Source organism: Anarrhichthys ocellatus, unplaced genomic scaffold, assembly GCF_004355925.1.
Source record: "Anarrhichthys ocellatus isolate YVR2014 unplaced genomic scaffold, GSC_Weel_1.0 scaffold2, whole genome shotgun sequence".
Lineage (NCBI taxonomy): Eukaryota > Metazoa > Chordata > Actinopteri > Perciformes > Anarhichadidae > Anarrhichthys > Anarrhichthys ocellatus.
The window spans coordinates 9494655-9565818 of NW_022280032.1; the positions used below are offsets into that span (position 1 = coordinate 9494655).

General features: G+C 40.7%; 5 protein-coding genes across 6 annotated transcripts in view; 4 read left to right on the plus strand and 1 right to left on the minus strand.

Annotated features, from left to right (window-relative positions):
* The first annotated feature begins 288 nt into the window (after nt 1-288).
* On the plus strand, nt 289-7559 carry LOC116393268 (photoreceptor-specific nuclear receptor-like). Its single transcript, XM_031865446.1, has 8 exons — nt 289-4932; nt 5220-5370; nt 5499-5602; nt 5716-5967; nt 6423-6610; nt 6705-6945; nt 7025-7130; nt 7256-7559. Exons 1-8 carry the CDS (start codon nt 4857-4859, stop codon nt 7386-7388), a joined length of 1251 nt encoding a protein of 416 aa, XP_031721306.1. The 5' UTR covers nt 289-4856; the 3' UTR covers nt 7389-7559.
* A 1167-nt stretch (nt 7560-8726) lies between these two features.
* Nucleotides 8727-12539, plus strand: stoml1 (stomatin (EPB72)-like 1). 2 transcript variants are annotated; one of them, XM_031867574.1, is made up of 7 exons: nt 8727-9078; nt 9738-9844; nt 9931-10080; nt 10830-11033; nt 11114-11324; nt 11468-11668; nt 11858-12536. In XM_031867574.1, the coding sequence occupies exons 1-7, from the start codon at nt 8922-8924 to the stop codon at nt 12088-12090; spliced, it is 1263 nt and encodes a 420-aa protein (XP_031723434.1). In that variant the 5' UTR covers nt 8727-8921; the 3' UTR covers nt 12091-12536. The 2 variants fall into 2 exon arrangements, with proteins under 2 accessions (XP_031723434.1, XP_031723441.1); XM_031867581.1 differs by lacking the exon at nt 9931-10080 and having other exon boundaries at nt 11858-12539.
* A 137-nt stretch (nt 12540-12676) lies between these two features.
* On the plus strand, nt 12677-15890 carry cyp11a1.2 (cytochrome P450 family 11 subfamily A member 1, tandem duplicate 2). The gene is made up of 9 exons (XM_031867563.1): nt 12677-13137; nt 13396-13551; nt 13698-13897; nt 14025-14228; nt 14391-14551; nt 14628-14794; nt 14950-15028; nt 15124-15315; nt 15398-15890. Exons 1-9 carry the CDS (start codon nt 12869-12871, stop codon nt 15518-15520), a joined length of 1551 nt encoding a protein of 516 aa, XP_031723423.1. The 5' UTR covers nt 12677-12868; the 3' UTR covers nt 15521-15890.
* A 442-nt stretch (nt 15891-16332) lies between these two features.
* On the minus strand, nt 16333-20194 carry ccdc33 (coiled-coil domain containing 33). The gene is made up of 4 exons (XM_031869685.1): nt 20139-20194; nt 17439-17634; nt 16652-16740; nt 16333-16534 (listed from the first exon to the last, which is right to left on the minus strand). Exons 1-4 carry the CDS (start codon nt 20166-20168, stop codon nt 16391-16393), a joined length of 459 nt encoding a protein of 152 aa, XP_031725545.1. The 5' UTR covers nt 20169-20194; the 3' UTR covers nt 16333-16390.
* Nucleotides 20195-58909: 38715 nt separating this feature from the next.
* Nucleotides 58910-71164, plus strand: part of stra6 (signaling receptor and transporter of retinol STRA6) — a 15306-nt gene continuing 3051 nt past the window's right edge. Inside the window, exons 1-15 of the mRNA XM_031866281.1 lie at nt 58910-59040; nt 62267-62672; nt 63969-64035; nt 64882-64964; nt 65633-65766; nt 66347-66513; nt 67393-67518; nt 68277-68347; nt 68797-68876; nt 68973-69034; nt 69171-69333; nt 69532-69607; nt 70038-70171; nt 70606-70723; nt 70993-71094. Coding sequence (XP_031722141.1) covers nt 62602-62672; nt 63969-64035; nt 64882-64964; nt 65633-65766; nt 66347-66513; nt 67393-67518; nt 68277-68347; nt 68797-68876; nt 68973-69034; nt 69171-69333; nt 69532-69607; nt 70038-70171; nt 70606-70723; nt 70993-71094 — 1454 coding nt within the window. The 5' untranslated portion in view covers nt 58910-59040; nt 62267-62601. The remainder of the gene's footprint in view (nt 59041-62266; nt 62673-63968; nt 64036-64881; nt 64965-65632; nt 65767-66346; nt 66514-67392; nt 67519-68276; nt 68348-68796; nt 68877-68972; nt 69035-69170; nt 69334-69531; nt 69608-70037; nt 70172-70605; nt 70724-70992; nt 71095-71164) is intronic.

The following is a 71164-nucleotide window of genomic DNA, read 5'->3' on the forward strand; positions in this document are numbered from 1 at the left end:
CGTGAAAAGGAGCGTCCTTCCACAAACGATAAACATTTCCTGATGTTTCTTGATGATCCACTGGTTTCAGAAAGTTAGGCATAGTGAGTAAAAACTGCAAGTAGTATTCTGGAACACAGAATGGAACATGCATAAATTAGAACACAGCACAATTGTCACACACACACACATAACTTCTGATACTATATATGTTTGTATATATATATATATATATATATATATATATATATATATATATATCGTATAGTGGTTTTAAATTCATGTAAATAAAATAGCCGAAATAGAACAGAAACTGTCTCTCTCTTACAACTATGAGGAGAAATACAAAAAAATATATAACCAAAAATATATTTCTACAGATTTATCACACTGGACTGTTACCTTTTTCATTTTATAATAACAATTATATAACTGAGTAAACATGTAGACTATAGAAAATACTCATCAGCATGTTTAAAATAGTATCACACTCTATAGAACAACATACTGTAACATACCTGCATTTATGACAAAGGACAACAGTTCATCAGTTCATGACTTGTGGACAACGTTAATGTTAACTGCTATACCGGAGACATTTTTACTGGCAATAAAACACATAAAAAACGTAGAGTTAACTTAATGAAAACATGACAAATATAATCTAAGACAAATAATATACAACTAAATAAAGCCAGCTCAACTCTTTTGTACTTTTAAAGTTAGTTAACATTATATTGTCCACGGACATTCACGGACCCGTTACCTAGTAGTGAATCCTCCGTTGCTATGACGATTACCCATAGTCCTTTGCGTCTTCTATTCAGTGCAGGTACAAATTTCTAACAGCAGGTGGCGTAGTTTTCCCATTTAGCGGGATTTAACCTGAACCTTTTCAACTATGTTACACCAGCTGTATTTTTTAATTATTGAGTTGTGTTAACATAATTACCTTGCTATTACTGACAGTAGAGTCCTGAATATAATACATTATTTCAGACTTTAAATTTTGTTGTACTTTTACTGTTAGGCTGTGGTTATAACATTTATTCACAGAACCATAAATTAACACAAAAAAAACAGTCAATGGCTAACGGTGTGAAACAATTACTTTAAGAAAACTAAAAGATTTCAAGTTAGAAGCAATGTAATCATGTCAATGTTATTTCACATTAAATATTTCCGTTATTTATTTTGAATGTTCTGTTTTGTTCATGCCAAAGAGTATGTGCTTTTATTTACAAGACATAACCAAATAAGCTGTTCAGTTCTTTTGTCAGCAGTAACATGGATTTTCTCTCACTGATGTTGATTCTCTTGTTGAATTGAGCTGACATGACTTTAGGATTTAGACAACTAATTTTCTCATTGTCTGGATTACAGTAGTAGATAGCAGCAGATGGCAAGGCGGGGCAATCCCTGGTTGCCATTGTGCTGACACCTCAATCCTTCCACTTCATCTGATTTGGGGGTGCCCACAATTGCTGAAGTGAAACTACAAAGCTTAACCATGCATTCGTGTCCATTCTCCACAGCTACTTGAAATCAGATAGACATGCTGAGTGCAGAGTAACAGAAGCTTACGATGGTATAACAGAGCATGCAGGAGATTATCCTGCCAGATCATACTGCCTTCATTCATTAGAAATTGGTAATTTAGTAATTTATAAAGTTTACTTTCAGAATGCTTGTTCTTTTATGCCAAAATTGTCTATTGTTTTATCATAGTCATAAAAGTAAATTAATTTAGCTCATAATTAGGTAACAAAAGAAGAAAAAAAATACAAAAACCCCTCTCAATTACGACATACATATGCTTTTGGAACTTGAGGCACCTGCTCCATGTGCATGAAGAGGGAGCCAACAACTTTAAAAGTTAATCTCACTCTATCTGTCATTAATGGAGATTGTATAAAAAAAAGCTGCTTAGACTGATACAAAGATTTGTGTACAGCGTTCAAGGGCATCCTCTGAAGGACAAAATAAATCATGTCTTACACATGTGTGCCTGCTGCGGTGCATGTGCCTTTTTAATGTTTGATGCACTGCAGCTGACGACAGGGAATAGTACTTGAAACTTGTAATATGTAGAAAGATGACGCCACTGTTAACTAATCAACAGCTGATCTGCCAAGCAACTGAGCTAGAGTTTTACTGGTGACGTGTGTTCATATTCACAATCACAGAGTAGGTTTAGATGGTGTTTTGAATGCAAATGTATACTGCCACCAAAGTTTAATGTAAATGCAAATGCAACGTGGACCGCAGTCTAGACTGTCTAGTGTGCATAAACTTCCCAAACTTTGTTTATTATGTCAAAGTTGCGAAATTAAATCGTATCACAAGTAGTTATTAAAAGGTGCATTTGAGACATTCGGATGCCACCTTTGAACTACTGTAACTCTATTCAACTGTTTTAACTAGTTTCACATCCAGTGGATACAAGGTACTGTAGGTCACCTGCCGGGCCTGTTGGCCACAAGTGTGTATATCTGTATAAACTCTGGCAGGTTAATTTGCTTTGAGCATGTATGCTACAGTCAAATTGCTGTTTGTTGTACACAGGGAAAAGCGAGGGAAGTTTGTGTGCCTCTTTAAAACACAAACACTGCTTTACATAACAATAAATGTAAAGTGCTTTACATAAAGCGACGACATGCATTACAACAACACTCTGAACTAAAGGTACAAACACAATAAATGACTGTTGCACCTGCAGTCTATTATAACTTGCCGCAATAGCGATGCTGGTATTGTTTTACACTTGTGTCTGTCTGTGTCGTCATGGCAAAATGTCCTGGAGACACCTACTGTGGGGGGGGAACTACCCCAGAAGTGGTTTTGAGTACTTTGTCAGGTGTTTATTTGTCTGTGGACAGATTCTGTCATCACGACAGCGTCACAACCGTGAAAGATGCAGTCACAAAACTTTACAGGTGTGTAGGTAAGATCATAACAAATGCAAAATTCAAAGATGGTTGTGGGCCGAGTAAAGACACTGAAAGTAGGTGTTAGGAAGTGGAGAAGTGGCCATCGGTCCCCCCAACTTTACATCCCTGGCCAGATTTGCCGTTGCAGCTGGTGTGATCCCATCTGGTCTCTAGTTTCACTTGTGATGACGTACTGTATTACTGAGGTGCATAATACAAAGCCAATTCAATGCATACTATTAACATACATTCCTACACATAACATATCTGTACCTACACCACTGATTCAAACAAGTGCAAATGTCTCTGTGTGCATAGCCCTTGTACTGCCTCTATTGTAATCCCTTTATACGCCAATTTAGGCCAACAGAAGGAGCTCTGTTTTCCATACTACATTGTTTTCCTAAAATCAAGAGTGACTTAAAGGGATTACAGAAATCATTCTGTGGACACAGCAGGCAGTCATATTGTATCTTTACTGTCTTTGCTACATTTGATCTGATTAACAAGCTGAACTAGATGCCATTAGCTATATGCTATAATGACTTCAGCCATAGCTTGAGAGACCTGTACAAAAAATAACGAGCACAGGTGTTGATGTTTCTGATATTTCTTTGTGGTCATCCACTGTGTAATATCCTAAAGTGAAACGAAATGAGAATATTAGGATTTGTGCTATGCAATAACAGTTAATTGCACATGGGTTACTAATTAGGCAGACGGAGGCTCCTGACCATATGGCAGAAGAATGGAATTAAGGGTCAACTTGTTGCTGCTCTTTCAATCTCTGCACTAATTGTTTTTCTTCTCATCACCCCCTTTCGTGATCCCCCTCCAAGAGGGAGACCACATTTCATGGAGGGTTAAGCTACTTTGCTGATTTGGGGTGGCTGTATTCTCCTGAAGCCATTAGTGTCATTGCCAGGCCAATATGACGCAGAAGGAATGTCTTAAGTGAGGTGTAAGACTACACTGTTAACCGGATGGTGAGGAACATACATACATGTGTACTATGAGTGGAACACATAGTCCATATTGCTATGTTTTGTGTCTTGTTGATTAGTTAATTGGTTTACTTGTCGTAAATAACTTCTAAAACCTCAAGTCAATACTGTGGGCAGTAGTAGAATACTCTTTATGATTTTGGCCAGCAGACTTACAATAGGCTAGACAACCATAGAAGCATCTTTGCTTGTAGACTTACTTTATCTTTTCTTATAATAACTGTATGTTTACAATGAATTAGCTGATTTGAGAAAGGCACTATAAGTAAACAATTAACAGGGTAGAATTTAAACAAATTGCTCTCTGGAGACTCTGAACTTTACCATGCAGTCAGCAGCCACATTTATGAAACCATTTAAAAGTAGTGTGAGTGAGAAGTAAAATGTTTTCTTTTTCTTTTTCAGTGGTCTCGTTTGTAGATTTGAGTTGTGCCTGTAAGTGGAGTGACTGATTGATTTACCCTTATTGACAGTAAAGATTAAGAAGATGACAAATCAGCATTTGCTTACACAGCGCCATGGTGCTAATCTCCTTGTCTTCCTTCAGAAAGCCCCCAGACAGCTCGCACTCATTCTGGCCGGGAGAAAGAAAGAAGAAGTAAAGAAGTGACTCTGTTGACCCCCCCCAGTACATCAGAAACGACCAGAGAACGGACAACAGCACTGGATCGATATCATCGAGCATTCCGGGAGTAACTCTCTGATGACCTCTGAAGAAATTAGGCTTTAATTACAAGCTTTCATGCAAATAACTGCAATTTTGTGTTTTAGGGGACTGCCATGTGTCAACACTTCACATGAAGGATGTTTTGATCCAGCCAGTCAACTACACAAAAAAATACTTTATAATCTTTTGTTTTCTTCTTTCTATTTTCCGAGTAATCTTCTATTTGTCTAAACACTGTTTATTAGGCAAAGTTTAGACATTAGAAGATATCTCAAAATGGAGGACCACATGACCAAAATGAACATGTTTTCTTCTGACATGTCAAATGACTTCACTGATGGATCTCAAGCAGGTGAGCCAATGCTTGTTGTAACATGGAACTTTTTTAATATAAAAGATCTAAGTGTGCACAATGACAACTAAAGAAAAAGCTTAAAATATCTTAAAATATAAATATTTTTCTGTCCAGCAGATAAAAGAGTAATGCTATTGATAATAGTTGTGTTTATTGCATGTATAGTTAAAATAATGTCTAAAAAGAAAAAGAAAAAAAACTATCTGTACAATTAAGACGTTTGTTGAGCCTTAAAAGGATGAGAAAAATGTTGATTATTTATTTCTGCTATCTGTCCTCTATAGAAATAAGTTCAGTCCCTGGTAGAGCACATGGCCAAGGTCTGCTATGTAAAGTGTGTTCTGATTCAAGCAGTGGTAAACACTATGGGATCTATGCCTGCAACGGCTGCAGTGGCTTCTTCAAGCGCAGTGTGAGACGAAGACTCATCTACAGGTGAGCTGGATTTTTATCTAATAGGGCAGTCACAATTACAATTAGTTTAATGGAGAAATACAACTTGTGTAACAAGAAATTCTTCGTATTTAAACTTTTAAGATTTTTTTTTTTTGTCAATATCACAGGTGTCAAGCTGGATCAAGCAGGTGCCCCGTTGACAAGGCCCATCGGAACCAATGCCAAGCTTGTCGACTAAAGAAGTGTCTCCAAGCTGGCATGAACAAAGATGGTGAGAAAAATCTCAATAACTTGACAGTGGAAAGTATATTATATGTGCATATATAATCTCTGTCATTGTACAATGTTTTCAGCCGATATATTATTTACTTGTCCTTTTGGCAGCTGTGCAGAATGAGCGACAGCCTCGAAGCACAGCACATGTCAGTCTAGACTCCATAGATGTGGACACTAAAAAGGAGCACCTGGCCACCACAAGGGAGCTCACCTCCTCCGCCCCCGACTCATCAGTCATCTGCAAACCTCTGGTCACCACCTCTGCCGCCGTACAGCCCCACAGCAACCTCAATAACTACCACCGCTTTATGGTCAGCCTGCTTACTGCAGAAACCTGTGCAAAACTGGAGCCCGAGGATGGTGAGATCATAAGACATACATTAACTTATACAACAAGTACCCACTTCTATGTAAAAATACACTGTATGATTTGCTTTAGATGTCCGTGATAAGTAGAGTTTGCTTTTAGGATTATACAGTAAGTCACAAAAATGTAGAATTTTATTTTCTAAATTGTAATGATTCATTTAAACGTAATAATATAAGATAAGATAGATAAGATAAGATAAGATTATCCTTTATTCGTCCCACAGCGGGGAAATTTGCAGGCTTATAGCAGCAAAGTGGATCGTGCAACAAGAGACATCAGTAGAAAACAGAACAAAATACTAAAACAAAACAAACAAAACACAATAGATCATCAAACAGTAAAGGTACAATAAATAAATGAACTGTAAAAAACAACAAAAGCTAAAAATACAATATAGTACTCCTATTAGCCTAAACATTTGTGTGACTCTCTTTTTAATGCACAGTGGAGGAGAATATTGATGTGACAACCAATGATTCAGAGAGAGATCGGACTCCCTCTGACTGCCGTCTGTCCCCATACATGTCCAGCTGTCCAGAGAGTATATATGAGACATCGGCACGACTCCTCTTCGTGTCTGTGAAGTGGGCAAAAAATCTGCCTGTTTTTGCTCACTTGCCATTTCGAGACCAGGTGAGACTGTCCGACACTTCTTTGTATATTCACCGAACCGATTTACGTAAATCGTGTGTGAGAGTGATAACATTAATTTCTGTGACCTCCTCAGGTGATTCTCCTTGAGGAAGCTTGGAGTGAGATGTTCCTCTTGTGTGCGATCCAGTGGTCCCTGCCCATGGACAGCTGTCCTCTTCTGTCTCTGCCAGATCTCTCTCCCACACAGAAGGCCAAGATCAGCCTCCCCACAGCTGACCTGCACATCCTGGAAGAGGTCTTTAATCGCTTTAAGGCCCTGGCAGTTAACCCTACTGAGTTTGCCTGCATGAAAGCCATTGTACTGTTCAAGCCAGGTGAGAAGTTAATCCTCCAGCAATATGCATTTGTTACTGAATGGACATTGTAACTAATGTCATGCTGTTTGACTTGCAGAGACACGCAGCCTCAAAGACCCAGAGCAGGTGGAGAATCTGCAGGACCAGTCACAGGTGTTGTTAGGTCAGCACATCCATTCACTATACCCCAGCCAAAGTGCCAGGTAAGCCTGACTCTCGCTCTGATTGACTACAAAGATCATGAAACATAAAAACATCACACAGGTTTGTTACATACAAGCTTAAACAGAAACAGGAAGTTCACTCTCCTTTGTTCTCGTCCATCAAGGTTTGGGAGACTTTTACTTCTGCTGCCGTCCCTCCACTATGTGAGCTCTGAGAAAATAGCGCAGCTGTTCTTTCGCACAACCATTGGCAGCACACCCATGGAGAAGCTGCTGTGTGACATGTTCAAAAACTAAGACACTAAGTAAACAAGAACACAGGAAAGACAAATGAAACATGCTAGGAAAACGCCATAAACCAACCCTCAAGCAACATGTTTTCTGGTTGTTTGTTTCCCATATTGTGGTTATGACTTCTTTCAAATTCATTACAGTGTCTGGCATTCTTATTAAAGCTATACAAGAACCTTTCTTTTTGTGTTGATTTTGGCAGTCCCTGTGGACAATAGTGGTAGTGTTTCCGAGCACCTCTCATTTTACTGCAGCTGGGTCTGACAGTCTGCTACTCATAGTCCTGGTTCTGATTTAGCGCTGCAGCCAAAGATGCTGCTGTGAAAGATTTAGCAGCTCGGGGCTGCACAGTGAAATATCGGACCTGTACGCCATGAAGTTTAAAGCCACTGCTGAGGACATCACCGGAGAATATCCATCAATCCATGGTGCTTCCAGCAGCGTGATGTCAGTGTTGGCTCCCAGCAAGTACAGGAGGAGCAACGAGGCGAAGCTCTGCTCCTGGCCGTAGGAGGAGACGCTGCTGCCGGGCGCTGAGCTCTCCTCCCGTCCGCCAGAGCTTCCAACTGCAGGTAGATGGCAGCAGCAAAGCCAGATCTGGGTCGGTCGGCGTGGGATGGTTGCAACTGGAGGCCACGCTGGAGACTGAGTTTCTAGTGAACCTGCATGATTACAACAAACAGAAACAGAAGAGAACACATTACACAAGACATATTGCAAAAAGATACAAAAAACAGACACTATACAGATGATATGATCATTTTATTAATATGATTTAGAGCCTGACCATCACATTATAATGGCTATTGGCCAATTCTAGATGTTTGAGGTAATTTATAGACCAAAGAGAGAGAGAGAGAGAGAGAGAGAGAGAACACTGTTAACTGCCTTACTCACATATCTTGGTCACAATTTTGTGTTCCTTATCAAAACTCTTAAACATCGATATTTGTCCCAAAAACCCTATACTGGTCTGGATCTATTATGATTTGTCTCTTGACTACTATTTATTAAGGCTACAGCGTGTACTTAATGACAGGATCACTGGTTTTCTTCCATCCTTGGGGACCTTTCCATGGTGTCAGATGAAAAAATTAATACATCTGACTGTAAAAGCCAGTACAGTAACATCTGAATGTAAACATATCTGAAACGGGAGACCATGAAAGAAACAGGTTTATCAATGTGGGGCTACAGTATGTCCTGGAATGTAAACTGCAGTAGATCTACAGCAACGTTAGGTGGCGGTAATGAGCATAATTACTGACGAATAGACGAAACTGCACACTCCGGTACAGTAGGTGGCGACCCGCCATTCAAATTTAAAGAAGAAGAAGAAGAGGCGTCAGTAAACAGAGAAGAAGAGCTGGAGCAAAAACACGGAAGAACTTCACGTTAGCTAGCATAGTGAGCTAAAGCATCCTGCATTTTAGTAACAGTACATACTTTGTTTACTTCTACAGGGTTTGGCTGATATCATGTACTGATAGTTAACATGAAGTGGCCTTAAATAAGAAATAGCAGTTGTTTTACCCAACAATGTTTAGCAAGTCGTATCAGCTGCTCCCTCAGAAGGACACCACCAGTCCGAGGACTCCTGGCTTGTTTGTGGACACTGACAGCTTCACACAGCGCGGCTACTACCAAGGCTTTTCTTTTGACAACATCCCCAATGTTCCTGTTAACAACTTCACCGGTAAGTACCTAACATTAGTTATGGTAGCTCTCTTTGTGTGGGGTCAAGAGAGCTATTATAATGTAATATATGTCTGTGAGGGGGAAGACAACTATCTAACAAACTAATAAATATTCTAATTAAAGCAATAAGAGCTCTTTAGCTATTTTACTGTCTAAATATGAGATTTGTTGGTAGTATTAGTGCGATTAGTTAATCGTGTTATTTGTGTCAACGTTCCCTTTAACTCTATTGTCCTCAAAGGAAACCTTCAGGTAAAATACAATACACACATGATCAAAAATAAAGTATATATAATAAATGTATGTACAACATATGCCACACTACATAGCATTGCAAATTAACTTATTAAAAGGTTGGTGGACTTGCATGAGACAAATGAAAATAACAACATACGACATATACTGTAGTTAAGTTCCTAGGATGAGTCAAGCTCTAAAACACTAGATCCTACAAATCCCATAATGCATTATCATGTTTCCTGAAGCCCTTCCTGGTAAAATCCCATCTTTCAAACCCCACACACCCAGTTTGTAGTGCAGGATTTGTAGTAGTCTCTAATCCCAAGTGGGGAGCTCCCCTTAGAGCCACAGATAAGATGACATCATAAACTGAAAATACCTTAAGGACGAAGACTTTTTTGTTTATTTTCTTTTAAGATACCTCCCAAGGATGGCTGTCCTGGATCTGCAACCTGATTGTCATCTTCCTTGTCTACATCTTCACCTTCATAACATTTCCTATAACAGGATGGTTTGTACTGAAAGTAAGGTGAAACCTCTCATCAGTTATTCCTACAGCACGTCTACTAAACTTGTCAGAGAATAAAAACAACCAACATCTTGTTCGTAGTCTGTGCCTAACTACCAGAGGGTAGTCGTGTTTCGTCTGGGTCGAGTTGGTCCTCCCAAGGGCCCTGGTATTGTCCTTGTGCTGCCCCTCATTGACCAGTGGCAGAGAGTAGACCTGCGCACCCGTGCTTTCAACATCCCTCCCTGCCAGGTAGACCACTACACCGAGTTCATCACTAGTTACCGAAGCAGTTGTGATGGACAACTTGTTTAAGTGCTTACTTTCTGAAACATTGACAAATGCAAGAAAAAAACCTGTGATCAGGAGTGGTTTCCCTCACATTGTAGAAGTCTTAACCAAACAAACCATTCAAATATAATTAAAGAATAGGTTCACAATTTTCAAGTCTAGTCAGTCATGTTGCCTTCAGATAAACATCTGAACAGAGGACTGTGGAGTTTGTTCCCCATCACGTCCATTAAAAAGTGCATTTGACGTGAATCTCTTAATGACCTGTATAAACAGGTGGAATGATTACAGCAAGCAAAATCTGTTTTTATTTATTTTGTCCTGCAGGTGGCACTCTTGCTTCATGTGCTGAATGTTTTGTCTTTAGTCTCATATCTTTGCCCCACATAAACTTCAGAATTAAATGCCGATGGCAATGTTTTGTTTTTTAAGCCTAAGCATTTATCACAGTTATGAGCTGTTTATTTTTTGGATAGCAACTACAGAACCATCACTGAAATTCGTTACTTCATTTCAATACAGTTAACGTGTCACAGACTCTCCTTCTGCACGGCCAGCATTTGTCAATTGTAGTCAGCCTTACACATTAAATATTTCGTAGTCAATACCAGCTTTAAGAATGAAGAGGAGATGTCTCTATATTTTTGACAAATGTCATATGACCAGTCGTGGTTGTCCAGCCCGTATAAAACATACTTCTGCTGCTGTAGGTGATTACTCTGGATGACGGCATGCTCTCAGTGGGAGCAGACATCCAGTTCAGGATCTGGAGCCCCGTCAAGTCAGTGCTATCAGTCCAGGACCTGAATGCCTCAACCAGGATGACTGCACAGAAGGCTTTGACCTACAGCCTGGCTAAGAAGACTGTCAGGGAGATCCAGACTGGGAGAGTTAAACTTGGAGACTATCTCGTGGTGAGACAACACTGGACCTATTCTCTGCTGGCTTTTCACTGTGTCATGACAAACTTACATCCTTTTATTGCTCTGTACAGATGGACATAAATGAGATGACTCGACCCTGGGGGCTGGAGGTGGACAGGGTAGAGCTTACCCTGGGCTCTCTACTAAAAGCACCCGGGGAAGGCCCCTCTGGACCCCTCATCATGCCACCTTCTATGCCTGGAGTTGAAGGCCTCACTGGCTCCATTCAGCAGTTGGCCATGCAATTTCTGAGCCAGAGTGGCATTTTACAGCCTCAAAAAGGTATGGCCTCACACTAACATGTTTTTGTACGTGTACCCAGTCTGATAATGGAAGTAATTGCAACAACTACTTCCTAGGCAGTGCACGCACACAGACAGAAATTACTTTTTTTCTTCAACTAAGCCTACATCTTTTCTCTTCAGACGACAGCATAACGTTTACAGATGAGCTCAGCAGTGCCCCTCAGGAAGTTGTGGCCACATCAGGTTCTGTTGACGAGCTGCTCGGCCGGGTCCAGCTCGTGCTCTCAGAAACTTTGGTCCACCAGGTTGGGGCCTGCTTTCAGTTTAACATAAGCTCAGAAGATGGACAGCATCACAGTTACTATGTGGATTTGAGCCAAGGTGATACTTTAAATTTATTACTTTAAATATGCCCCAATTATCAGAGCATTTTCATTCAGATAAGTCCAGCAGCTCAATGCAAGTTGTGCTAAATCTGTCGAATAAAGCTGTTTCAGTTAAATAGAAAACAAAAGTAAAGTGAGATATTAATATTAAGTATCTCCATTGCTCTGTGTGTGTGTTCTGTAGGAAGCGGTGCAGCTGGAGCAGGGTACTTGTTCAGAGAGCCAGATGTGACACTGAGCTTAAGTGACAGCGACCTTCTGGCCATGTTCCAGGGCGGGCTACAACCATTTGCTGCCTACACCAGTGGCAGACTCCAACTCCAGGGAGACATTAAGACTGCCATGAAGCTGGAAGAACTCATAAAGCTACTTAAAGATAGGGTTGGAAATGTTGAGAAATTAGAAAGTGTACAATAGATTTTAAAAAGGATCCAGCAGAAAACCCAGCCCAGTGTTGGCAACAATGAAGGCAGCTAGCAGCACCAGCGCCAAAAGTCACTAGAAAGTCAGCAAGAATGACAGCCTGTCCCTTCAGCCCTCCCTCTATAGCGTCTCCACCAAAATGATCAGAATGAACATTAACAACATTTACTCGTTTGTTTGGCCCGGATAAAATGATTGGATGGGCTTATTACAGTGCTGGTGGGATGTGAAGAGAATTTCAACAAATATAACAAACTTTAATAATAATAATAATAATCAAACAAAATGGACTTTAACATGGTTACATTCCGAATAACCAGAGGAATTTCCCTTACAATTACCAACCCTGGCTTTAAGAAATGAAGTTCATTGCATTTGTATGTGTATTTATTAAATCTTTAACTTTAGAGGCACAGTATTGTATATGTTGATTACATTCGTTATAAACAGAGTTTCTGTTATGGCCTTGTCTTTCTTCACAAATCAAAGCAAATGCTTGTTTACAAAGACAACAGACCTTCTGAAGGTCTTTAAGCCTAATGCGAGTTGGAATAGTCTCACTTTTTACATACAGATGATTGCAGGGTGCTATGACACAAGATTACATATTCAGTAAGTAATACTGAATTCACTGTGGTGTTCAACTGGAGAGCCTTGATCAGCAAAGTGGGGCAGACTATTTAGACCAGCCTACTTGTTTTGCACCAGATGTCCCTGGGAGAGCCAGCGGAGCTGTTGAAGGTAGAGCAGAGCGAGAATTATTGTTGTCGGGATGGCTGGGTGGAGTGTGTGGCGCAGCCCCGTGACGGTGCCCCTGTCCTGGATAGGAGAGCTGACAACAGGTGTGCGCTGCGGCAGCAGTATGCCGGTGGTCAGACAGGTGTACTCGGAGAGCAGTAGCATTGTCAAGCCTTTCAGTGAGATTCCTGGACTGTGGAAAAATGGGGTGGCCAACTTGTACAATTTTTGGAAACTGGATGGCTTCAAAAACCTTCACCGCATCATGTTACAGAACTTCAACACTTTTGGACCCATTTACAGGTACGGAAGGCAAAGCAGTTTGCATAATTCTTAAATAAAATGATTCCACATGACACTTATCAAGGTCTATCTTAAGTAAACAGTAACATAAGTAGACAAAACAAATGAGTTCAGTTTAAAATGAATGTTCTGGCCCAAATATAAACATTTTTGTGTTTAAGTATTTGTGACAGAAAAATCACAAGGTCATGTTTTCTGAAAACAAACATCTGATATGGTATTTCCAACCATTTTTTTCCCTCTCTCTCTGTATGTCAGAGAAAAAGTAGGTTACTATGAAAGTGTGAATATCATCAATCCTGAAGATGCTGCTATCCTGTTCAAAGCGGAGGGCCATTATCCTAAAAGGCTGAGAGTTGAAGCCTGGACGTCATACAGAGACTACAGGAATCTCAAATATGGAGTTCTATTAAAGTATGTGCTCTAATTATCCCGATCTACCTGTATAAACTCTGTTTTACCAAAATTTCGACACTTTCGTGGAACCAAGGGTTTAACTCAGTGTTGCTGTGACTATTAATTTCCTCGCTAGTTGAAGTTAACGGACAATCTTCTCACAGGGATGGAGAAGACTGGAGATCAAACCGTGTGATTCTCAACAAGGAGGTGATTTCCCCAAAGGTGCTGGAAAACTTTGTGCCTTTGCTGGACGAAGTGGGGCAGGATTTTGTGGCCAGAATTCACAAAAAGATCGAGCGAAATGGCCAGAACAAATGGACCACTGACCTTTCTCAAGAGCTCTTTAAATATGCACTGGAGTGTAAGTCTGACTTTAACCACTTTTATCTCCATGTAGAATTTATCTCACTCAGTGTCTCGGCAAGTGCCCTTTTTTTTCACCCATATTATTGCTCATCTTTGTCTCATGTTTGCTCTGTTCTTCACAGCGGTGAGCTCAGTGCTGTATGGGGAGCGTCTGGGTTTGATGCTGGACTACATCGATCCTGAAGCGCAACATTTCATTGACTGCATCACCCTCATGTTCAAGACTACCTCACCCATGCTGTACATACCTCCCGCTCTGTTGAGGCGGATTGGAGCGAAGGTGTGGCGGGACCATGTGCAGGCTTGGGATGGCATCTTCAACCAAGGTAGGACTCAGAAAACAAACGGGATCAACATTTGAAGTATTGCTTTCACTGGCAAGAGGAGGTTCTCACTTCTGTTATTTGAAAATCACATTTTCTATTTCTTATGTTTGCACTGTATGTGGAGCAGTTTATTACTTCGTTGATATTGTTTTGGTGCATCAGCGGACCGCTGCATTCACAACATCTACAGGCAGTTGCGTCAGGAAGACTGCATTCCAAAGAAATACCCAGGAGTCCTGGCTAGCCTGCTCATGCTGGACAAGCTGTCCATTGAAGACATTAAGGCCAGTGTCACTGAGCTAATGGCTGGAGGAGTGGATACTGTAAGAAAAACAATATTTATCTTCCAGAATGTGACTTCTTTTTGGCTCTCTGCATAATTCTGTTTGTGTGTTTCAGACTTCTATAACGCTGTTGTGGACATTGTATGAACTAGCTCGGCACCCCAACCTCCAGGAGGAGCTGAGAGCGGAGGTGGCTGCAGCCCGGGTTGAAAGCCAGGGAGACATGCTGGAGATGCTGAAGCGGATTCCACTGGTCAAAGGAGCTCTGAAGGAAACACTGAGGTGTAAATAAATGGCAGTGCCAGATATGTGATGATACTGTAGAGATGTTAGATGTCAGTTGTTTAGGGAATAGTTTCCACTAATTCATAGTTGCTCTGAAAATGGCCTTTTGTAGTTTTGTCCTTTAATGTAGATTTTTCCCTGTGATCCCTCAGGTTACACCCAGTTGCAGTGAGCTTGCAACGATACATAACACAAGATATCATTATTCAAAACTACCACATCCCGGCTGGGGTGAGAGGCACTTAAAAATATAAATTGTTACAAAAACTAAGCAAGTGTTAAGCATAGTGTTGGGGCCCTGTTCACCTTTTTGTGTTTGTGTTTAGACTCTGGTTCAGCTAGGACTGTATGCAATGGGCAGAGACCCCAAAGTGTTTTTTCGTCCGGAGCAGTATCAGCCCTCCCGCTGGCTGAGGACAGAGGCCCACTACTTCAGGAGCCTGGGCTTCGGCTTCGGCCCCCGTCAGTGTTTAGGACGCAGAATAGCCGAGGCAGAGATGCAACTCTTCCTTATCCATGTGAGATATATAGAGAATAAAGTACTCGCTGTACTCATTTACACTGCATATTAACTGTGTGCATTCTCTTCTGTCTTTGCAGATGCTTGAGAACTTCCGAGTGGAGAAACAGCGCCATGTGGAAGTGCAGAGTACCTTTGAGCTCATTCTCTTACCAGAGAAACCTATAATATTGACTTTGAAGCCTCTACAGGCTAGTCGGTAACGCCAAGTTTGAGAGACAATCTGTGGTGCATGGTAAGCAAGGCTCATTTCTAGGAAGGGCTTCACAAAGCACCACAATATAAACACTAAACTAGATCTTCCAACCTTAGATGTTGATGGACAGCAAGAAAACATTTGGAAAGAAAAAGCCCAAAACATGCATTTACTGAGGTAACAAATGACCTCAGTAAATCAATAACCAGTGAATAGTAACTCTGTACCGTTTCATATTCGGAGAGTAATTTTAACAATGATGAAAATGTGTAGCGCGTGTACAATATAATAAAAAACCTGGAATGTACAGATGCTTTATTCCACGTGTATAACGGCGACATATTCTAAACTATATAACAGTGATGAATAAAATAATACAACTGATTCAAAACATGTCTTGTAATATATCATTTTATTACATATTTTAATATCACCATATATTAATATTAAATCAAAGAAAACTGTGTGTGTGTGCGTTTAGTCTGGGTAAATAGTTCAGTTGTTACTTTATGTTAATTTACAGGCGTCTGCTTTGCTGATATAACGGTTCTGATACAGATCTCTGTAAGAAGCAGATAAAATAATTACACACAGCACCGTTTGCGTTATGTAAAACGAAGGCTAACTGCACTCAACTGACCGAAGGAACATTATGTCGGATTGCGGTGCATGTCCGGACAAAGCTATGCCTGTGCTCACTCAGCTTGGTCAACATTTCTTGTTTCTATCTCCCCCATAATTTAGAGGGGAGGGGGGGGGGGGCACAAGTACACAGGATATAATCCAAACATACATTTCAAGCTATTATTCATAGAAAGAAGCATTCCCCATTGTGATAGAGATGGGTATACCAGTAAGTGTAGAGCGGACATTGTAGTTAACTGTTCACCTTTTCCTGCTGTTTTACTGTGACCTCCAAAGTTGCCATCTCTGCAAAGTGACTGTGGTGGTGCTGCAGATTCTCCGGTTGCAGCTGGTGAACTCTCTGAAGTTGTAGTAGCTCCTTCTCACTGTCATTCTTCTGCACAACACACACACAACATGTTCGTAGAGTAGAAAACTATACAAACACTCGGTACACACCGACATGAATGAATTAAGTTGTATTTGTGTAACGTGTGTATGGGTATCTTCTAACCTTGATCAAGTCATTCTGCAGCTGCTGGATCCTGCCCCTTTGAGAGGCAGCCTTACTGGTCTCACTGGCTAGCTTGAATTTCAGAGAGGCTTAAAATAAAACAGGAATACAAATCACACACTGGTGGAACATACATCGCGGAAATAATACATGTGCTAGTTATTTGTGCAGATTTTTATAGGTGTAGGAATGTGCTGTTTTTTTCTGGCTACATCCATATGTCTGAATCAGAAAGTGGCATTTGAGTTTGTCAAAGCTGAGACTCATCTGTAAAGAATAAAAAGTTAAGTTTCAATGACTTTTCAAATTTAGAATGATTATTATGTCAGTTCTGAGGCTTAGACATTTGAACTATGATGATTAAAACAGCCATCAATAAAGCTTTTGAAATGCAATGGAGTGTCTGTTGGATGGGACTCAAATCTGGTCCCTTTACTCTGATGCCAGCAGCGGGACCTTCAGGAACATCCTTTCACTGAGGGTCACAGACTGTCCTTCAGGAGATAAGGGAGGCACTACCCACAGAGCTTATCAGGGTCCGTGGCCTAAATGAGCTGCCTTATCACAAAACGGCACAGTCTGCTTGGGAATAGACACTCGCAAGGATTAGCAAACACACAGTGAGCAACCTTTCACCATCACTACTTCATACCGAGTCTGCAGAACTTTTGGTGAAAGAATGTAAATCCTTACTTTTGCATGGTTTTGGTTCAGGCACATTTTGGATGTAGATGAATGGCTAATATGTGGTTGAGTAACTAAACCACAGTGCTATGCTGTAGCTTACCTATACGGTCAGCAATCTCAGCCTTGGTCATGACGTCAATGTCTGTGTCATACAGCAGGTCTCGGCCGAGGTCCTGCTGCAGAGACAGATCAGTGCGGAGCTGACCGTTTTCTGCCTCCAACGTCACCACCCGTGTCCTCAGTGCTATGATGTCTTCAGCCATCCTACTCATGGCTGAACGATAGTTTTCCATCTCCTAATGGAGAGAACGACAGTTGCTTGAAATGGGATATTTGTTAATGTAATTAATAATAATAAAAGACTAACCTAATCCCTTTAATAATCTTTGAAAGCGAACCCCCTGTAGAGCTCATAGTTAAACTGTACCAGTTTGAGTTTCATGTGTGCCATCCAGGATGGTGTTACGGGAGAAGATGACTAAAAACTATCCACATAATTGAATACCTCAAGGTTATTTATAATCAAATATCCAGAAACACCTTGACCAGAGGATGTACTTCCTGTGCCAGCTCAGGAAGTTCAACCCGCCACAGGAGCTGCTTATCCATTTCATCACTGTGTGGTTTGGATCAGCCACCAAACAGGACAGGGACAGACAAAGGACCATCAGGACTGCACACAAAATATTTTGTGCCAGCCTGCCCTCCATTCTGGACTTACACACCAATAGATTCAGGAGACGGGCCGGTAACATCACTGCAGTCCCTTCATCACCCTAGACACAACCCGTTTAAATTTCTCCCTTCTAGGAGCTATAGGGCACTATAGGGCCTCCCGCATGCCGTCACTCTGATGGACAGTAAAGATCAGTTAAATTAATCTGCATCTTATATTTTATCGTTTACATATATACAGTTTTTTGTAACATGTACATATCACGACCAAATATAAACCTAAGCTTCTGTATTTACTGAATATACTGTAAACTGACATGCACATCCAACTATGTCATGTATATAAGCAACCTGTTGCATTAGTAATTAAAAATGAATTCCAGCATACTTGCACTCTGCACTACCGTCTTATTATCTTATACTATATCTATATTATATCTGATGGGACACAATTTAAAGCCGAGTGGTTCTATGTGATCACCACCACTAGATGTCTCTTCAGAGCCATCTTTTTAAATGATCCTCCAGGATGTAGTCAACAACACATTGCTGTACACTAAGATAATTTAAAAACATTCCAGCAGCAAGTACATATTGCATGAACAGTTTATCACGGCGTCTCAGCATCTCGATGAATAATTTATTTCTCTTGGGTTCGGATAAGCACATTACATGAGAACTGGATGCCAAAAGAGAACATTATGCCATAAAGTGTGATGCTCTTGTAACCGATTGTCTAAGGTTTGGTTACAATGAATTCCTGACTCCGGCTCCTCAAATCCAAAGGGACAATAACACCCAATCCTGTGAAGCTCCTTTGTCATGGGCATCGAGCTTTAAGCAGAATGAATCCTCGTTGTGCATCGACGGAGCATCCTCCTGTCAAAGCACATTTGCTGAAATATAAAGGCAAAACTCATGCCATATCCATGGAAGTATTTCAGCAAGACAGACTGAAAAAACATTGAATACAAAAATGTATTTCTTGTACATTTTCTCCTTTCTGTTCACATTCGTGTTGCCCTTCCTCACTGACTTTAGCTTCAGAATCGTATTGCTGCAGAGCTCTGTTATCATGTCTCTGTGTAAGGCATGTGCGTGTTGTCTAGCAGCTTCTACGTGTTCATTGTTCTCTGCTCTGTCACATGCTCCGCTATCACCTTCAATAGACTGAATTGAATGGAGACTGAGAGCAGGGTCCAGCTGCATGTATGAGGAGGGGGCGACGATTAGGGGATTCCAATCTCGGATGGTGTGATTGTGACTCCCGTGGGACACAAGGGTGAAATTGAGCATCTAATTGAAAGGGCAGGGACGAGGTGACAATCATGACTGTCGATGAGATGGTGTCTCTGCTGGGGGGCCCACAGGCCTGATGGGACGGCCGGCTCCCTGTGATGAGTCTGGAAAGTCCCATCATGTGTCAAAAATAAAAGCAGAGTCTCTGTCTCTGCCTGTGAATACCGGATGTTTCATCCCCTCGCTATGATTTGAAGACATTAAAGTGGCCTTGCTGTCATACATACTGTCACTTTGAGACATCACAGACCGTCGGCAGCTGGATTTAAACTATGATGATGATGATGATGATGATGAGATATTTAATTAGGTTCTTCCATACCGGTATCATTATCATTGTCCATGTACAATTTTAGTATTCCACATTAAATGTATGCACTGAAACTATGAAACTGTCCAATTAATACCCAGATCTCTGCTTTTCTATCATAAAATCATCCAAACTCTACACAAATTAACAACAAATCTACCTGGATGAACATAGAAAGTTTCAGCCAATCCACAAATCTAAGCAGCAAATGTAAATAAATAAATGACATTATAGAGAAAAGCTCACTGCCACAAGAGATAAATGTCAAGATCTGCATAAATAACACCCTCACACAGGGTTTAGCCTCATCACTCTCGATTCTAGAGTGCAATCAGTCTGAGAAATGTTAATCTATTCGACTTTCTGACATTTTGTCTACCAACTGTGCGTGTCTGCTCTCCCATAATATCCCATCTCATCCGGACTTCCCGTGTCACTATTCACTAACTAAACGTGACAATGGGGGTTGCTTCACTCTGTGATTCAAGAGTTTAAGTGTTGATTATGTCTTATCACCTTAGTTTGGAGGTGGGTGATCTCTGCCATGTTGGGATCATCCTCAAAGTCATGAAGAGGGGGTCTAAAGCATGAACACATTTAATAAAAGTAACTCATTGGTGAATTGAATCCAGGAAATTCTTTGTTTTCGCCTTACTAAAATATCATTCATAAAATGATCATAACGTGTAGTTGTCTTTCTTACCGTTTATGTGGATGATGGACTTGATAGGTGTGGTTTATGTCGGGTTTGTGGGCCTGTGTCGCCTCGGGCCTCTCAGCCAGTCTCTCCTGGTCTCGTTGGGCTGCTCTGTGCAGCTCAGGCTTCGCTCCCTTGAAAAGACAGCGGCCATTTGGTAGGATCTGTGCCAGGGCATCATGGGATGGGAGGTCGTATCCAACCTTCAGAAGATGAGGAAATATTGTCTTCATTGATAAAATGCATCTCCACAGTGGGCTAGAAACTGTCTTAGAAATAGCATCACTCTAATGCTCAGTTAGACCCTCTTTAACCACTACATTTGTTTTTCTAAATTGAATGAGAACAGTTTTCTAAGGAGTCTAATAGGGGGTGCGACCTCTGTGGGGTCTAATTGAACCCAAGAATAACTACAGGTAACACCAACGTTTTCAAATCTGCAACTCCAGTTTGTAGCCAAGGGAGCGGTTATCAACCTCCTTAGCATGACATTTTCCTATTTATTGGGTTTCAACTTGATTGATCTCTTGGACTCCAGACCTTGAGGCAGAAAAGCCAAATGTAATAGCATGCAATGATCAAATACACAACAGAAACCCCGTTCAAATGTTGGCCGTTAGTTGTCCAAGCAAAATGCTGAATAGTCATCCATAACAATGTTGGAGGTCTACCGTACATCTGCAATGTCAACATTAAATCCACCAGTTGCGTTTTTACAGAAAAGCTTTTATCCCAAAAACATTGTAGCTACTGTATGACCTCTCAGTACTCTCTGTGCTTGTGTGTGGCCTGTTGTACCTCTTCATCTCCTGAATATAAAGGCCGTTACATCACTATGCATACAGTACCCACTCTATAACAAGAGAGCTCTCAGTCAGTAGCCCTGAAGTCCTTCAAGTATGAGCCTTGCATATACAATGCACACTTAATGACCGTGGTTGCTAGGTAGCACACATTGAAAGAATTGACATGAGATAGTCGTTATTATCCATTATTCTCCTACAGGCTCTCCCTCCGACACACATACCTCCGCACTATCAGAGACTACCTTTACAGATTCACGGTTGCCAGTGGATATTGTCTTCTTCAAGGCCTTCATCCAACAGAAATCCAACAGAGTCCTTAACAGAAGAGCGAACAAGCAACTGACGGTGGATGTAAAAGTTGAAGCTCCGTCATTAAGTCAGAACAATGAACCTGTAACCACAACACAAGCTTCAGCAACTCTCGAGCCGACATTCCTGCTCCACTGTAGTGCCATGTTTCATATTCAACAGAGCTCAAAGCCAAACAATGGTACACAATCTATTATTTGGTGTTTGGTAAATACCTCTTTTGCAGTGGTGGAAAGTAACTCACTGCTGTACATTCACGCAATTACTGTACTACTGTACAATCTGCACAATAATACTTTTAATTTTTGTACTTTAAGTATATTTTGATGCTAAAACTTTTTACCTAAATCAAATTCTGAATGAAGGACTTTTAATGGTAACAGAGTATTTTGCACTATTGTATTGTTACTTTGACTTGAATAAAACATTTCTGCCACCATTGTACTTCTCTATTTAACAATATGAAAACAAAATCAAACCTTATCTTTATACCTGTAGGCAGTGTGTAACATTCAATGGACTCAACGGGGGGGTTCTGCTCAGTAAATAGTCTGTCCTAGCCTAAATAAGATGGACGAGGACTGAATAATGATTTCTAAGTGATTGCTGTGCAGCACCTGTAGCTCCCTCTGAGCATTTATTCACAGCTTCACTCAACTCAGTGAGAGTCTGTTGTCAAATCACCAATACTGAGCAAAATAAATATTTCCAACTGTAAAAATGATTAAAGACATGCAATGAAATTAGGGTGGATTTCCAAAATTTGAACTTTTCAGAAAAAGTTACTTACGTGTGTACAACATGATTATATGCAAATGTGGAACCTTCAATAGCAGGGATCAATAACTCTCCTGCTTGGGAGCTCATTAGGCTGAGATAGACGTTCATTGATGGAACCAGATCTGATTGAGACTAAATGATAAAAGAGGGGGCAGGAAGAAAGATTCATTAATTATATATAATACTGTGCCTGACACTCACTTTATCTCCATATATACTTGATCAGCATCACCTGGAAACAATGTAAAAAACATGCTGAATACATATGAAGACAGTGAACTTTAACCCTCATCCTACCAACATATCTAATATACAAGGACTAACAACCGGGCAGAACTGGACAGCGACAATGTGTAGTAGCCAAACCCAGTTTACAGAGTTCAATTTAATACTAACAACCACATGCATGAATATCTCAGTTACAGCTTTGCATATAAAGAGCCCACTATGTTCAGTTTTTAGATAAATATTTTCATAACCGAGTGCTTTAATTCATGATAAATAATTCACTGGATGCTTGCAGCTATGTGCTCTGCTAGAAAACATAAACTCTTCTAATCCAACATGGGGAAACCTGTACTGTACAAGTGAAAACACTTCCCGCAGAGTCTAATATCACATTAACATGTGAGATTGCCCGACAAATTTACAAAATACTTGATATCCACATTTTGTGCTTTGCAGTCACTGCTCGTGTTCAGAATGCCGCCGACTGTGTTACATATTATCTGTGGGGGAGCTTGGGAGTGGGCTGTGTGTCCCCATGCAGGATATGCGGGGTGGGGAGGTGGGGGTCTTAGTGTGTGTCTGTGGTCCGGGTCTTTGGTAACATCATCAGAATTCAGCACACAGCCTGAAAAATGCAGCAAATGGGCTCTTCATTGGAGTGACAGCTCAGAGCCGGCTGCCACACAGAGCTTCAATTAGCCTGCCAGAGCAAGGCGGCTCTCCCAGGAGCTTTCTATACCTCCACATATTCCACCTTTCCCGTCCACCATCTTTTATTTTTTTCCTTTCAATCCTTCATCTGACCCAAAATTCACTCTTTTCCAGCATTTGACCTCAGCATCCTCCCCGTCCTTCCCTCCTATAAAAGCACCACCCTCCTCAACCGTCCCATGATGCCATCCACATGACAAGCCGAGCAGAAATACTAGCGTGCTAAAACACACTCAAGTAAAAGAGGTGTTGGAGAACTGAAGCAGAAAGGAGAAAAAAAAACCCAGAAATGAGGATGTAGTGGTTTACACAGCTGGTCTCTGGTCTTCACAGGAATCCCGCACAGCAGTGAAGTGGTTCCTCTTTTTAGTGTGTGTTGCAACAGTGGAGATCTTACTCAAGAAATCATGTGATTAAAAGAGAGAAGCAAGAGTTGCATAGTTTGACTTTTGTTTTCCGAGAAGTAATTTCTCACTGCTCACAAATATTCTAGATCCTAGTGATACACTCTGTGTGTGGTTGCAGATGGAGATGCGATTCCAAATGGACAGGATGTGCTGGGAACATTTTAAAAAGCCTCATTAATATTGATATCCAGTAGAGACATTGGTAATATAGCATAAGATAATAACCACAACTTGTACACATTTCATAGTTATATTATGATTATAACAAACATGCAAAGATGAACAAAATGCATGATTCTGTTTTACAATTTACACCCCAAACATTAAAAGTCCTCATTCATTGTAGCACTGAATTATATCTGGGAACATTCCCATTCAAATTCAGTCAAATTGGTAATTTATCAGCATTTAGGCTTTACATGCAATACGATTAAATTATGCTAAATTTAATTTCAACTAATTGTTGTTTCAGCCAGCTGCGACAAAATGTGTCACCAAACATTCTATTACTCAATAGAACGCTTGCCCCTGAGAAAATGACATTTTGCTCTGCATGTAATCATATCTGTGCCCCGTCAGCAAAATAAAATCACATCTGCCCTGAGACTTTATGCGAGTATAAAAGGTTTATAAAATATTGCACTAGAGAGAGAGTGACAGAGTGAGAGGAGGGATGGAGAGAGGGGTGTATGTCCAAGGGCAACACGCTGCTTTGACTCAAGGACGTGTGGGGCTGGCAGCCAAGCACTCTCCTTATGGGGTCCACAGTGAGACCAGAGCCAAGGATTTTCAGTTAATCAACATCTGTCAATTACAGTTATGCCGTCGTGAAACCACAGTGCTCCATAAACAAACAGGGCGAGCACGTAAAAGCAGGGTCGGCCCTGAACGCAATGAATAGTGCGGGTGAATGAGTGCAAACAGCTCAGTAATAACAGTAAGGTGGTGAAAAGAAAGATAACATATCACCTCCAGATTTTAACAAACTACACGTTGACACCTCAAATTGTTGAAAGTATCTAGTATTACTGAATTGTTTAAACGTCTTTACTGGATCACACTAACTGGTAATATCTGCTTATACACTGAACTTGCACGATGAAGCGCTCCCCTTAATTCTCACCAGAAGCAAAGAGGAGCTCAAGTATCGCCGGATATAAAATGTGAATTTAACTGACTTTTGCTTCTGGCTGGTAGCACCCTGAAGGATTCCAAGAGACTTACTATAAAGGCAATGAGTAGAGATAATTCCTCCCCTTGTTTCACCCCCAGTATCACGTCTACCTACAGTTAATCGGTCAAACATAATCTCTCCTTGAGGCTTTAGTGTAGAATAAAGAGCACAAGGGTCCTTTACTGTCCCTTTACATTTCCAATCAAAGCCATAACTGCAGCATATAATCATGAAAGAAGAACTAGACATAATGTTGCAAGACTACAGAATCGAAGGCTTCCTCTAGGTGTTAACGAGTATTTACAGTTAAGATTTTGACATTGTAATTAGTCAGTGGTGAAGGAGGTACAATACTACAATGTAAAAATACTCCATTACAAGTAAAAGGCTGGCATTTAAAATCCTATTTAAGTTAAGTACAGAAGTATTATCAGCTAAATTCACTTATTACAAGTAAACATACTAGTTTAGCAGAAAATCAGACCCTGTGGCCAATACTATAAATTGTATTGTTAATATTGATGTATCAATGTGTAAGTGACATTATAATGTCATGATAGAGCATTTTTATATACAGTTAGGTCGTTTAGTCTTGTGGTTCCCAACAACCTTTTTAATCTTTTACCATGTGTTGTAGTTTATAAACGGAGTACATATTTTATTAATGTAACATTATAATCTGGAAAGTAGCTGCAGAAATTAAACACATACAGGAGTAAATACAATATTTCCCTCTGAAATGTATGCAGTAGAAGTAGCATAAAATGTAAATATGCAAGTAAAGTGCAACTATTTAAAATGTGTACTTAAGTACAGTAAATTAGTCACATTCCACAAAACCAAAAAGCAAACCAAGTCTAGAATTTATAGGCCATTGAATCTCTAATATTTACTGTAGTGTACATTCTGTGCTTCCTGTGAATTCCCTGATCCTAATCAAACATGTATAAGCAGTATGACTGAGCCTCTGGGGACAATGAAGCAATCTCAATCAGCCCTAAAGCCTCGCTAACAGCAGGCCGGCGTCCATGTCGCAGTCAGCCACAGCACAGCAAGTATCAGTGACTGCTTTTCCCCGCCGGCTCAACATGACCTTTCCAAAAAGCTATACAACCTAAGCTTAATGACTAACACACCAGTTGACATTTACCGAAGCCAGCTTGCTGTTGAATAGTTCAGAGAAACATCAAAAACGCTAATGTTGCTTGTACCCAAAAGGGACCCCAAAGAGGGAAAGATACAGAGATATGTATGAAACTTTGCATATAAACAGGAAACACAAACTCTAACAAACATTTCAGTAGGTTTTGGAAAAATGATTCAACGGAAAAGTAAGGCTTCTGGTTGAAAGTCTTGCTGTAGCTATAACAACAATTGTCCGGTAAAAACAAACAACTTCAAATGAATTAAATATCTTAGCTCAAAATTAAAAGCACGCCACATCGTGTGAGGCTGTGAAAAGAGCATGAAGATTGATGAGAGAGCGGAAGGCGTGCCTGTTGTGTAATACATCATTCCTATTTTGGCAGGACTGTCAGTTGGATTAAATTTACACCGGAGGAAAGACGAGTGATGCAATGGTGTCAACACCCAGCCACACACCCCTTACCGAAAACCCGGGTCTGAGGTCAGACAACTTGACTGATGCGATTACGAAGCTTACAGAGAAACGCAGACTTCCAGCCCAGATCCAGGAGATGGAGATCACTTTGTGTCAGAAAGCAAATGGCCTGCATCTCGATTATCCCGGTATGGGAGAACAGGTCAGGAGAGCAACTGCCATTAAAATAAGGGTCAATGGACCCAAATGATGACCACATAAATTGCTCCCATTCCAGTGTGTACATTACTGTGGAGAAGATGGCTATTTAGAGTGCTGGTTGGTATGCATTCATCAGTCATAGCTACCTTGGAAAAGACCATTTGTCATGTGCAGAGAGGAATAATCGCATTAGCCAGGGGTCCATCAGAGGGTTAAAGACTTACATTAGCTCCACATCGACCGAGACAAGCAAAGGCACGTGGGGCTGACGGGACATTGTGCATTCTAGGTACATCATTTACGTTTCTAAAATCAGATAAGAACGCGCAATAGAGAAGTTAACCCTCAACCCCCTTTTTTTGTGCAGGACAATGCTCTGATCTTTAATGACCAGGCTGGGTTATTCAGCAGGCCTGTTAAGATGGACAGATGATAGGCCATTAGCTGGAGCTGAGCGGATACAAGACAAGCTGGACAATAGCTGACACTGCAGGAACGGCTTCATTGTGAAGCAACCGCGGCAGCACATCTGTATTCAGGTCAGAGGCGATTGCGAGGTTACACATTTTATGGTGAGGCGGGAATAGCAGAATAGCTTTAAATCTGTTACGGTCTGCTCCGGCTGCCGGGTACAGATACAGGTCCCTGCATGGCACTTCAAACAGAGCAGCCCAACCTGCATCCCAGACAGGAGCAAAGGAGCTCCATGCACCCCCACTCAGCCCTTATCAGCAAACTACAGGAGAAAGAAGTAAACAACTGAGGAATTAGCAGTAAATAAGCCTGGTTAGAGCCGTTTTAATGACTCTCCTGTCTGCTAAATGTAGAATCATGGAGTGCTTTATGCAGAGATTGGTTCCCAGGAAATACCTTTGAGGTAGTCAAAGTGGAAATTTTCACAAATGTCTCTTTCTGGTATTTTAGTGCCACATTATACATTAGAAACACAGATTAAAATGCCGGTAATTATAAACACGTGCTTGGGTCTCTTCCATATAACAGCCACCAGAACCTTGGCTTTTGATGACCCTCAATGTTCAAGGTCTCTAAAGCTCTCAGCTCTTGTATTTAGACTCAGACTGAACCGCCCACGATAATGATCCCTCCTCCCACACATTCCGGGTTTGCTCTACAGCCTTTCCTCCAGCTTTTGTCTGTCAAGGCCACCTCGTATCATTTCGGTTTTGCCTACATTTCACAAGACTTGCGTATACTAGACATTGCTAAATGCCCTTTGGCCTTGTTGATTACATTATCTACATAAAGCCTTCCATATCTGGCACAACACAAAGAGACAGGAAATCACAACTGCATGGCAAAAAGGCATTTATGAGGAAAAGAGAAGTCGTGGTTGGAGTCATAACAGAAGAAGAATACATATTCTAAAGCTTTTAGTTCAGTTAAAGCAGCTAAAACAGCCAGCTTCAACCCAAATTATATTACTTATTGGTCTTCTGACACAGTTTACTAAAACGTAGGTAGATTCTCACTTGACAATGTATTTCTAATGGCCAAAGCAGTCAAAACAAAACCAGATGATCACGATCCAAACGACCCCTCACAGTGACCAAACAAAGCCACCAGATGTCACTGTGGCCCCATTTCATCTCCCGTCAGCTGATCGACTGACACTAACCTCTGTGTGTGAGAAGTGCTGAAGAGACTCTGCTCGCTCTGCTGTGTCTAAACTGCAAAGCTTCAATGTGTGGAAGGTGTCTGTAAAGCTATTACTATTCAGGGCACTGTTCCACACTTCCCGTCCCTCTGTCTGCAATACTCTCAAACCACAACAGTGCCCGGTGGCAGCAGGCTCAGAGAATTACTGTACACTGCAGCTCTGCTGGAGTAGGACTGCATACATAATGCTGCATCTGAACCCGGGGTCCTGCCTGTAGGGAGTACCACAGCCCTGCCAATAAAAAATACATAAAAGGATTTCACACATGCACATGTTATTATTGAAATAATGTCAGTGGTGATAATGCTTGGAGACCAGTTTGACAATCAAATGCATGGCAATTCTGAACAATATCATGTGCAGGATTCATTTTATTTTAGCCAGCAGTAGAAAGATAATTAAAGTAGAGAAACCCCAAGATTAACGAAAAACACACCCACACAAAGGAGACCATTTATAAAGATGCTCTTCATCCTGTTCCTCTCATTCCTTCCTTTCTTTATATTCATATCTGCACCTTTCAGTCGCACGTCACAAAAAGGCAAAGTGGACGTCTAAAAGCACAGCAGATCTACCCGTCTGCTGCTCATAAGCTTCTGTTTGTTCTGACTGATGAGAAAAAAGTAATCAGATTCATTTCAGGCCACAAAATCAATACTATATAAGGAGGTCTGATGAATCTGAAATCTGTACTCAGGGAGGATATTGATCAGTCTCAGTCAGAAGACTTTTGAAAGCCCATGTAGATTTACAATCAATATATACTTCAAAATACATAACTCTCCAATTATAAAGCTAACATGAGTACAGATAATGCATGTGAGTGAAATCAACAATACCATTCATCTACTTGTTTTAATATCACTTAACCCGATCATAAGTGTTATGTTGCATGCAATAAGCAGAGGTGCTGTAACTTTCCTGTTCATCAGATACAGTTTAGACAACATGTGGTATTGATACTCCAGCAGCAGGACTTACGCAGAGCTGGACTGGGCGTGGTGCTCTTGCCTGGGAGGGACAATATGAGAGAAGGACCCCTCCTTTATGTGCCTCAAGCAGGGAAGATGGAGTCATTGGGAGAATGCATGGAGCAATAGAGGTTCTGGATGTTTAATACCACCACATAGTCAATGCATTACCCCTGGGGTCAGAGCTAACAATGCTGATATTAAAGAAATTCAAAGGCGATTAAGAAATAACAATATGGTTTGCAGTGGTAATGTAACCTTGATACGCTTGAAGTGAAAGAACGACGGTTAAGCAGACAGAGCCTGTATCATGTGTGACTGAAACTATCTCCTTCCTTTGGCTCGTCAAAATGAGAGCCGTGTGCTGGAAGGTATTCTCCAGACTCCTATCTAATATCATTAAGAGCGGATACACATTGACTGGACTAATCCAGCTGTTCCCCACAATCACATCTTAGCCTCTTAGACATATCTGACCCAAGTTCATTGCAATACTGCTTTCCAGGCACGGCTTTATGATTGAGTTACTGGCTGGAGAGGGAGTCTTGTAAAAATACTTAGGAGCCTTACTCATAGCCAATTCAGTTTTACAAATGGGCTTATTTTGATTAAAGAAAGACCTGAGTTTTGAAGGATGGTCCACATTCAGGATAACAGCTCATGTCTGGAAGAATAATACAAAGGGAAATAAAGTTACAGCCGGACTATTTTGTACCTACAACACTTGTACCTAGAGCGGCCTCAGTATGACACAGAAAATTCAAACCAACATAGAAAATCCAATTTTCATGCACTGCAGTAGAAACCCTTTAACGTATTGTGGATCACAAGAGACAATTTATGGAGAAAACAAATACAACATGATATTTATAGAAATGAGCTCGGCCAGCAGGATGAGACTCTAGCCGGACTCTCCGCTCTGCATCTTGTAATTTGAATGTTGGCTCACAAATAGCTCCTTCATTAACCTGGCATCTGGAGGCCATCTAATAAGCAGACTTTTCCTTGAAGCACAATTCCAATCTGCCTCTCTGAAATGAGGGTGCTGAGCTGCGATGAGCACCAAGGACATTTAGTCTGCGTCTGGGAAATACAAGGCAGTAAGCTATGCGTAGTCACACAGTCCTTGTCTTCTTAACATTTGTTTGTCCTGCTCGTCTGGGCCACCTGCCCACTGAGACATGAATTATTTTGTGGGGGTGTTACTCTGTGTTCTATCAAATACAGATTAAATGGGCTATTGAACCTTTCGATCTGTCTGGTTGGGCCAGCTCCCTCTATCCAAAGCTGGACTAGTAATTTATGGTGTTGCAGAGTCTAAACAGACCAATCATCTGCCTCAGTGGAGGAGTGTAGTGACAACATCTGCAGCGATAACAACTGTCAGAGTGCAGCAGTGATGATGCGCCTCTCCATCCAGCAGCGGGCAACTAGTAGCAGCAAAGCCCCATGGCGCTGTCCATGAGGCTGAGGAGAACAAAAGCATCAAAGCCAGAGCTCTCCTAGCTCCTCTCGTACGGGGAGGGGCCGAGCCGTGAAGGGGGAGGCACTATGTGTACTTGATTCAATTAAGCAGTCTGTGAGGCCTCCCCTGGGAGCAAGGCTGCAAGAAAAGAGGCTGCAGGCCTGTCTAACAAAGACATTCAACCAACCCCTTTGCCCCTTCTGAATCCACCTCATTCGTCAGCCGAGTAAGTGTTGATCATCTCAAAAAGTGTCTTCACCACACAACCGTATGAGGAGGAACAGATCTTCCTCTGACTCTCTGTCAAGGCTGATGTGAGGCAACATGAAACACCTTTTTTTTTTTTTTTTGCCCTGGTGAGTATTTTCACTGCAGAGACTTACAAACTGAAGAGGATAAGACCTCTATTTTGTGCATTTTGTGTGTACTGTACAGTACATTATGTGTGTATTTGTTCACTGTATGTGTAAATGTTATGCCTGCTAGTTATAATTACATTTCTAACAAAAGTTGTTAAATACTGTCCACAGTAGTTGAGCCACTGCAGCACAAACAGAAATTGACACATGGATTCAAAATGAAGAATTAAGCCAGCTGAGGAAACGTTTCAGTCCAAGCTGTGTGTGAGCATCAATAGAAATCATATCCCTTGGCAAACATCTGTCACATCAACTATCTGACTCACACCACTGAAAGTCCTGCAAGTTTCAAAGTTCCCTCTGTATCATAGAGAATAAGCAGAGCATTTAGCTCTTTTGAATGTCAGACTGATAAATACGGTCCAGTGACATTAGTATTCATTTTCCGTTCTGCTGGTTCTTTGAGGAGCAGCAGATGTCTGTGTTTCTGCATTTGCACGTTGTCAGAGTTGCTTAGAAGCAATGGTGGAAAAAAAAAATAAATAAATAAAAAAAAAAAAAAAAAAAGGAAACATCTCCTTGGTCTGCTTTAATCAGTGCCATGCCATATCTGTCAACACCGATCTGTTCTTAATATTTTCAACATCATTATAGAGAGTTGCGAAACATGGCAAGCTGAAAAAAAACTGTAAATGCTTTCCTTGATGGTAAAGGAGTAGGTAACACGTGCAACAACTGAGGCTGAAAGCGTTCTGACAGTGTTTGATTGTATGGCTATATTAGCATGCAATGAATCAAACTCAAGCTATTTGTACAACTACCAGTGTGCTTTTGTGCTATCGTCATCACAGATTCACAAAAAACAAATCTCGGCACTGGTCTGTTCAGTAACAACCAACCCAACTGCTCATGTGCTCTCACGTCCGCCAACAGGCCCGCCAACCTGCAGCCTGACAGTCACACCTGCTGTGCTCTGGGGCCACTTGGCTGTTTTAGCAATCATTGCCATCATAGGAACCAGAGATAATTACACAGCTTCCACCCACCAGGCTGGCCTGCTTCGCTAAAACCGTACTGCTCCAGTGCAGCAATAACACTCATCTAAATGAATGCACGGCACTTTACTGCACGACTGACAGCGCCTATTTATTCTGCCATCCAACTGGAAAGAAAAAACAAATTAATTTGGCACTTAAGGCCCCCACCTCTGTGAATAATGTATCACCATTCCCCTCAAACCGCAACCCCCCACCCCCAAATCACCACCATTATTCAACCCTCTTTTTATGATTCCCAGTTTTAGGCAACACAAATGTTAAAGGAGTCTTCCATCAAAGCCTTTTACATTTATACAGAACGAATCGCTGGTGTTTGATCTCAATCTGCTCTCATCAGCATTGAATAATTATTGCATTTGTCTAAAACAAGCATTTATTCAAGGTCTCCCCATGAAATGCTGTGGAAAATATCCATCTGTCAAACTAAAAGAAGGAGCTAATTGTACTGCTGCCCTGGACACAAACTAATTATCTACATAAAAAAAAAAAATCTTCCCATTGCGTCAGTTTCGGGTTCATGGTATTCATTCTGTATTTGTTTGCTAGCCACAGTCTCTTTGTTCACTTTACACCATCTATGGTCTGGGCATCAGAATAACAGATCGCTAACAATTATCACTTGTGCACCCAGATCCTGGTAACACCTCTCCTCCTCCCCTAGGGGAGGACAGACGTTAGGCTTTACACTCTCTTGTGCCCCATTATATTTATGCAAATGAGACTAAAATCAGGGGAAATCTGGGGGCATCCTTTCCTGTTAGTGCTAATTAGCAATGAATGCTATATTGCATACATTATGCATGAAGTTCCCCTCTATGCAGCTATACATTGTGACCTTGAACACAAGTTTGGGTTGCAACACCAAGAACCCTTGATTTTCTAGCAGAGTATAAAGGAACTCAAAAGTAAAGCTCTGCAGTCATTTCTGATATAAAATTGAAGTAACAGTCTGGGAAATGCTGTTTATGAGAATCATTGTCCGAGAGCATAATGCTTACGAGCATAACACGCAAGAGTGCCGTCCTGATGAAAAGAGATCTATTAATATCATATGGCTACGGCCTGCCAATGAATCAGGCCTCACAAAAGAGCCAAACAGCAGGAGAGAGACAGACCGGGACGCATCACCTCTGAGATTGTCACTCTGCTCCTGAGAGCTAGTAAATGGTATTTTCTTAGATCACATAAAAGGGGGCTGCATTAAGATAATAATGTTGAAAAGCAATTATTAAAGAGCAATAAAGTATGTTTAGTACCCTCTCCAGGCAAGTGGTGCACATATTTTTTGAGTAACTGAGCTGAGAATTGAGACCTGTGGCCCCACGGCTACCTGGGGGGCTCTATTTGGAAAAAAAAATAAAAAGGAATATTGATTTTTGACAAAGTAGACTTGAATATGAGCTGTATTTTTCTTTTAGGTGATCATAAGTATTGCAAACATACTTATTGTAACCCAAACCTCGATCTATTTCTAAACCTAACCAAGATATTCCCTGTGAAGATGGAAGTATATTTTGTAAAAAGTGTATGCCCGTAACGAGCGGGAATGTACACATGTTAACGGTGAAAAATGAGGAATAACTTTTCATAAGTTATCATTTGAATTGTTGTATGAGGATATGTTGGGTTTCTAACATAAAAGCATCAACTGAAAACAGGGATAAAATGTGCCTCTAAGATGTAGACCGTAAGATCAAAAGTATCAATACAGGAAAATGGGGATTAAAGCAACAGCGGCTCAGTAACTCATCTTTTTAAGATGATATATAAATCGTTATCACAGGAGTAAGAATAATGTGGTAAACTACTGTTTATCAAAATGATTGAACCTACGTAATGCAGGGAAAATTGCTAACAGAGGTTGTTTACCACAAAGAGATTAGTTCAGGATTTGCAGTGTTGAGTTATTATTATTCACTTATATATGGATATTTCTGACAGAACAGAAACGTAAACAGGTAAAAAGATACCAGTGTTTTGACAGGTTGTGACTGGACTCTTATCTGAATTAATGAGACATGTTGACTGTTGAAAGTGTCCACACTTCTACTGTATATACTGTATATCACAACTGCAACAATTAAGGAAACAATCAATCTAATCAATAAGTATTACAAAGTGAAGCTGAGGCAATTAAGCCCTTCACTCACCCTTTAAGGGGGGGGAGCTTCTCCACATTCATCCCCTTCTGCCGTGTTTGTGACATCAGCTTCCTGTATAGCTCCTGGTGGAGGAGTCATGACTGAGTTATCTGCCTACATCACAAACATACAGTAAACACTAGAAACACTTGGCCCGGCTGGAAGGATTCAGGGCACATTAACAACTGTGTAAACATTCCTGATTTAACAACAGTTTAGTATCTCAATTTTCTCCCTGTACAGGTTTGACCTTAGTCCCCATGTTACCAGTGGTTATGGAGTAGTGCTCATACATCAGAGCAGCAGCTCCAGTAAACATGGTGGCACTGCGTCATTCCAGAAAGTGAAAGCTGTGGTTCAACACAAGCTGCATCTCGAGGGGAACAACCCGGGAGACCTGCAGCAAACACAGGGGAGGAGCTAAGCAAGACAAAGGCTCAATTTGGCTTCATGAAATTATCCGGATTCATCAAAAACTCGAACATACTTTGAATCCATCTTTAGACTGCTGTAAATCTATATTAAGCACAGCGTGTCATTGGGTTAATAATGAGTGTCTGGGCGGGAATGAAAGGACAGGATGATCAACAGTTGGCTCAGCGAGGCTGATTGCAGCAGGCAGTGCTGTTGTGGCATAGCGGGCGTGAAAGCGTGCCCAACACCAGGCTGGTGCCCCACGGGGAGCTGGCAGATGGTATTGACGCTGGGGTGTGCATCCGCATATACTGAGCACGACTCAGCCTAACTCCCTGGGAGAGAACCCAAAGAAGGAGGGCGCCTCCAGGTGAGGACAGGAAGCGGTGCCAAGCAAAGGACTCCAATGGAAATGGACTTGGCTGGAGAGGGGCTACAAGGGTCACAATATGCCCCAGGCAGACAGATGTTTCTGCTCATTAGGGCTTATAAAGCAAATCTGCATACTTTACCGAACAACTGAATTATTTATGTCTGCCATATCTGCATCTTTCTGTAACCTATCTCCAACCTGCAATATTATCTGGCTACATGCTTCTATGTGCAGGCACGGCTTATGTTAAACATACTCTGCGGACTGCTTCGATGCATCGATATGTTCTGCCAGGCTGAGCACTGTTTAGAAACACAGGGATTGCCAAGAGTGTCATTTACACGCCGCCTGATGAGTGCGTACCCACGGGGACCTTTGAGCTTAAAATGTCATTGGCTGGGGCTCCTCTGAGCCCACACAAAGGTCACCAGAGTCTCGAGCTCCTTATTGATTCCCAATCCACCACCATTGTTCCTGACAATTACAGAAGGAACTGAAATTCTAATCACGGAAATGCATTCAGTGCGAGGATGTATCTGGAACCATAATGTAGTGCAAATACATGTATAATTCTATCTAAGGTCATGGATTCCCCTGTGTGTTGGACATTTTTCCACTGGTGCATCAACATGTGTTGTGATTTAATGATAATTATACTTTTAATATTAACATTAAACCTTAACTGTCAATTCAAGACATATTTTAATATGTGAAAAAAATGGCAGGCTGACCATCTGTGTAACTGTGCTATTGAAGTTAAATTTATAGAAATAAACAAACAGCTAAAGGACAACAATTTCTTTTGTTTCTGTTATAGAACAACAAAACTCCCACACACTTCTCTTCTTCACTTGCATTCAAAGATATTTCGGTATCAGATAAACGTAACCTGATGAAGGTCTATGGACCGAAATATTGTCACTAAATATCTCTGAATGTAAGTGACAGTGTGTGGTAGTTTTTTGTTGTATATTGTCGACCATATGTATTCTCTTTTTTTTTTATTGTTTCTGATACAAACCTAGAATTGTCACCTGCGAGCACCTACCTGATTAAAAGAGGTTGAGCACACAGTAGTTCTCATCAATTGTAATATACATTTAACTTGTACACAATGTCATCAAATGCATGTTGGCATATGATTGGCCCATATTTGTTATTTAGAATTGAAGATATCTTCATATTTTAAAAGAAACAAACAACAACAGAGCCGTGTGGCTGTATGGAGAGGGTGAGTGTGTATTAAGTGGCCTGTTGCCTGCCTGAGCACAGATGGTGGCAGAGCAGGATGTACCGACCTGTACTTTTGCCCACAGGCGCGTGCACACACACACACTCACTCATTCACACACGCACATACATACAGCATAATCCCATATGCATGGATGCATATGTAAACACTGCCCTCATACATACACACCCACACATAGGTGCTGATCAGCCAAGTTAAGAGCTCATGTTATGGCACAGGGAATGAGTGCAGATAGACATATTGGTCATTTAAGAAGGTGTCACACGTGTTTTACAAAGATCAGCAGTCAAAAACCCAACACACTCTTATTTCTAGAATCAAAACGGCTTCTTTTTCTTCTTTTAACGAGAATGCAAGAAATCCAGACATGTCGATCAAAGACTGACTGCGGTTCACAGAAACATCCAAGGCCAAACAGGATAATCAGTGCACTGGCACGATCAATACTCCTCGCGTGGGGGTTGAATGCAGAGGGGAAAAAAGCAATCTAAGGAACATTTGGAAGAGAGCTGCTAGGGAAAGCAAAATCCAAACAGGCTGCATACATTACAACGTAAGAGATTTGCATCAGTGGGAGGGAATCCACTCACTGTATGTAATGAGTGCATACCGGGTGCAGGATGTCATGCTTTTTAGATCCATATTAAAACTAAAATAATTATTTATATTCTAAACAGAGAGGGACACAACATATTGATTACTAACAAATGCTATTGAGAGATCCTCAATGAGCAAGACGGGAGACAAATACCAAGGCATAAAGACAGGAAGACGGATAGATAAGTAGATGAATGAAGGCGATGGTTCAGCCGATCGATTGGTAGAGGAAGAGTAGAGCTCCCTCGGGGGGGGAGTGCGAGGCCTTTTTAGCACCGTGCGAGAAGACAAGGATGACATGTTTCCCTTTTGAGGTGCTGAGTATGTTAGGGAACGTTATGCCATCATGGCCAGGATGGAAAGATGCATGAGAGAAGAGTGTGCGGCCACGGCGCTCTGTGGCGTGACAGACGGTGATAGCAAGTGACCAAACAGAGAGAGGAGATGAAGACATACTGGTTACTCCAGCTCCCTGCCATGACTCTGGGATGTCAGCCATGCCCTGCCCATGCTCGCTCAGTAGCAGCCGTCAAGAGAAACGCAGAGCTTTTGAATTGATCTGGAGGCTTTTTGGATACATTTTCCCGTTGTCTCTCTGGAAGCACTTCAGGGGGAAACCCAATTAAGATGGGCCAAAAAGAGCACGACAAGCATACCTGCAGTCAGCCCTGTGCAGTGAGGTGTGGAAGGTGGGAGCAGGAGGGTGGAAAATATTTAGTTGTCAAAGCCAATCCCGCCGCTTGTGGGGCAGAAAGCATCATGACATCCTTTAAATCCCAAATGACACATTAAAAAACTGTTAAATTACAACATTGTTATTGAAAATAATAATTCATTATTTAGAATTCTAGTATCAAAAAATATTTTAAATTCAACAAAATACAAAAATTGAAATGTTCAGCTCTTAGTACCGGTATATGTATAAATACATATGCCATCTACATTAAGATGAGTGATGGAAACATGGCTTCTGTGGAAATAGAAAATTGCACCCGGATTTCCAGAATGATAAGAATTTGTAATGGCTACCCCCACTCACAGAAAGACATAAATGAAAACATGATGTGGGCGTCGACCGCCATCCCCGCTGCAGATTAAGGTTCTGACACAGCTAGAAAATCCATTTGAGCGAAGAAAATAAATAAAACATTGAGTTTCACCATTTGCACCTTGGCAACCGCTTTGCTATTATTAGAAGGCCGGTAGGTGCAGGAGAGACGGAGACAGAAAAGCTCCAACTGTGTCCAGACAGGCGAGACTCACACGCATAACCCAGTCTGAAAACGATATTGGGATGCTAGAGGCTCCACACAGAACTCTCCACACACACTTTATTCACTGTTATTATCATCCGAGATCAGAAAAGTGAGATAAAAGAGATTTATTAATGGGAAATAATAATTAAAACCTAGTACAGAATATTGTAGAGGAAATCAATTGAAATAAATCTTCTTTGCCTTCTGTATATGAGCCATACAGACATAGTTAGACAATTAAGGAAATGCTTATTTGTTTTCTTGGCAAAGTTAGACGGGAAGATAGACTCTATTGTCATATCTGTGCTATTTCTTGTTCTAGAGCAGTGACTTCCTGGAGTCTTGTCGCCATTGTGAGGTTACCAGGAAACCTCCAGTAAGTTACTGCTCACGGCCAAGAAAAAGGTTTGCTTAGCTTAGCATAAAGACTGTTTCCAGTCTTTATGCTAAGCTAAGCTAAACGGTTGTTGACTGTATATTTGGCCTACAAACATGAGTGTAAAAATCCTGGCATCCAACTCCAAATACTGATATTTACTACTCCTTTAAAAAGATTACTCAAACTATTTAAAAAATGACCCAGAACTAAAAGGGGACCTCGGTGGCAAAATGTTACACAACAGAGGTCTAATCGGTAACAGCGGTTCCTTTCACAACGCCCACATTTTTCTTCACACGTTCAAGCTTTTTAGCCTGCAATGCACAGGACAGTTGTCCATTGTCTCTCTTCATTGATGTCAGAGCCCTGAGGTGCATTAGTGCGTTACAGGATGTGCGCATGCTGGTGTGCATTTGCCCTCTCTGTAAGAAGCCCCTGGCCTCGCCCACCAGCTGCACAATACAGCCAGAGCATATTGATTATACTGCTCATGGAGGCAGAATAAAAGCTGGGGGGATATTTTTCTGACTGACCTGTTTGAGTGATAGTGAGGGACAATATTGGCCACGGTGGGCAGAAGACCTACGGTAGAACGTTCTTCATCGGGCGTTTCCATAGCCTGCAGGAGCGTCTAAAAGCAAGACTGATATATTTAGTCGGAGAGAAAAGTGACGTAAACCACAAATCCATCACACTGTCCAATCTGCAAACATGGCACATCTCTACTGGTCAGTTTAAGTTATGCAGCATCACATGCAGGCATTTGCTATTCAATACCACCTGGTGGGCAGAAGATCAATGGGAAGATTCAGTTGATATCAAATTCTCAATTTACTTGATTAAGTTAGCATCTTTTTCATTCCGCTGGCACAGAATTACACAAAAAAAAATAATTTGAGATTGGATATCTTATCAGATATTCCAAGATCTCATTAAAGCAAAATGATTTGTCCACATTATAATTGCTCAAATCCAGAGCTCGTAAACCCCTCCTCGAGTCTCACTGGATATTAATCACTGCCTGAGGATTCTATCCATTTATCAGGCAAATAGAGGGAAATAAGGGGATGATATGAATATATAAACTAGCTTGAGTTTGGATGGGTTTATAGTGAGCTCAACTCAAACCCAGTGACGGCTGTAAATGGGAGTAGTAAAGGAAAGAAACAGACGTGGCACTTGGTCACAGCAATGTTACTGCCACAGTGGGGCAGTAGTCCAGTAAGCTATGATCCAGCACTATAGTATGAAATCTCCTCAGCAGCAGCATTCACTGCATAATTCACCTGGCAAGACATAGTGCTGATGGTTAGTAAGACTAGCATCTGTCGTTGGGGAATTTAAATAAAAAACTAGAACCACAGGACTTCACAAACAGTGATTACGGCTCAGAGCTCTCAAGAGGGTCCTCCATTAAAAAACGCTGCACAAATCAATGTTTATGACCATCATAAAAAAATTGCAAACTAGAAAGCCCCCAAAGCCCGATTCATCCATAAAATCTGTTCTTTACGCACCGTATTCCACCAGCTCCAAGCTGATTTAACCTGAAACCAATCCACTGGCCCTTCATCTCCCAGCTCTATCTGACAGTTTAGTCCCAACAACCACAAATTAAGATCAATGATGTGCTGGTATTATTGCCCAGTTATACTGATCTTGTTTGGGTAATATTGTATATAATCAGTATAATAAAAGATATTTATTATTACTATTTGATGTAGAATAAAGAGAAGAGTATAGGCCAAAGCTCTGTGGAGTATCAAGCAAATTCACAGGACATAGGACAATAAATTGAATGTTCTGTGCTACTACAAAATGCCATATATGGACAGTTTGATTAATTCAAAATGTATATGAATAAAATATAAGTAGTAGTAAAATAAGTCCTGCTCACATGAAACAAAGATTATCTCATAATACATATTTTGGGAACCTCACCCGGGCGATTGTTCAGCTGGACTTACTTTCCTTTTAAAAGTAGCAAAGTAAGAATAATACCCAAAATAATCAAATGTGTGTGTGGCAAGAAAAATCTCAAAATTTGTCCGATTTTTTGATGCATCATTTACATTAAAATAAATAACCACATCTCAAAAGCCTTTTTAAGGTAATCTCAGCCTAAATTAAGGATAACTAACATATCAGACAATCTACACAACATATCAGCATTGTTTTGTTCTCCCAATTATATATAGACATTATAAAAGCATTATAAATAGTTTTCTACAAACACAGCGGTTGGATATTTGAAGGAAAGGTACCCGAGAATGTAATGGGATACGCATAGTTACACAGGAAAGGGTAAAGAAAGCATGGATTATTCATGTCAATTCCCACAGTGCAAACGGCTCCTTCTTGATGGATTGCGCTCGGGGCGCTCCTCCCTGCTCAATACCAACAGAGCCAGGCAGCCCAGCCTTATGCTGCTCCATGCAGCCGTGATGAGGAGCTCCCCCAGAATCACAGACAGGGCCAGCGGCTCTCATCTCCTCTCTATACGCAGACATAACGATGGTGTGTGGTCTGAGGTGAGCCTAAATTTAAACTAGAGTATCAGGAGGAGACGTAGCAGGAGACAACTGCTGACGGCGTTTGACTGAGCTTATTTTAGTTTAACTGAAGGAGAAGGAGTAACACAAATGGGGCATAAAGGCCTGTCATACCAATCAAATGACAGGTGGAGGTGCAAGGAGGCAGTGAAAGGTACGCAGACACATTGTCACCTTCAGTGTAGTGCAGTAACATGGTACTGAACATATTTCCCTGCACCAGTTTGTGATCCAGAAAGAGACTTTGGAGTGCATGTCTTTGGGAGTGCAAGCTCACCTGGACTGGCGCCAAATGGTAGCTGTGGAAAGGCTGCAGGGGTGTAAACGCAAGAAGGAGGTGATGCTCCGACTGTCAGACAGTAGTACCATCACTGCAGACAGAAAGACGGTTCTATTGATGGGTTATTCTGATTTGTGGCATATTTTGTGTTACCTGTCTTATGTTGTTTGTCTGTTACACTCAACTGCATGTCTTTATTGGCAGGACTCTCTTGAAAGAGAGATTTATAAGTTAAATGAGTCTTTCTTGGTTAAATAAAGTTTAGTAAAAAAGGATAGAGATTATGGCTACAACACAAATTGATCTGCACTAGAACATCAATTACATTAGACATCATTCATTTAGTTTAATTGCCAAACAAGAAAAGAAGATAATGGAAGCAGAAACCATCCCATTAACTCACAGAAATACAGGAACTCAACAGATTAAAACTACATAATGAAAAATAAGTGAATGGAAGCAGAGATAACTGGGTTTAAAGGAAGCTTCTCTGACTCCTGCCTTCAACGATGTGCTCAGTCTGCAGTGCTGGAATAGCTTTCCCTCTACATGAGCTCTGAACTGAGGGTGAACCCGAGCTCTTTCTTGTACTTCTATTTAAAAGAGACCTATCTGTAGACAGCAGGAGCCGCTGCCAAATTTCTCTTGGCAGAGGATTTAAAAGACGTTCAATATAAAGAAATCCAACGCGATGCGGGTCAAATCTCAATTACACATTTTGCCTGAAGCCATCAACACCCCAGACAGCAAGTGACAGTGCAGACTGTCTGGTCTGCTGATGAGAAACTGAGTAATCCTGAGATTTCACACTTTCAACACATTCCATGCAGTCTCCTAGCATTCAGCAGGTGAAGATGGAAAGCAAATTAACTCCTCTAACGGTCAACTAACCCATTCAAAATACCTTAGCAACAGTTAGAATCCGTCACGCTGCGGACCTGAATGCCAACCCATGACTTGTCCTCCAATGAGCTTGCTTCGCCGCAAAGGGGAGGAGGCAGCCATGGGCAAATAAAGCAGGGAATCGAACAAAGGGAGGAGGCTTCAGAAACACTGTTGGAGCATCAGTATTCCCTCCACATCCACTGCTATCACTCCCCACACTCATTGAGAGCCCTATTTAGCTTTGCGTGTAATTATTCTGTCACTTAACAGACAGACACCACGCTCCATGAATGAGCAGACCCGTGCTCGACAATTATCATCAGCACTGGAGTTTTTTGCTGGGCCGGCGAGCACATCGAGGTAAAGCAATTTTTACACAGATCTGTACAATTTGCTGCCAATATTCCCAACAAACCACGGAGGGAAATATGTTGCTTTAACATTCAGAAAGAGGCCAGTCAAGTGCAACAGTTTCTCTGAAGCATAAGCCCAATTCTTTCACCTTCAAATGAATGTTTTTCCTCGGTGGAAGAGAGACTTCAGAGACACTGAATGCCTTTTTCTTCTCTTGATGTTGGGAGTTCAGTCAGTACTTGAAAGGTTAGCTGTACTGGGGAGACTTTAAGAAGCCCCCCACATCATCTAAACACATCATTGAGCCTGAACAAAGCTCTGCATTTCACTTTGAGTCAGTCAGTGTGGCTGAAAATGAAAACTCACTCCACAGAAATACACCTAAAGCGCTAGAAGCATTAAATCCATGGGCTAAATTCATGTGCTTTAACTGGCCAAAGCTCTACAAACAGCTGCATCATTTTACGATTTGATGCCTGCACACCAGCCATGATCTCAATCAACTGTGATATCACATATCATAAAGTCTGTCTCTATTTTGTCATATCTCCTCCCCGAGTCTTCTTTAACACATTCAATTACAGGATTAAAAAAACACTTCATATTTGAGCAACAGATGGAGTAGGATTGCTTGAAACCATTCAGGGCTTTTAGCACATCACATACAATTCTAAATCAGAAGGGATTTGCCAAAAATCCGCCCAATAAAATGAGCCACAGTAAGTTGGTCAACCTTGACCCAGACAGATAAGGTTACATGTTCTGAGCTCTTCGTTCTGTAACGTTCAATCTGAAGCAGAGCCAACGCAACATTAACCGATAACTCCGTCCTATTTGGTGGTGTTGTACTCTTTGGCTGCTCACCCTCCCCGTAGGCCTGCAGCTCCTGGAGCTCAATGGAGAGTCTCTCCTCCCGGGAGGGGCTGTGTGTGGGCTAGGTGGGTGCAACTGGTCACCTCCTGACTCCTCCTCCCACAGGACTTATCCACTCCACTCTGCCTGTGAATGTAGAGATGCAAACATATGCAATGTTCTGAGGAGATTTTCTTTGTTCTAATAAAGCTAGTCAGTCTCTTCTTTTCCTTAACTGTACGACACACAGCTGAGATTAATGTTGTCATGGTGTTTTCTGAAATGTTGTTTCTCTCCGGGCTGCAGTACAGTACAGGTTAGCACATACACATACATTCTATCTTTTAAACATCTCCTCAGTACAGTAGTATGAATCATTTTTTTTCATGTGTGCACACATGCAGCAGAGTCTGACTTGAGCTGATCTGAGCTTCTTGTCAAATTCCAGAGGAGGCAGAGAGGCAAGAGGTCCTTTCCACTGAAATAACAGCGTAGTCTTTCAAAACACACTTCCACATAAATCAGTCCAGCTCAAAATGCCTGGCTAATCACAAGAACAGCCCACCATCCTCCCAAACCTTTGAACGGGCTAATCAAATATGCTCCCTCTCCCTCCGAGGGCCTAATCCCTCTTAGCAAGAGGTAAGAAACGTGCCACCTGCTTCCAGCCATACAACTCGAGGCCTGACTGCCCTTGTGACACCACGCTGCCCTTAATCACTTGAACAAATGCATAGCTTCATCCCGATGGCGCTGCTTGATCTGGACTCACCACAGCATACATACATATTTCCACCATCGCTCGCCAAACTTTTGAATCTGGCTTCCAGGCCGGGATTAATAGACTTTGACCAAGAATATCCACTAGAAATTTTAATAAACGCATTAGAGTTTTTCTCATTTATAGACAAAGTCTGTGAGGGGAAGTAAAATGTATCGGGCAATCCTATGTCCTCATTCAGAGCACAAATATGTTCCAAAGTGTATATGAAGCTCGAGCAGACTGACTTACACAAATCAAGTAGATATCTTCCAAATGTACCGTCTTGTTTTAACAGAATTCACTCTTCACCATCTATCCGTCTACCACAGCTCATGGAAACATTGTCTATATGGAAAACCAGGGAATGAACAGGAGGAACAAACAGCACGCTGTTTTGATGTATATATGGTTGTGTTTAGTATTGTTTTAAGACACACTTTAAAAAACTGCTGGTCTCTGTTAAAAAACATTTAAATTAACTACATGTTAGCTTTACAAAATAGAAGAATAAACATCATCTGAAGTCAGGTATATGAACCTTTTAGGAGAATGCATGTGAAGATGTGCCGAGTGTCACTGCTCTCAGCTGAGATGATGATGAATATGTGAAATATGAGAATACATGAAGCATCAAACTATACTTAAATTGTACTCGACGTGTTGAATTGATTAAACGCTGAATACATTAAAAAACTCAGCAGTGAATGAGTTCAATTTTGTATTTTGTGTTGAAACGAGCACAGTGCTGTCATCTTCCACAAACTGCCTACACAATATTTTCAGGATCAAATCAGATCAAGTTGAGATCTGAGTGTACTGGAAAAGTAGAGCAGTCGTGTTGAGGTGGATCTCTATGTCAAAGTTGCCTTTAATTTGCTGTTGCAGTAGCCCGTTCAGGGTAACGTAGGCTGTTTAAACAAGGCTGGAGATGTCAGGCTGCATTAGCATCCAGCCAGACTTTGCACCCAGAGGATTCTGCAGTGCCGGGAAAATCAGTCATTAAATTTGCAGGCACTCTGCAGAGCTCCACTGTCTGCTTATGGGATGAGGGACAACACTTTATGGCCAGGATGCACTTACCACAGCACAGGTTCACATTTCTGATCCCCCCCCCACAGATAAAGAGTCACCTGTAATATGACACAAAGGCCCAGGATGGTTTTGGGGAGGTTTAGTTGTACAAAGACGGGCAATATACTTATATGAGATAGTGTGCCGTCTTTGAACAGCAGGGTCTTGAAAGTGCCCATTCAATATTTACAGAATACTAATAGGACTGTGCTAAAAATACACATTTGCCTGTACTTCATGCTTAGAATACAAGGTGCCTTTAGCAACTATTTGCGTGTATGTAAATATGCTTTTCAAAATTATTCAATAAAAATCCTTCAACGGCTGTGTGAAAGTCAGCGGCCGCTTTATTAGGTACACCTGTACAATCTAACGCAGACCAATACTGTTCTGCTGTGAAGTCTATTTTCATGACGCCTACAATGTTCAGTTTTTAATGTGCCATGTACGCCATCAAAGAAAAAGCTGTTTGGTGTTCACACAATTAAAAAAAAAAAAGATGACTGTAAAAGGGTTATGAGTTGCAATTTATGAATCTATTCAAGTTTGTTGTTGTGGCGTCCATTATTTGAGGCATACAGAATTCACAATTGTAGCTCTGCCATTATCATTCGATTGCTGGCGTGATTTTTGCCACGCTGCTGGTTTCGTCAGCTAAACATTGACTTTGTTTACAGCTCTTTGTTCATCCATTGTAAAAAAAGGATTTTTGTTGTTTCTCATTTCAAGTGCCCTTCCCCCATCTACCTTTTGTCTCTGAAAGCCCTGGTCTGTTAGAAGCCTTCGATTGGAGCCTGCCCCCTCTCTTGCCTCAAAGCCGGTTGCAGATGAAAAATGTATGACTGTATGCCTTGAAAACCTCCATTTGAAGTGCTGCTGTTCCTCTGATGCTGCCCCCACTGATGGCGACTGCGTCTGCCGCCTCCATTCGACCCGTGCTTTTCCTCACAGCGGGAGTGCTAATCAGGGAGGGAGGGTGAGACAGTGTCCATGGCGTTACACTCCCTCAGTCGTATTCCCGAAACAAAGACATTTATTTTTTTGCCTGTGTGCAATAATAAGACATTGATTAGCTGCTTTTCAAAGCCACTAACTATAAACTCGCCCCCGCACAGTTCTCTCACACCACAGCAATGTGTTTGTCAGATTTCTCAATGCAATATTTCATGGCTGCAAGTCAATGTAATCAACTAGACTCGACATGCTTTGCGCGCACACACACACACACACACACACACACACACACACACACACACACCACCCAAGATAATAGTTAACAATAAGGCCGCTCATACAACCGCTAACTAACTGATCAACCACACAACAGCCCTGACCGAATCCACACAGCACACTTGTGTGTCGCTGTACAACTTTTAACCATGATGTGAGGGCAGAAAAAAAATCAGCTGCTTCAGATTGCAGTGCGGACCACTTGCAATGGCGCTAACCATGGAATGGCCTTCGCACAAACAATCGGGGCAATATACAGTAAGAGGAAATACCACAACTATGTTTTTCTGTAGCCATATTTGTGACTAAATGTTTTGCAATTTGAATACTGAATACTGCTGGACAATGCTTTTAAAAAGACATTTCAGTGACAATTTCATATGACAACTTTTGTGGAAATTTATCATATGGTTCTTTTAGATAACTTGTATCGCTTAAACCTGCATATGCAGATGAGGCCAACAGACTCATTTAAAAGCTAATAATAAATGATCTCACCACTTAAAGGTATTTTAGCATTTCTGGCCTGCTGTAGTGTCATCCTGATCTCACCACCTAACCCTCTTCCCACGAAAAGGCTGGGAACGTGGCCTTGGTGGGTGCAGCGGCAGACAGAGGAGGACGACATCTGCGAGGGTTGGGGGGGGGGGGGGGGGGGGGGGGGGGGCGGGGGGGGGGGGTTGAAGGGAGAGGAGACGAGATAATGTGCATATACTGTATACTCTGTTTTGTCTATTCATTGTTGTTAGACCTCCGAACCATCCGTGGGAAAAGAGCTCTATCCATTCAGCTAAATTATTATTAGAGTCTGTTAAATAAATATCTTTTTATATTTTAAGAGTTTTCTCATCTCGATTATTTCTCACCGGGAGGTTAAAAAGATCATTTTCCACCACAACAAATAATTTATTTAAGAGGGGGGTCTTAAGTATGCATCACTCAATCAATCAATCCATCCATCCCTGTATTTCGCACACTGGTTAAAGGTGCTCATTACTATTTTACGTTAAATAGTACAATATTTCAAAGGCAATCATTGCATAACATATTTTCCCACATTGACATGGATGCCTGACCAATGGTAATGGCATTTTTTGGCTCAAGTTGTGTTTGTTTCTTTTCCTAAATGACTCTTGACTTGGGGGAAAAGTGGCATTTTAGCACACTTTCCTAAAGAAATGTTATAATACAAACAGAAGCACAAAGAAAAAAGGTGATCAAACTAAACATTGCAAGACCAATTAATAATACGGAGAAAATATTCAAACATTTTCAAAAGTTTAGATACTTTAGCTGAAGTCTCACAAACTAGTAAGAAGCACACGTGCACTCATGTTCACAGGAAAAGTCCAAGACGTTCATTAATGGGATTGTGTAATCTTCAGATATGTGTATTGTGTAACGCTTGTATGACACTCACACTATTTCAAATAGCTGTGAACCACGTCTTTAAATCATTCAGTGGGGAAGGAATTATCTGTAACCTCAAAAAGATGTTTTCACACATCCCTCAGGATGGTTGTGAAATGTGCAAACATTAGACAACAACAAAACAATATGCTGAGTAGTGAATGAGTAACACAATATGCTGATTATCCAATTATCATTCACAAATTAGCACAACAAGACATTTAAAGATAATAGAAAATAAAGAGCTCCTCAGTAAGATGAGTGGAAGATAAAATGGCTCGACTGCTTTAACACCTGAGCCACACGGTAACATACAATCTACAGTACATGGAAAATACCAAAAATGTAGATTTGACTAACACGAGTTGAAGAATTCTTGTGCTCAGCGGCCTTGACAAAGCCTGCTCTCATGCAGCAAGTCACACCGGTTCCTAAGCAACAGGTAATTTCACAACACATACTGCTGTACGTGCAGCAGCAGCTTTTCATAGCAGGGTTTCCAGCCAATTTAAAGTCACATCTGATGGCAACCTTGAGCCACTCAATACTGTTCATAAACCTCTGTTCAAAGCTGGAGGGGGGGTGATGTCCCACTTGTCACTGGAATAATTAGTTGAGCACAATGAAGCAGCATTCATCTTCAGCAGCAAGGTCTTCTCCAGCGCCACGTGAAGCAACATTCCTCTGCACAACCTAAGGTTTCCAGGCGCAGGTTGCCCGGTTTAAACAGTTATGATGAAAACCAACCCGTCACAAGGTGGCTTCCAAGAAGATCCTCAATAACCTTTAGAGTTACCTCATGCTCACGTTTGAATGATTCAGCAAGTCTGTGTGATAATATGTGTGGAGATTGTTCAAAGTTAATCCTTGACATGTCTGGAGACACGCGGATGAAACTGAGCCAACGTTTACATGTGCATTAATTACCAACAGGAACTAGAAAACGTGAAAGGCTCCTGCTAGAGCCAGTGTTTGGTTTGTCCCTTCTGGGCTACTGTAGAAACATGGCGGACTCTGAAGAGGACCTACTCCCTATGTAGATATGAAGAAATCCTTCTAAGGTAATAAGAAAACAACGATTCTTAGTTTCATGTGATTATATGAACATATAGTTATGATTATAATCCATTTCTGCCAATAAATACCCTTACGTGCTACACACTGGCCTTTAAGTGTTTTCTATTTTAATATGTTTCATGGAAGGCAGATAGTGTGTCACATGTTCTCAGTATTTGACTTAAAAAGCTGTTTCTTGCAATGAATTGACCTTGGGTGCAAATTTTGACACACAAACAAGCCAATCAATACAAATCAAGAATCTAACTTTTTTTCACAACAAACATGTTGTTTGTCATATCTTCATAAACACACGTGTATTTCATTTTAATTTCATCAATGAGAGCTTTGCACCAAAGCAGCATTTTTCTTTTATAAACTAAAAACGTATTTTTTTTTTATATATATATATATATATATATCATCTATTTTCTGCCCTTACCCTTGCTTCAGAAAATGAAGATCATTTTGGTTTCGGGATTCACAAAAACAAAACAAAAAACTCTGTGCTGCTGCTGATGGACAACAACACACCACTAGCTCAATCTCACGGGACTCCAGACTAGTCAATATTTCAGAGCAGGGCGAGACATTTTATAAGGAAGAGGAAAGATAGTGGAGAAAAAAAAAAAGCAGGGAGGAAGAGCAAAGAGTAGATATAGGGGAGAATGAAGGCTGACTCCTGTTGGCCTGCTTCTGACCCAGAGCAATAACATGTCAGCAGAGGATTTCAGGGATTCAAGCTGTCAATCAACAAGATACAGGGGAATGGTCCAAATGGAGTACAGGAAAATAAACATTTTACTTCCATTCTCTCTGTCTTTTGTTTTATCAGAAAAATGCAGGTGATATGAGATAATATGAGTAGGAATCAGTGAGCTACGGGTATACAGGAGAGACAGATAAAAGACAATTGATCAGTGTCAGCAGCGTAAATGCAAATCACTGCAGAGAATATTTGCATGAGTCGTAGTTAGCAGCTTGATAACAGTATGAGTGATTATGTGAGATATTAAACTGGCCAGCAGCTTGTGTACAACTGATAACCAGCCTGACAAATGATATATAAGAGATAATGATGTAAAAAAAATATATATATATTTCAACACAGGGTGAGAACAGATGATTTGCTCATGGACGGCAAAAACCTATATTGTACAATCCTGGTTCTTATTAGGAGAAAATATATGTATTCTGATAAAAAAAAAAACAGGATTATTACAGGAACATTTATTGAACACAGGACAGGAAAACAATAAACCAGGGCCCCGTTCCTCGTACGTGGCTAACTGAGATAGCCAAATAATTTTCAGGATAAGATTACATACGTGAGGCTTTTCGGTTCCACGAAGCAAGTTTGGCAAAATCACCATAGCAACACATCCATAAGCTTGAACCTGCTCCAGCGCAGGCTAACTGAAGGTAGCTGGATAAGCTTGCCACACCCCCGGAAAAAATGGCAGCTCCTGTCATATACGGCAGTCTAATGCACTTGCGCATATACCGGGGGTTATACGGGAATTCCGGAAATGCATGTAAAGTGAGACACACTGTGATCCATTAAAACCAGCTGAGCAAACTAAGAAGCCTCTTTTGCATTAATGTACAGCTCCCTTCCTCAGAGATCCCACTGATGAAGGAGCGATATTAGTTAGATTAGCGTTTTATAGGGAGAGAGTTCTTCCACATCGCCAAGATCCGTTATCACATCATGATGACTTCCTATACGAGCGCCATCGATTCTGCCGACAAGGAATCATTTATTTACAAGAGCTTCTCGAGCCATACATTGAACACCACATGCCGCAGCCGAGCATTGACTGTCTCACAGACTGGATGCATATCCTTGTGCTTTTTTGCGAGTGGTAGATTTTTGTACAGTGTCGGCGATGCGGAAAGCCGCTGCATGCCGTGCTGTTCGTAAAGTTTATTTGGCGCTTAATAAACTTATAGATGTGTTCATTACATCACCATGGCACATATTGTATTGACTCACCATTTTGAATAATGTTTTTGTCCTTAGTTGTTACTTGCTCCCATGTCCTCTTGATGGCTGGGTTGCAACTACATGGGGGTTAAAGCACTCATAATGATATGACAGTGTTATTAGTACACCAGCATATCATTATTGTAGAAAATGATTAAGGTGGACTCATGATAAGAATAGAGAGAGAATCACACACAATTTCTTTTCACTGCTTCAATTGATTGAATTTATGATGATGAATAATACACACATACATACTGATCCGTCCACACACAGATTCACACACACACACATATATTCAAACTCCTAGTTTTATATGGTAATCTACACATACATGTATATACACATATATAGTACATGATACATACGTGCATAGAGTACATATATACTCATATTAATTCGTATCAATTAGATACTCTTTGGGCTTGTTTTGATCTACTTATTCTGAAAGAGTTGAGATAATTATTTTCGCTAGCAAGATCTCATTTGATGATGCATTCCATTAAGCCTACTGCCAGCAGGCACATTTAAAGAAATATAATCTGATTGATTGGGGTGATGAGGCACTTAAAATGAGCCGATACATTTTCCCAACACTTACCCATTTAACTTGTCTGTGATATTTTGCCGTGCTTCTTGTCTAGCCCTCGCAGCGTGGCGGTGTTAGATTTTGTCGTGATTATGGTCTTGAATTCATCATATGCGTTCATGATCATCTCCTGCTCGTCAGCGGAGAAAAAATAGGCTCTTTCTTTGAGTTTATTTGCCATTGTACTGTTAGAAAATCATGGTTTCGGTGATCGACGCTTCCCCCTTTTGAAGTAGGACGGGCACGCGCAATTATCCTGATAGTCTGGTTCGAATTAACGAGACTGTTTGAGAGCGGATCAGCCTTGGAGAAACCGAGATAGCCTGATTTCAATCATCGGGTTAATTTAGGCTGGCTAATAGGACATTTGATCGACAACGGGGCCCTGGTCAGCAAATCACTCTCATGTTGTTGTTGTTTTTATGTAGCTTGTTTTTTCTGTTTGAATTCAAAGCTTACATGTCATGAAATAATGCCCAATGGGATAGATTATGTGGATCCAGCTTTTAGTGGAAACACAAACATGGTACAAGCAATTCATGACACAGTGCAAGAACTGCACAAAATCACTGCCCGATACCACAGAATAGATGTTAGATCAATCCCAGAACAAAGGCTTTTTTACTTTAAAGCAAACAGCCAAGGGCATGCAACGTCTAAATATTACCTGCCTACCAAATAAAAGGAGGAGCCTTACTGTGCTGCACAGCTCATGTTCTCCAGAGGCAGAAATTCCCAGCAGGTAAAAGGCAAATCTTTTGTCAAGATCAGGGTACACTTTGAAAAATAATGACGCTCTGTAGAGTTTTCTTATCTGCTGTGCATATCAACGGTATAATGGAGACGGTGAACAGTGTGGAATTCAAACACTATCTCTCTGTCTCTCAAATAGTGCAAATACACAAAGCAATTCTGAAAAAAAGTCACTTTGAATAATGTGCTCTACAGAAAGACAATCTGACAAAAATAATTCAGGTTTTTTGGGCTAATTCCACACAAATTATCCTTTTACTGCACATGTAAACCACACACAATTGTTAAAGATGAACTAAATGTATCCACTATTATAATTAGCTACAATAGCAACACTTCTGAATTTACTGCACCTTTGGGGTCTGTTAAGCAAATTGGCCCTGAAGTGCCGCCATCCTTCCCTCACACGGAAGCCGCCTCCCATCTACTCACTGCGGCACGAACATGCAAATGACAATCTGTTGCCATACTAATTAAGGTCTAGGTCACGTGAAAGAGAGCTGTGTGACTCCTTGAGCTCAAAGAGGCGCTTTAAGACCCAATCACACTGTGGCAGCCTATTGAGGAAGTAAGGACTGTGATGTTATGAAAAGTGTGTCATAAATCATCTTTGAAGCAGAATTTAAGAGCCCTGAAATAAAATTTTTTATGAAAAATAAGAAGCGACATGATGCATTCTGCCCTGCCCATAGCATGCCCACAGGGGGTTTCCTTACTGGCTTAACCTCTCCGGGAAACCTGACTCATTTCTCCACGGCAGTCATCCGGGGAATCAATACCATGATGTCACTGTGACAGCAGGTGGATATCAAAACCACAACTGGTAATACATCAGGGAAACCATAATCGCAACTGCAGTAACATAATACTTGGCATATATTCGCAAAAATGCATAAAAACACTACCAGTAAATGATTGTAATAATGATTTCTTCTATGTGGATAGATCATTCAACAGTGCACCCTTTGCTGAGCTGCAGAAATAACATCACATATAAAATCACATATTGTCCACGAGACAAATTACAGAGCAGGTTTGAAGAAACACACACACAGTAGCAGAAGGTGACACAAATGCTGCTTTGACAATCAAATCCTGTCTTTAAGAATCAGCCACTCTTTTATCATCTGATCCTGACTCTGAAACACATCAGTTCAGATTATCTGAAAGTCATTTAATTACAGATCTGTTTCAGGTCGAACACTTCAATCACGCCCTACAGCAAATACTCCAGTTTAAGCATTACACAACATTGTCATTTGTAAACTACACTATCTTTTTCTTGTGTCAGACCGTGTTTACCGAAACCTTATTTATGGCTGCAAGCATTCCTGCTTTAATGTTGGATGAATACGTGTGTCTTTGTTCAAGTGGTGACATGTGGAGGGCAGCCTTTTGCTAATGGAGTCTGGCGTGAGTGATCTTTGCAGGAGACGTATGCGGTGCGACAGCTCCACGGTCTCTATGGGATTTACCGTCGGCTTCAGAGAACACCCAGATTGTCTGGCCATTTGTGCTGAACTGACTTTTACAAATCATCCTGCTGACCACTTCCCTGTCTTCAAAGAAATCACTTCAATCTATTAACGGCGACGGGAGCGATGGAATTAGTTTTTCAAAAAATCCAAACACAGCTCTTAACTGAAATCAATGTATAATGAAATGTATAAAAACGATGTGCTCTTACATCAAACTGTAATAAAGATCCTTACATCAACAGTGTAACATTTCTTTAGCTCTTTTCTGTCAGAATTTGTCAGACTTCTTCAGAATAACCGGGGTGTTCGTCTCTGTTCTCACAAAACAACCACTTCAGTAACACACCTCAAGACAGGAACGGTTTATGACTGCGGGTCAAAATCCCTACGCTGACAGGAGACCAGAAACCACCAGTCCTACGCTACAAGCATTTCTGTTATGAAAGGAAAACAAGTCGGATTTATTTTGTGCCCAATGGAAGCAATTTCATTCTTAATATTGATCCAGTTCAGCTATAAACCACAAGTCTCAGACTCCATAATCATTTCTGTTGCAGGTATAAGACTCTCCCCTGATGAGCATATAGTATTAACATTTCACATCTCATAATTTCAGAATGGGCACACAAAAATATGCAAATCTAGCTATCAGCCACAGTTCCACCAGTGTGGCCAAAGAGTGGGTGTTACAGTCACCATTATAAAGCCTCCTGGTGTAGCCTTAGAAAGATTATAACATACATTTTCTCTCTCCGTCTTTTGTACATAGCAGGATATTCCCCACAGCTGTTCATATCCCAGACAAGCTCTCGATTCAGCCTCATTCCAGCAGAGACGTGTGAAAGTCAAGCATCTCTGAACACACAGTGAGATGCATCTGCAGCTTCAGACTATGAATACATTATTCATCAGAAAAATCGGACTCTCGCAGACTGGGGGGGGGGGGGCATGCTCTCTTATGAAAACTGGTCAAATTCAGGCCCTGTGGCACAAATGATGTTCAGCCAGAGATTGGATTTACAAACAGCATGGAAGAGTCACTTAAGGATGGTTTGTTTCTATGGAAAATACACAAAACCTTTAATACTTTGCATTTTTTTATCCAATGTTACAGTAAATGTTTCTACGTTTTAATACAGTGGTGATGAGAGTAACCAGGATACTATAATGAAGGTAAGATGGTTTCCAATTTATACAGCACAGATGTTAAGAATTTAATAAAAACATACTATACATATCTAAAGAAAAACAACAACAACACACACACACACACACACAGCTAAATCTTGTGTGCTCAGAGATTCAAACCTAAAAAAAACTAATCAGTATTTCTCTGCCCTCAATTAGCTCTTTTGGGACATTTTGGCAAATTTCTCAGTTTTGAGAGCAATTAGCTTAGGCATTCTGGGGTGAAATTTAATTTCATAATTTAAAAACTCTCAGATGTGAGAAATGCAAATCCTGCATCAGACTGACACAGGATATGCTGCTTTGACGGGGAAATTCATATTCATAGCATGTTTTCTGGGAAAAATTTACATTCTTCCTGGTGCAAATTCACTGCAGCAACGCACTGCTGTCTTTGTGTTGTTTAGTCATGTTTGACTTGTGTAGCAAATGGGCTACAACTGCATTTCGTTGTGCAACTCTGTGTTGCATAATGTAGATACATTATTCTTGAGTCCTTGAATTTGACTGTAAACTGATGACAGTGCCCTTCTTTTTTCCTTTTTCCTATATTAAAAGCTACTGGCCTTTCCCTAACACCTAAATAATGAAACACCATTCTTAAAGAGCAAAGTACAAAATAAACAAACAAAGCAAATCGTGCTCCCGATTCCAGGAAATAAAATAAAGGTCCTGAAAACATATCAATGTGATTTAACTTTTAAACTCCTGTTTATAGGTGATGAGATAAAACTGCAACATCCAAAATTCAACAGCAAGCTAATAATTCACTGCACACATGACCCACATCTCCAAAGCCTTTAAATGTATGCTCACACAGACCACCCAAACAACACACACACACACAGAATGACAAAATAGAGGCCACGGCAAGGACATCATCTATCACGCTGACACGCACAACTAAAACACACACACACACACACACACACACACACAGACGTCTAAAAGAGCAATAAATACGTATCAATATCAATAACATCCTTTCTCTCATTTACAAACTGCTTCATCCTCTTTATCTCACTACAACACATAACAGTTTTGGCCATGCACACTGTGTTAGGAAAGTATTGATTCATTTGTAATTTCCTTGCATTATATTATAAGGAAATATTTAGAACAGCTCCATTTACACACAATAGAAACATAGTTGTCAGCGTAAATATACACAACTATGATGTCTAGAAATGTATTTCGACAGTAAAAACATTGAATGTTAACTGTCATTTAACATAAATAGATCATAAAAATCCAATCTAATTCTTGAGTGTGTGCGGCGTGTTTGCCAAGGCGTTTAACGGTTATATAAAGAGGATTATTACATAGCAACTCAGACACGACCCTGCCTCCACGCTATAAATTCAAGCTGCTTGTCAGGCAGTCGCAGCAGGAACGCGACAGACTGAGCGCTGCACACCGGCGTGTCTGCAGCAACGTGATCATGACCACTTTAATAACTATCAGGAAGATTTGTACTTGTCACAGGCTCCTTATATATAACATCCCATTCTCAGCACTCATAAGCTGGGAAATAAATCTTTCCCTCCCCGGCCTACCACAATAGCAGCAATATATCACAACAGAAACGACCTGGAAGAGATTTTTTTTTTTTTTCTTCGAGTTGTCGTTTAGGTTCAATCAACCTTACATGTCAAAATGCAATATGGAAGCTCATCTACCACGGATTATTAACATTATAGGGCCAGAAAATGCTCTGGATAAGTGTTCTAGATTTAATCACACTGATTTTGTCAAACTGAAATGAAGATAGCTCAGTTAAAAAATCATCAGTATATAGTGTATATCCTTCGTGTTTATTTGGACTCGTTGTGTACTAATATTGCCAAAATTGTAATTATACCAAAAAGAAGAAACTTAAAAATGTAAAAATGTAGTAGATGCAGTATTGATGTATTTCCCCACACAAAAATTCAAAGGAATTAAAATTTCTATTCAACTTTAAAACAGCTTTATGTAAATGTAAATGTCATACTATGCCACATCAACCACACTGTATAGAAAAATGTGTACAGTACACAAGGACTCGTATTTTGGCAATGAGCCCAAGTGTAAATGATTAATTAAACATTATAATGTATCCAAGCTGTTTTTAACTCAGACAAATTTGAGGCATCTGGGTGGAGAGAAGGAGTGACTGAATTATTATGAAATGTACAACTGGCCGGCCCAATTCAACTTCATTACAGCTGTCAACAGAGATAAGCACTTCTTTCATGTTCGCTCAAACGTACATGTTTTTCAGCCTCAAACACACACAAATCCAATTATGTTTTAATTGAGTGTTACAAGGCTCATTGATTATGACAGAGGCAGTGCAGCCGACTGAGCCGCAGAAAAATATCCCCAGTAATTAGCCCTCTGCACCCAGGAGGCCTTCAGGAGGCATGATTTAATATTGAGGCAATATTTCTCAATATTACTCAATTTGGATCGACTTTGCCAACAATGAAATGCTGGAATTTCAAGGCAGATACAACTGGATTTGTTTTATTCATTCGAGGCATCTTAAATCAAAAGTATAACTAAATAAAGTCGATCATAGAATCTAATTCATTCTCTTTATTAGGACAGCTGTGATGGCAGATTGCTAATTCAGTTGCGAAGTCAGCGAGTTAATAATTATGATGCTGTGCTTTTCCTCGTGGTGTGATTACTTTGCTTCCTCGAGAGTTATTTTGAGTCTGTGGACCGAATTACTGGGAAACAGTCAGGGGAGGATGTACTCACTGGCTTTCACGTGACGGTCAAAGGAAGGTCATCTTTGGCTGGTGTGTAAGGGAACAAGTCAAGACTCTCAGGACGCATAAAGAACGTGCACTTGAGATTCCCACTTCAGTGCCGGAGGCAGGAAGCTAAGCAAGAGAAGAATAACAAACAGTTCTTGAATTCAAACTAATGGACAATATCTCTTTCCCTGCACTGTTGCCATTAATGAGGCAGTGAAAAGACAGTGGAGCCCTGTGGCTAAAAATGCATTTGTGAATGGCATCTTTGTGCACAAAATCCTGATACAATGATGCCAAAACCACAAGAAGCTTATATTAGTAGTGACATTTTTTTTATGTAACTGCTCCAGTTATATGCGGGGCTGGATTTGGATGAAGTTCTGGTGTTTGCTGTAACCCCAAAACTGGTCTAGGATCCTGGATAGAGCCCCTAACCCATCAGGGTGTGACTACATGAAGGAACACAGTCAATACCAGCTGCTCTCAGTGCATCAAGAGAAAGTCGCAAAGAGGCCACAATGGGACTGTTGGGAGAAATTGATAAGTGGGGCAAAGAATCTCTTACTTCGACATCAACCATTTGATCTAACCCCTCACAAGCGGAGCCTCTGCGTTCAGGTGAACGTCATGGTTCTGATTAAATGAATCTTGAAATAATAAATGGTGACAAAGGTAAAGACAAATCAGATTGTTGTGATGGTGTAAACCTTACCCATGCTGGTCTGCACAATAGTATTCATCAAGAATTGGTCTGAAGGAAGTCTCCAGCACCAGGTTGTCGGTGTGTACCAGAAATGAATGTCTTGGTTAAACTTCACAGTCACCGCCTCAGCTTCCTTCCCTGCATCGTTTTCACAGAACTTCTGGGAAATCAGAAATATGTGTCGGAATATACAGTAACCTTTTGTTATGCTGATGCAACTATGGCAGGAACCATCTCCTCTTTGGCCTGACATGTCCACAGAGCAAACAGCTGTCACAGAGGTCATTGAGTACACTTAACATGAAGACATAGCTAAAACACAAATGCAAACTTATACTTTAGTTTATAAAGGCTAAAATATGATTTTCATCCAAAAAGGCACACCCAAATGACAAAGACTATAGCATTGTTCAATACATATGTTGCAAGATGTCTGCATTCTCATTCTTATCAAGAACTTGACCTTACTTGTCACCTTATTTGTCTCGTTTATGATGTTCTTACCACAACAAGATAATGACCGGTTAAAGTCCCAACCACACATGGCATGCGAGGTGTCCAGAGAAAAGAAAAGTTGCTGTCTAGCTTGTTGTTTTGTTTATGTAATTATTAAACTTCTCCGAGGTGGATGCATGGGGGAAAGGGATGAAAACTCAAGTAATTTAAAGTCCCCCAAGCCAAGGGAGCGCAAGGTTAACACCAGGTAAGATCCTGATTTCAAACTGTGGAGCATTTTGTTGGCTATACGCCACTGTGTGGACATGTTTGAAGAAATTTAACTGTCAACTATGGCACAAAACGCAGCTTTAAAAAAAAAAAAAAAAAAAAAAAAAAAAGTATGCTTCTTTGGTGCTTGATAAAATGACCTGCTGGTACCAACACTGCTGCTTTGATATTAATCCACCTTCCACGCCCACCTGGTGCTGCAGCACACCTGCACGCGGTCGGTAAGTAACGTTAGCCTAGCATCTCTGAGTGCGTAAAAGTGATTAGCATGTTTGGGTCATAAAAAAAAAAAAACACTGACACTGAAACAGCAAGTCAGTATAACGCCGGTGGAATCATATATGCATAAAAAACCCATTTACTTCCTCATGTAAATCGCAGATAAGTTAGTCCAGTGCACGTGAAACAGATGGCACAGGTGATTAAGTTACCTGTGGTGGCTCTCTGGATGAACGTCTCTTTGTTTTCGGAAGATCAGGCTCAACTTCAAAGGCATGAAATTTGTCCATGATTTTCTGTGTGAAACAAAATCCAGAGCACCGCCGGGCTGCAGCTGCCTTTCACAGAAAGCAGGGACACGCATGCTCAGCTGTGGGAAGTAGGACAACAATCTGTCAATAGTCCGCTTCATTGTGCGGTTAAATAAAATAAAGTCTCATTTAAATACATGCAAGTTTAACAAAGTTTGGGTTCATAAAAGTACCCAAATGATGAAATTGTGGATATGAAAGTCAGTATGAAAAGTTATGGAGAGCATCTTTACTAAGACAGGGCTTTGGCAGCAGTAATGGTGATGGAGGGGGGTGGGCAAATAACTTTAAAGGTACCGTCAACCTTTTCTATATTCATGCATTATTATTTTGATTTCGTATCTTTTTTTAAGCACTGTAACTATTTGTTAACTGAGTCTCCCACATTTAATTCGTTTGTGGATGCCTGACTTATTGTCACAGTTGATGATGATGCTGTTTTGATTGTTAGAAATAGATTAGTAAATCTGTAATTCAATTATGATTATTTTGTGCTTAATATATTGCCAACCAAAGGGCTTTCGAGCCGACTTCCCTAAACCTGATACAAGTGAACTGTCCTGCTCAATCAAACTGTGCCTCTCTGTGATGTAATTATAACTGTTCAAAGCATTCTTTGTTCAGTGACCCCTTTATTTGCTGGGCTGCTTATTCTTCTGGAGCACATTTGATTTAGTGCTTTACTATGCTTGAGAAACCGCGTTTTCTCAGGAGTGTTAGGAGGGACGTTTTGTTGCTTTTTAAAGTTGTGTGACTGTAATCCTGGCATAATGAGTGTATGCTGACATGGAGGCAGTGTTGCAAAACTGACTTAGTCTCAGTCGGCAGCAGCTGAATGCAGGATTGATCTCTGCAGACATATTGCAAAATATATATTTAACCTTTTATGTATGTAACAAACTCCAGAAATGAATGTGAGTGAGTGAGTGCAACTTGTTGCAGGAAGAAAATCATTTGAGCTAGGGTGTTGCCATGACCGTTGACCTCGGCCTGTCTTTGTAGCACTCGCATGCTTGTGCTTTACTTACTTGGAGGGTCTGTGTGATCATTTTGCCTCTCTTTATACTGTCGCTGCTGTCATTCATTCTTTTGAATTCAATAGAAAACACCTGCGGTCCAAATCAGCTTTTCTGCCATCTAAGACATAACTCGTATTCCTGTTTTGAGAAGAACAGGAAAGACAGCACAGGAAAAGATATGTATATTGGATGTCATTTGCAATGGGCTTGTTTTGAATCCTTTGTTTGGTTCCTTTTTTCTTAAAATCTATTTATTTGTTTTTGTGGGTATATTATGTGCTTTTGTACATTCCTGTTCTCTCTGACTCTCGTGGTGCTGTCGCCTAAATATAAGCATATACTGGTACTATTGTAATGCAAGCTAAGACACAGTTATTATTATTACTATCTTTGTGTATACTCTCTTATCTTTTTATATAAAAACAACCAGCAGGGGATGGGGTGGGGTGGGGAGGGGAGGGCCGGAGGATTGTAATAAAGTGTATTTTGAAATTTAAAATCAACTTGGAAAGAAGAAACGTGCAAATCATCACATTTGAGCAGCTGGATTCATAGAACATTTGGCATTTTTGCTTTGCAGATGACCGAATGATAAATTAATGATCAAAACTGTTTGTGATCACTTTTCTGTTGCTCACCCTATCAATTAATAACTAACCTTGTTGGCACCTATGTTTGTTAACAGGAAAGTATTAATGTTTTAATTGAGATGACTGTGATGATTTAAAAAAAAAAAAAAAGTGCATTGGTAAGTTGAATTTGTTCCCGAAGGCTGATATTATAAAGTCTACTCTCCTGTGTAAGTCCATACAATGGAGAGTTGTCCATGTTTATTGTTGGACATTATTTGTGCCTTATGAGCTGACAAAAGACACCACATGACAAAAAAAGCTTCCATGAGTTTCCTTTCCTCGGGGCAGTGTGACTGTCCCTATTGTTCAATCCATTTCAGCATATCATGTACTCGTATCTTGTACTCGTATCATGTTGAAAACGTAGATTCACCCCTCCCTCATTCTCATCTTTATCAGTTGTTTACAGGATGACCTTCGTTACTGTTTGGAAATCACCAGTTGTCACAGTTTTGGGAAAACCATGTTTTTCTTTTAAACAACATAACTGGATACCAGTAGGGAAAATTAAAGATGCAGGTATCTGGTTTAGAAAACTGTTTCCACATGAATATGCCCATGGACATCTTTATTTGCATTTATCTGCAGAAGACAAAGTACTGGGTTAAATGAACCATTCCTTGATCCTTATCAAGCTGAAGGTGCGGAGTTATAATGTGTGATCTGACTGGCCGTCCTGAAAACATGCAGCTCATCCATCCGGCTTTATTTGGTTCCACTAGGTAACATTTCACAAATGTAATTGATCCATGACTTAGGGGAACAACACTTGAATTTCCCTTTTATCAATGTGATACTCAGCTCTGATGGGAAAGACTCATCGCTCCCAGCTACCCACACACTCCTACAGTAGCTGGAGTTTGCATATCTGACCTCGTCAACTATCGGCCACAGGTCCAATAACACAAGCCCAAAAGTAGATGTAATCCCTGTAAATCGCAGGTGGCCTTCCAGATTGGCTGCCCAGATCTCCACTTTTTCCCTCCTTTCACACACTGCCCCCCCTCTCACTCTCTCCCCAGGATCCCAGTGTGGTGGTAACCCTCAGCTGAAATAGGGCCTTTGCAGGGTGGAGGCAGCACGCTGCAGCCAGGACCTGTCACATTACTCTCAGCTCCACAGTGGGACGAGGGCACCTGAATACAGGCTGTGAGGGAGAGTAACGTGAGTGAGACTGAGGGCTAGACCGAACACAGGGAAGCAAGGACGCCTCTGCAGCAGCAACTGAGTACAACTTGGAAGACACTTTTATCTCTTGAGTCAAGGCGATCGCAGCAGTGTGTCAGCACAGATTGTGGTTAAAAGTACTCCAGCCTTCTGTAAGACTTTGGACCTGTTGGAAAAAAGAGACAGCACAATGGATAAGGATGTCATAGATGACTACGAGTACCCAGACCTGGATCCTTTGCCGTCCATAATTAAAGCAGAGTAAGTACATTCTAATTGTCTTATTGAAGATTTAAGACAAGTTATTTGAGGCTTAAATGTCAACTTAGTTTAGTTTTGTATGTTTTATTTTTGTTTGTATAAAACTCAAAATGTCCAGTTTATCCATTATTTAACTCGTGTTAATAGTTATTCAAACTTTTTAGTCTTAACAATTTTGCAGTGAGATACAGCTCTCATTGAGATATTAGGTGACACTTGGCACATTTCCACGGTGTCGGTGTCGGTGTGTGGTCTTGTTTCTGTTCAGTGTTTCAGGAGAAGCTGGCTCATTTTCATGCATCGAGAACACAGGTTTTAAGTTTTGCCCCAGAAAAAGTACGACAGTTTTAGCAAAAGTGCATTCAACCCCAAAATAACTCTGTTTATACTGTAAATATTTTCAACCACCAAAAGAGATGTAGTGTACCATACAAAGTAGGATGTACGATTCAAAGCTCTTACTGACAGTCTTATCGCATCATTCTTTGCTCCTGGCCCATCCCACAATGCAACAGGGCACATGCAATATTTCCAGTTCTTTTTGGGATGTTTCTTACACCTAAATTGCATTTTCATTTGTACATTGTCACCAACTGATTAATAGAATATAGGTATTTAATAATGGCCTCAGATGAACAGTAGGACAGCAATACGATGGAACAAGTGTCATTTATCACCATGTTAAGCTAATAAACTGTCTGGCTGTCGTGTAAACTGTGTTGAGTAGCGGTTGCCACTACTGTAGTCACTATATGTTAGCTAGCTGCTTTGTAAACACTAAAATGTCCTGCTGTGCCGCCTCCTCAGCCAGCTCTGAATGAGAATTTTGACATTGCCTTAAATTTACAAACGCTCTGCCATGTTACAAATTCACACATTGTTTGGACAGGTAAGAGACTGTTGTGAAAAAAAGTCAAAACATTAATTCTGGAAGCTGCCATCTCTATGCTCACAGATCATACAGTGAGTGTAGCATTTTCCTAACCTAGAATATATGACGTATGAGGCTTTCTATGAATATTAGAGTTGTAATAACTACCCCATGACCAGGCGTCCCTGCTCTTCTACTGTACAGGAACTTGAACATAGGCATTTGTTGTTTTCCTGCGTCATGCTGATACCAATCCGTTTAAATGCAAATCTCTGCTGTGGGATTTTAGCCACAAATGGTCCTGACAGTGACGTGTGAAAGGTTTATAGGTGTTGGTCTGCTCAGTGACTCAAATCCTTGAGTCTTAAGTTTGATTGTTTTGCTCATGTGTAGATGTTTTGTTCCTTTTTTTTTTTTTTTTTTAGAGAAATCCTTCCATGTGACCCTACTGCTGATGACAGACTCTACCACATATGCATCACTGCAATATCTGTAAGTTCTTTTGGATTAATGTGACGCAACATTACGCTGTTATGATTTTCAAACTCACTGGGTGCCTGATATCACACCTTGTTTTCAGACATTTACCGTGTTTTATAGTGTGACATAGAGAGATGATGATTTTCTTTCCTGTGATAAAGTGATGCACGGTTTGGCTAAGTCAGCCCTGTCTAATGTTTTCATTCATTGTTTGGCTATTGGTTAACAGGATGTCTCAAAAAAGTTGGGAACAGGTTTTAATGCAATTTGGCACTAGTTCAAGGACCAGATGATCCAGATCCAGGTGTGGGCCACACTGAATGCTTCACTAAATATGACTACATGCCTATCAATGTGTTTCTATGGAGATCCTGACCCCAAAATGGTGACTTAATATATATAATGTATAATATATTTGCTCTCCAAGTGATTTCCATAGAATCAAATTAATCAAGTAATACAAATGAAAAATGAATCTAATATAATAATGAGTGCAGAAGATTCACCAATCTTGTCACTCAACTAATGTGAAATCCAGTAATGTTCACTAACGTTAACATTTAGGTTGGTTTCTCTTCTTCTGATGTCTGCTTTAAAGACGCTACTTGGTCCAGACTGTCCCGAAGTAGAGCAAGGCCGTCATCCTCCTAAATGTGTCGCAGGTCATAACAGATCATTGAACTCTCTCTGGTCAGTGATCCTGACTGATGACAACTCTTTCAGACCACATCCATGGGGAGCACTAATGAGACACCGGGGTTTGGCAGGTTTGAAGCAGGGTCAGGCCTGAACCCCGGGGAATCCACAGCTGCATGCTACTGTGTAGATGAGGCTAACGGACGTTTCTCCTCCTCCTAGCTCGTTGTCATGCTGATCCTAGCAATCTTAGCCAGACGCACGAAGGTGGGCGACAGACGGAAAGGACTCTCAGGTTTACTCAGGTGAGGCTGAAGTTTATTTTCCATCTCTCCTTTCTTGAATGACGATAAACACCATGGTTAAATGTGAAATTAAAGATACTTGCTTTTATGGGACCATACTTGTAGCTTCGCTTGGTCTAGCCCAGTGAATTGCATATCATTTACATTACTATTGATCTTTGTTCCAAGTTGTTTGTTGGATATTGAGATAATAACTGTTAGTTTACCATTGTATAAAGGCAACTTTTAGCTAATTCTCAAGTTAAGGATGAATGGTGTTTCCCAAAACAAACACAAACGCGATTTTAAAGCAGTGTGTACTTGCAACTTAAATAAAATAATTAATAGTACAAATGTTCTCGGCACTAATTCAATCGTTTGACTTGCTGATGTCCCTTGAGCAATTAGCCCCCAATTCGGCTCCGTTGGAGTTGCACAGTGACCAACAGATAAAGCTGTGGTCATACAGGGTAACTTCCAGGTGTGAATGTGTGTAATTGTGGGGTTTGGTGCTGCTGAGAGCTTTCATGCTCAGTGAACCTTCCCTGGATGAATTGAGGTGGGAAAACTGTGATGGACTTTTCAATCTCAACCCAGTTTTAAGGCTCAAAGTTGATTATACTACAGTGACATTCAAATGTGAGGCTGGTAACATGTGGGCTCTAAATACCTGCTGCTTGATTTCACAGTCCGGTCAACTTCTTGGATCATACGCAGCACAAGGGCCTTGCAGTGGCTGTGTTTGGAGTGCTGCTGTGCAAACTGTGGGGCCTGATCATATCACCAAACCCCCTCCCCTTCACAACAGACACAGAGAATAAACGTGAGAAAGTCATCTTGGTTCTTCCTGCACTAGCTTCAGCCTATTTGCATTCACGTTTTACACAGATTGTAATTCTTTTACACTTTTTACTGTTTATATTGGTAGTTACGATGTGTCACTGCCCCTCTATTGAACAAGTGGCTGAAGGAAGATTAGGCAGCATCAAATGGACACACACACACATTATGTTTGCTAAATACCTGTGTTATGTAATTGGATTATTTTGTTTCCATGTGTCTTGTTATTTTCAACTAATCTTTACGAGAAGCTTTTTTTCTGAAATGAAATTACATAAGAATTGACTCTAAGGAGTCGGTTCCCTGCTACTTTACACAATCCCCAAAAGTACAAGGTTCAGCAGAGTAGAAAATATAGTGACTATGCAGCAGAATTGGACATTAGATCCCTCATAGTTTCCACACATTTTGAGAAAAGGTGTTTTAAGTGTAAAACTGAAGCAGAATTAGTTGTTTTTCAAAGTTTCAATTTTGTGTTGCTTCTCTAGTAAATCACAAAAAAATCAGTGTTTATTGCTTTTGATGCTCTGCTTGGTCTTCACACAATTTAGTTGTATTTGCAGAGAACTGGGTGATTCTGGGACTCTTCTACTACCCCGCACTATACTACCCTCTCCTGGCATGTGGTACTTTACATAATAAAGTTGGCTATGTACTTGGTAGCCTCTTGTCTTGGACGCACTTTTGTATTCTGGTCTGGCAGAAGATTGACTGTCCCAAAACACCTCTGGTAAGCAAAGACAGAAATGGATTCATGAGGATTAGAGTTATTTATATTGTCTAGATTGTCACTGGATTAACTTTCTTTGTAATGTGTCATTTGTCTGAGTTTTAAGGATTATTTCAGAGAAAAAGCAGGTTTGTTCTGGTCTGGAAACCCATTAATTGCCAAACAAAGCTGGTCTGTAGTACATGTAAGAGATGTGATTTGAAAAGATGAATATCAGGCTTTTCAGATGGACACATGGTTGGAGTTTTCAACCTTACTTGATCCCAGATTTTGTCCACGTTGTTTGGGTTTTCTCTGAGATGAATGTTTAAGACTCAAAATAATTAGTTCCACTGTCTGTTAGTCTTAATCAAAAGCTTTGTCACAGTTAATCAGTTTAGTGTGTTTCAGTAAAGAGAGACACCCAGGCTTTGGTTGGTTTGCCTTTTTTTTCTTCTTTTTTTAAGAAGAATGATGATCCCACCATGAGCTGGCACACACCAAACGCTGCAGGGAACATTTGAGCTGATCTGCATGACCAAGCTTAACACGAAGACAACAGAATACATTTGACTAAATATTATATTTCGTATAGTATTTATTTCCAAACATGGCAAAAAGAAAAATCCCACACTATTATATGACGGCATTTGGTGTCAAAACTTAATGATAACAACTTTAAATATGTGAGCATTTTCTATGGCACTAAATCAATCGAATCTGGTTGATGAAGGTCCCAGTTGTTTGTGTTGTGGTGGGAATCCCATTTGGCCAAAATGCAGACTCCCACCACGTCACACAAAGCCATTTGTGTCCCCTTTTTGTGCCAAAATGATGTAGTTTTAACATGTATTTCTTTAGTTTTTAGGTGACATAAAGTCTTTTTTTATTCTTTTGCAGATACACAAGCACTACTCCCTTTTCTCCAGCCTGCCCCAGATAGCTTGCTTGGCATTCCTTAGTTTCCAGTATCCCCTTTTTCTATTCAAGGGCTTTAATGGCACCGAACAGAACAATGCTTCAGAGGTAAGTCTTGATCTGAGTGCAGCTCCTTTGCATGTCTGCTCCAGGTTGCTTGCACAGTCCTCATAGCACTAATTGATTGGCCTGCTTACATAACAAACTGGATACAAGATTGGTTTTCTGCGTTCACCTAAGCATGAACTATTAAAAAAAATCTCTCTAAGATGCACATTTCTTCTGAATCTGTGCACGTGAGGAACCTTTATAAGCCACCTTCTAATCAAGGGGCTTATCGAGCTCATACAGTCTAGGCTGAGGGAAAATGTGAAGTCCAACGCAGCATGCCAGTCTAATCATTTTAAGTAGATTTGACGTTATTGGTTTACGTTATGTTCTTGAGCAGATTATGAAAAGGTTGCCTTGTTTTTTCACTGAGGAGACACAATGCTGTGTTTATGTGATGCTAATCTCAGTATGGGTGTGACAAAGCCGGGGCTGACGCGGTTGCCTGAAGTGTCACTCCCCCCCACCCCACGGGAACGTCCTGACACCATAAATCTGCACAGATACGGAAACTTATCTTAAGGAGGCTTGTTTTGTGACCAAATATTTTTCCACATGTTAATCATAACAAAATAAATTTAAACAGTACCTATAATACCACGTACCTACAAAGCAGTTCAGGAATATGAAGGCCAAACTCAAGCGTCACCCCAAAAAGCAATTAAATCGTACAATTTTGCAGCTCAATCTTAACGTATTTACTTTTTATAATATCATTTGTTTCCTTTCATGATTGCTGTCCATTTTTTTTCTATTAGGATCTCAGCAGCAGCTATTATAAAGATTATGTGAAGAATATCCTCCAGAAGAAGAAGCCCACCAAAATCAGGTGAGAATTGTAGCCTATTACCAGTAACACACCTGATTTGTTGCGTTGTCAGATGTTCTGTTCGTCTTTAGACGTGTCTTCAGCTAGAAAGTAATGCAAAATGACAAATGGCTTGAGCCAGCTGTTTAATTCTAAAGCTGGAGTGGGAGTTCTTTTCCTAAAACAAGAGACTTGGATTCACCTAACTTGTCTTGCTGGATGCTACATTTGTTTCCAAAAATGTTTCCACATACAGTCAATGAAAATGACCAAAGTGTCATGCAAAGGTTGTTGGTGAATGAGCACCAGGAAATTATGCATTTTCTCTTCCATTTGTAGAGAATGTTTGACTCTACCTACAAAGAAATACTTTTTATTTATTTGATGTATTCGAGAATGATGGCAAAAATGTCTCATGAATTCTTTGAAGTGAGGTGTAAATGTGTGCCTCTGTTTACCTTTCACCTCAGCACATCGAGCTCAGAGACGCCAAAGCTCCCTCAAAGAATAATCGATGCTGTGAAGTCATATATTTATACACCAGAGGAAGGTAAACACGTTGGTCTTGTGTTATGTCTGGTCATGCCATCAAGTGTTGTCTTGTCATTTCAATTTGTATAACTACTACATCTTATTTTTCAAACAGCTTTCCGTTTTCCACTGAAGTTGGCTATATCTGCTGTGGTTTCATCTATTACCCTGTATCAGGTTAGTACCATAGCTATTAGACTTTACAATCCAGTCAGTAGACTCTAAGTGCTGCACACTGTATTCACCTAACGGTAAGTTGATTGATGTTTTCTTTTCCAGTAATTCATTTTTATTTGTTTTGGGGTTTTTTCAGGTGGGTCTTCTACTGATCTCGGCAGTGGTGCCGCATCTCCAGCTTGCCCGTTTGGGAGTCGATGAAGACATCGCCAACGTTTTAAATGGCTTCAAGATTGTGCTGTCTACAGACAAACATGAAGTGGTCAGAATAGTGGTTCATTACATGTGGTGTGTAGAAGGTGAGTGAGACCAGAAAGGAGTGATATGAGAGATGCATGATACATGTATTTATTCAGTTACATCACATTAGGGTCATAGAACATTAACATGGCCCTCCTCATAAGCTTGTCGCAGCATGTATTCGCCATGCTAATTGTCAATGAATGACACCCTCCCCCGGTGAACAACCTGAATGTGGTGTGCTCCTTTCCCTGCAGTGTGCTATGTCTCAGCAATGACCCTGTCTGGTTTGGTCAACCTGGCCATGCTCATGCGGTCCATGGTTTTGCATCGGTAGGTGTGAAAAAGAAAGATGCAATAGCTGTATTTTCCTTATTTTTTTTTCTATTCTCTTCCCAAAGTTTCCAAGAATCATGAGCGTGCTTCTCATTCTGGTTCCTTCATTATAATGCGATGGTTCACAGAGGAGTTATTATAACATAATAGAGTACTAATCATCCAGACAGAATAGGATTTACTCTGCGTTTACTGCAGCTAGAATTGAAAATGTCTATTAAGATAAGAAATGAAATACTGTGCCATTACCATAAATTACGTCGTATTAAAATAAATGGGTTTCCATGTTGAATATTGAATTGCATTTCGGTCGTATCCCATGCTAAATTACCTCTTCAATTAACTAAGTAATTTGTACATTTATGGATGAATCGGTTTGTGTTTTGCATAGTGCTGCATTGTCTTGATAGTGTTTTTGCATCTGTAGGTCAAACCTGAAGGGGTTGTACAGAGGAGATGTCTATAATGTTTACAACTGCCAGAGAAGTATCAGGCCTTCGCGACCAGCACTGGTCTGCTGGATGGGATACACCAGCTTCACTGCAGCTCACATCTGCATCGGTACAGTTACATATTGAATACTTCCCGTCAAGAATATAGATGATCCTGTTATCCATATCTCCAGTACGTTTAGATGTATTTAGTTTTTATTGCTTTAGAAATGCTGCTAAACCTCAGATATTGTGCGTCATATAGTAACTGTGCATACTGTACCCCAAGAAGAGGGGGATATGTTTGTACATCAGATAGTGGTAAAACAGTAATGGCAGATTTAAAAAAATATCCTCAATTAGCCTCAGCCAGGCATTACATTTTAACATGTCAAGTGATATTGATAGCACTCTGTCTGTTCATAACTCCCTTTATGTTTGTTTTTGGATACATCTCATATTCTGTTCTCAAGGTTTCACATAAGAAACAATTTCTATTGCCATGTAGATTTGAAGGATGTTGGACAGGCTGTAATCTGTGAGGCTCTGATCTCTCCTCTGCAGGCATGATCATCCAAACCTTGGTGTTCTTCCTCTGCCTTCTGGTCACCGTCTTCCTCGTCATCATGCCTGTACTGCGCGGAGAGAATCTGATTCTCTTTCAGATCCTGTGGAGCATGTGGTGAGCATCACATCTCAATTCCCTGTTTTGGATAACTCAAAAATGCACGTTGGTTAATATAGAATTGAGGCTGCTTTCTTACTTTCTGAAGACTTGACACCTGGAAAGGTTTTCAATCAACAGCAACATTATTCTCCATGTACTGTATGTTGCACAGTAATGGCTTGAGTATCATATATTGTTCTGTCAGTTGCATAAATGTTTTGTGTGCCTTCTGTCTTTCTTCTATCACTGCAGGAGATGTTTGATTGTTGATTTTGTCCCTTCAGGCCCTTCTGGCTGATGATTCTCTTGGCTGTGTTGATTCAACATATCACCGGCAGGTTTTGCTTCATCAAAAAAACAGCAGGCACGCGGGACCTAGACAACAGGTGAGTCACTGTATTCAAAGCCATGTTTTATCTCATGTTCATTTATTTTATGTTTTTAACTGTCAGATAA

What these genes read in the sequence shown, in the direction of transcription:
- LOC116393268 (XM_031865446.1), top strand. Translation starts at nt 4,857, where the DNA reads ATGGAGGACCACATGACCAAAATGAACATGTTTTCTTCTGACATGTCA. An exon ending in AGCTGGCATGAACAAAGATG is followed by an intron (nt 5,603 to 5,715) that starts GTGAGAAAAATC and finishes TCCTTTTGGCAG; the next exon opens with CTGTGCAGAATGAGCGACAG. An exon ending in TACCCCAGCCAAAGTGCCAG is followed by an intron (nt 7,131 to 7,255) that starts GTAAGCCTGACT and finishes TCGTCCATCAAG; the next exon opens with GTTTGGGAGACTTTTACTTC.
- stoml1 (XM_031867574.1), top strand. Translation starts at nt 8,922, where the DNA reads ATGTTTAGCAAGTCGTATCAGCTGCTCCCTCAGAAGGACACCACCAGT. An exon ending in CAGGATGGTTTGTACTGAAA is followed by an intron (nt 9,845 to 9,930) that starts GTAAGGTGAAAC and finishes TCTTGTTCGTAG; the next exon opens with TCTGTGCCTAACTACCAGAG. An exon ending in CATTTTACAGCCTCAAAAAG is followed by an intron (nt 11,325 to 11,467) that starts GTATGGCCTCAC and finishes TTTTCTCTTCAG; the next exon opens with ACGACAGCATAACGTTTACA.
- cyp11a1.2 (XM_031867563.1), top strand. Translation starts at nt 12,869, where the DNA reads ATGGCTGGGTGGAGTGTGTGGCGCAGCCCCGTGACGGTGCCCCTGTCC. An exon ending in GCTCTGAAGGAAACACTGAG is followed by an intron (nt 14,795 to 14,949) that starts GTGTAAATAAAT and finishes GTGATCCCTCAG; the next exon opens with GTTACACCCAGTTGCAGTGA. An exon ending in TGCAACTCTTCCTTATCCAT is followed by an intron (nt 15,316 to 15,397) that starts GTGAGATATATA and finishes CTGTCTTTGCAG; the next exon opens with ATGCTTGAGAACTTCCGAGT.
- ccdc33 (XM_031869685.1), bottom strand. Translation starts at nt 20,168, where the DNA reads ATGGCAGAGATCACCCACCTCCAAACTAAG. An exon ending in TCACCCACCTCCAAACTAAG is followed by an intron (nt 17,635 to 20,138) that starts GTGATAAGACAT and finishes TCTCTCCATTAG; the next exon opens with GAGATGGAAAACTATCGTTC. An exon ending in TGCAGAATGACTTGATCAAG is followed by an intron (nt 16,535 to 16,651) that starts GTTAGAAGATAC and finishes TGTGTTGTGCAG; the next exon opens with AAGAATGACAGTGAGAAGGA.